The sequence below is a fragment of the Manacus candei genome, unplaced genomic scaffold, assembly GCF_025592945.1.
Source record: "Manacus candei isolate 608988 ecotype Guabito, Panama unplaced genomic scaffold, ASM2559294v1 h1tg000048l, whole genome shotgun sequence".
NCBI lineage: Eukaryota > Metazoa > Chordata > Aves > Passeriformes > Pipridae > Manacus > Manacus candei.
Window position 1 is genome coordinate 6,749,913 of NW_026138096.1, and position 72,089 is coordinate 6,822,001.

The 72,089-nt window shown below is 40.5% G+C and overlaps 2 protein-coding genes across 22 annotated transcripts in view; both read right to left on the reverse strand.

Moving 5' to 3' along the window:
• ADD1 (adducin 1) overlaps positions 1-5,487 on the reverse strand; it is a 63,581-nt gene extending 58,094 nt beyond the window's left edge. For 13 of the 16 annotated variants that reach the window (XM_051798333.1, XM_051798327.1, XM_051798331.1 and 10 more), the window contains exon 1: positions 5,343-5,483. The gene's annotated coding sequence lies outside the window, so the exon portion shown is untranslated. Of the gene's footprint in view, positions 1-5,342 lie in introns of all 16 variants that reach the window. The other 3 variants (XM_051798322.1, XM_051798323.1, XM_051798328.1) reach the window with 3 other exon arrangements.
• Positions 5,488-12,461: 6,974 nt separating this feature from the next.
• SH3BP2 (SH3 domain binding protein 2) lies at positions 12,462-48,462 on the reverse strand. 6 transcript variants are annotated; one of them, XM_051798360.1, is made up of 13 exons: positions 48,442-48,462; positions 23,910-24,049; positions 22,784-22,886; positions 21,022-21,139; positions 20,352-20,422; positions 19,904-19,992; positions 18,531-18,596; positions 17,392-17,980; positions 15,704-15,815; positions 15,301-15,356; positions 14,791-14,872; positions 14,481-14,540; positions 12,462-14,027 (listed from the first exon to the last, which is right to left on the reverse strand). In XM_051798360.1, exons 2-13 carry the CDS (start codon positions 24,046-24,048, stop codon positions 13,890-13,892), a joined length of 1,623 nt encoding a protein of 540 aa, XP_051654320.1. In that variant the 5' UTR covers position 24,049; positions 48,442-48,462; the 3' UTR covers positions 12,462-13,889. The 6 variants fall into 6 exon arrangements, with proteins under 6 accessions (XP_051654320.1, XP_051654316.1, XP_051654317.1 ...); XM_051798356.1 differs by lacking the exon at positions 48,442-48,462 and adding an exon at positions 48,055-48,141; XM_051798357.1 differs by lacking the exon at positions 48,442-48,462 and adding an exon at positions 47,675-47,763.
• Positions 48,463-72,089: the final 23,627 nt, after the last annotated feature.

A 72,089-nucleotide genomic window follows, 5' to 3' on the forward strand; every position in this document is an offset into this window, starting at 1 on the left:
TTTCATGTTTGAAGTGACCATTTTCCTGTCAAATTTAATTGAATGTAGCTAGCAGGTTCAGAAGGTGAAGAGAAAAATGAAATAAGTCCCTTTAACTCTGGAATACTTTAAGCTGTGCTCATTCAAGATCAGTGCACAAAGCTTTGCTAGACAAGATTTTTTGGAGAAAAAAAACCAAGTATATTGCATCTCTCAGTTAATGCACAGCAGCAGCAATGTCTTCTTTCAATGGATTTTTGCTGGAATGGGTGTTTCACAAGCATCCATACTTTACAGATTTCCATCCACTTTCTCAGTGACAATACCTAAAGAAATCACTTCATCTGTTAAAACACTAAACTCACAACACGCTTTATCCTTCACCTCCACAGTCACAAGGCAGCAACAGTAACTTTATGCTCATGTGTATGTAACACACACACAAAAATTTCCCAAACAACAAAATCAAAACAAACAGCCAACAAAAACAAACCACAGAAGGCAGCCTTCATGGGTCAAGGTTTTCCTCAACACTTTCTGGTTTAATCTGGTGTTAGCTACAATAAAGCTGAAATAGAGTATCAGACCTCTCAAGACTCAAGATCTAAAACAAGATAGAAATGAAAACCATAAAAAGTACCACAACAAAAATTTGAAACGTGTAGGTACAAAACAAAAACAAACCCCAAATTAACTAAGTTTCTACTGCTCCAAGTCAAATTACAGTTTTTAAGTCCAAAGTTGCTTTTACATGTTTACTAATTACAAAAACTTAAAAGATGTTAAGTACAGTAATTTGATTTCCCCTTAATCTTTGATGCATAACCATATCACAACATTCATCTACTCATTTCATGTGAAAGTATCAAAGATACCATAAAGTGTTACTGATTAACTGCATTTACTACTCCCTGTTTCCATGATCCCTTTACAGCAATTCAGTTACAAATATGAAAGAAAAATAAAATCTCCAAACGCTGAAATATTTTACTCCTTATTTTTTCAGACTACATGAGTCAATATCTGAAAATCATACATAACATACAGTACAAAAATCACTAATTTTAAAAAGACAAAGCCCAATACATTAGTCAAAAATGCAAAGGAGTGTTTAATTAGTCTGAAGAGCACAGAAACTCCAAATCCCAGTTTAAAAGAGTAGCCCTTAACATCACAGTTTTAAAACTGAATTCAGATTTGCTTTCATGTATGTTAATTTTTAATTAATCTGCAAGGGAAACCACTCAAATTAGTGAGTGAAAAACGCTTGTAATGCTCCACTTGCTAGTGCAACTGGTCTGAGGCTGAAAGGTTGTTCTTTCAGTGGATAACAACTGCATGCAGCAGAGCCGGCAGAGATCATTTCTCAGAATGCAATGTAACAAGCAAGGTCAAAGGAGGGAGTCAGGGAGGTGCTGAAGAAGTTGTTGCTCCTGTTTGGCTGCACCTTCAAGGACAACGTTTTCAGTTTCTCGGAAGGGTCACAGTCAGCCCAGCAACCCCAGCAATCACACCTGCTGGTCAGCAGCCCCACAGGCAGGGGTTATTCAAAGCCATCTCTACTCTGAAACTTAATTTGCCCTGAAGTAAAGAACAGTTAGACTTTAAAATTCCCCAAAGCAGCAACAATACTTCAACTTAATTCAAGACCAGGACAGTTGGTTAGAATGTTAGAACAGAGCCCTCATGGCAAATGACATCATCTCAGCTTATTTATCATCTCAGCTTGTACCTGATCTGAAAAGCAGTAGTTCTAAAAATGGCCTTTCCTGGAGCCTCTTCCCTTACAATGTTTGCAACTACCAACCACTAAAATTTCTGAACTGACAGGACTACAGTAAACAACATCTTCTGAGTGGTGAGGAAAGAAATCAATTATTTGCTTCAATTTGACTAAAAATTATCAAGATTACTCTAAATAAACAACAGATGCTTATTGAGATGGCAACAGATGTTAACTTAAATTATTACAGAACTCTGTTATTGTACACACAATACTTCAAAGTGATGGAAAAGTAGCCATAAATTTTAATTTTAAAGTAAAAATTATCATAGATCAATATATCTGTAAAACCAGCACTTTTTAATCATCACTACCTCTGATGAAAAGAAGCTTTCCTCAGGAAATAAACTGGTTTACATGTTTCACATTTTACACCTTTCTCTACTAACAGGTTTGCACAGCTACTACCCCCAGCCCTACCAAAACCAGTATTTCTGAAGAAAAATGTTGAATACATAGCAAGACTAGGTAATATTTTCCCATTCCCCTGATAAGGCTGATTAAATTATATGAATGGAAACTGCCAAACTCGGGTAATCTAGGAACTTCTACTAGTTTTAAAATACACCTGCTTTTGAATCTGTTACTTTAGAAGGCATATAATTTACCAGAAGAGCTTTAGACAAGTTCCTCAGCAGATGTCAAGTGACCTGCACAATGGAATAAGCAGAGTAAACCTACATTCACATCTCCTCACAACCTTTCTCAAATATAAAGCACACATCACTCCAGAAGTGCCTAAGAAATATTTAATTACAGTCTGAATTACTAATACAGTAATATTTCAGAGATTGCTTTCTGCCACGCTGCATGGTCAGAGAGCAAGTTCTAATTTAGGAGCCACCAAAGTCAGAAATTCAGCATGACTTTTCCTCCTTGTCCCCACGCCTCAGGCGGCCCCGCTGCACAGCACAAGTCACACTGATATTCTCTCCTTCATGGAAGCAGTGGGCAAGTCTGGTTACTATGCATTTTTCCCCTCAGAGCAGGACTGACTCATCTGCATAGCAACAGTTAGGGATTTATAAATTACTCACTATTCCCAACTGCTACAGCTCTTTAATAATTAAGAAAAGTATTTCCCCCAGTCAGAAAAGCAGTGGGTACAAGATTTACTGCCTGGCCTCCTCAGAAAGCACTTGTCCCATACAAGTTATGTGTAGGAGCCATCAACACACTAAGCAGCCTTCTCCTACTTTGAAACCTCCAGTTCTATTATTTTACTCTATTTATTAACAAAATTGGATACTACAAAATTCAGTTTTCTCCTCCCATAGCAAGTCACAGAGTGTTGGATGAGATTTATTAAGGGCAGTTCATGCTGCGAAATTACCCTTCAAAAACCAAGACCTGAATGAAGTAGTTTCATCCCCACTTCTGTCAGTCTCAGTGCTCAAATGGGTTTTCTCTATATAATCTCATCAAATGATCCAGTTCCATGTATGGATTCACAGACTGGTTTGGGTTGGAAGGGGCCTTAAAGATCATTCAGTTCCACCCCCCTGCCATGGGCACCTTCCCCTAGAGGAGGTTATTCAGAGCCCCATTCACACATCGATTTGACATTGATGGCAAATCAAAACGAATGAGAACAGTTGAGTCATTTTCTGTTGGAGACACCTAAAAAGAGCTGTCACAAAAAAATACTGATGCAGTAAATGACCTTCTTCACTCCACAGCATTAGTGAACCATACTCTAATGAACTTACTGGCGCAGCACGCCAGCAAAAACACTTGCTTCAAATGAAGCACAAAGATTCAGATTTCTCACACCATTTTATAACAGTCAGCCACAGAAAGAAAACATTCAATCAACACAACAGTTTTTGGCTAAAAAGCGCTATTCTCAGCATGGAACCTCATATGGAAAACAGATCTCCAGAAAAACTACAAGATACTTAAACATGCAAACATAGTCATGCAGATATTATTATCTTGCTACAGTAAAGATGTGTAAACTTGCTATTGCCTCTTCCTCAAAACTCTCCTAAGAAAACCCCCAAGCTTACATTCTGAAACTGAGGCAAATTACATAGATCACTACGTTCACCTAAGACTATTTTTACAAGATGGAATCAAATCTGCTTACTGAATATAAAGAAACACCAAAGCCACCTGTCCCAGAAGTCTAGTCCATAGCTGCATTTCTTCCTCACTTATTATACAACTGCTCTTAAAAGAACATTTCCTTACTGAGATACTGAATTGTTACATCGAGATATTTAATTAACAAAAACAGAAGCCTATTTTAGAAACAGCCTGTATTTCCTTATTTTTAAAATAAATTATTGTGCTCTATTTAAAAAAAAAAAAAAAAGAAAAAGAAAAGAAAAAAAGAACGAATTTGTGGCAGTGAAGAACTGCCAAGAATGCCGGTGGCACATTCAGTCACGTTCCAAGAACCAGAGCCGTAAACAGCCTGCGCACATGGAGATACCTGTAGCTTTCAGCAAAGCGTACAGGAATTATCCAGCAGCAGTTGCAGTTTGAGAATTCACAAGCTGAAGGTAGACATGTTTTGTAAAGCTCTGTATAAAGACGTAAGTCATGGTGCAAGAAAACAGCACACCCCTGGTATATGACAATGCTATGACCTACGCAACTTTCCAAAAAGCAGAGAATAAAACAAAGCCAGCAATGAGCTTACACCATTGAGCTACAGCAGTATCTCATGAAAGATTTAAATGCCGTGCTACTCCTAGCCCCCATCTCAGCACAGCCACGGATATTTTTCCAGCTTGACTGGATTTTCCCCCTCCCTAATTGCTAGTTTTAACCAAAGCCAACATAGATTAAGAATCAACCTTAAAAGCAGCGCAGAGAGCGCGCATTAATTACGTGCAGAACGACATGTGACATTCTGTATCAAAAGCAGACCCTGAAAACGCTAAAATGTAACACCCCTTCCAACAGATGAGACAAAACAACTGCCCGCCTGCTGCCGGTGCTGGTGCCCCGCCAACCCCCAATACCGCGCATCCCAAATCCTCCTTCGCTCCTACGTCCTCTGCGGGCGACGACTCGGACGCTGCGATGCCCGCATTTCGCCCCGCACCGCCGGCGGGTCACCTCGCAGGCCGGGGGAAGGGGCAGGTGAAGCCAGAGGGCGGTGGGGGCAGCGCCGGCAGCCGCAGCAGCGCTCGGTGCGATGGAGATTCCGGCGCAGCATCCCGGCGGGCACGGGCTGGGCACGGCGTCCCCCGAGGGAGGGCTGGCAGCAACCTGCGCGCCCCCGGCAGCTCAGCCCCGCCGCCCACCCCGCACAGCGCCCGCACAGCGCCCGCACAGCGCCGTCCCGCCCCCGCCGCCCCGCTGACCCCGCACCCGCCGCAGCCGCGCACGGCGGGCACCCGCACGCAGATGGTTTTTCCGAACACACGTTCCCCCCCTTCGCCGTTTTCCAGGCAGACGCAGGCCCCTCTGCGATCCCCTCTGGGCTGAGCGAGCCGGCTCCAGCGGCTGCGCCCCCGTCTCCCCTCGTCGCCCCCTGCTGCGCTCCGCGCAGCGCCCGCCGCTCCGTCACCGCCTGCCCGCCGCCGGCTGCGCCCCTCAGCCTCCCCCGCACCGCCGCGGCGCTCACCCGAGGGCAGAGGAGAAGGGGCCGGAGCGAAGGGGCCGCGACGGCCAGTGTTCTGTCCCTGTGTCGCCGTCTCTGCCCGTCCCCGCCTCCCGCCGCTCCCGCCGCCCCCTCAGGCACCGAGCAGCCCCCGCCCGACAGGGTGCGGCTCCCACAGCCCGCAAGCCCAACAACGGCGCCGCCCATTGGCGGGCGGGCGCGCGCCCGGCGAGCAAGCGGCCCTGCCATTGGTGGAGGGGTGGGAGGAGGGCGGGGGTCGGGGCAGCCGCACCGCCCCCGGCGGGTCCCGCGGCTCCGGCAGCGCCGGGGGGTCCCCGGGAACGGGCCGGGAAGAGCTTGGGACGCGGGGAGAGGGGATTCTTGTGGCGCTGGATCCGTGCGGAGAGGAGCGGCGCGTCACCTACAAGGCTTATCGCGGAGCGGGCCGGGCGATAGGGACGGGCAGACACCGCTAAAGGCCGGACGCGGTGCGATAAGGGCTCGGTGGCGGTGTCTGATCCTGCCAGCTCGGACAAGGCCCGGGCGGGCCGGGAGCGCGGGAGTCGAGCTGGAGAACTGCCCTGGTGAGGGCTAGAGACACCTGTCAGACCCGAAGGTGTTTAATCGGCGGAATACCCTGCGGATGTTGAATTCCAGGCTAAGGAGAAGCTGTGCGCTTGGTTCAGGAAGAGCAGATACGTCGCGTAGCTGGTATACAGGAGGCCTGATTAGATCTTTATAAATCATCTCCTTAGATCTTCTGAATCCTGAGATCTTTCTGAATCCTGTGTAGCTTTTATAACCCCACAGTTTGTTGCAGTCTCTGCAAGTAAAGCGCCAGCTGTAAACTTCACTTCTTCTGTTATCTGTCATCATTTTCTGTACATTTTTACTATCATTGCTGTATCATTTTAAGACTGCTGCTTTACACTTTTTTTTGGACACTGTTGTATAGAATCCTGCCTACCGAATGAAGAGTTGGGTGTCTGGGAACATGCTCTCAGAAACACTGAACTCTCCTGCTCTGCTGTCTATAACTCCCAGCCCCAAGTTATCCATAAGTAGGGAAGGAAACAGACTGTAGCTAGCAGAACCTGATGGGTGCCTTCGGGAGACACCTCCCATGGAATACGGGAGGAATCCAGCCTGCTCCAACCAGCTCCACTGAGGAAACACACTCCACTTACCTACTTCTCACTTTCAGGCAATTATTCTTCACCTGTTTACTGTTCAGAATGGGAAAACAAGCCGTAGAGATATATGTAAACTTATCTGTGAATTCAGCCTCCAAAAATGATGGTTTGGTTGTCAAGTGATGGTGCAGAATGATTATGGCACATCTGACAAAAAGGCCCTGCTGGACATAGATCTGCCTAGTCAAAACCATTCCACAACAGGACGTGTGTTTGTGTAATTACTAATGATTAGCAAATTATGTCTGAACATCTTTTTGTAAGAACTGTTGCTGTAAGCCTAGAGTCACTTCACCTTCCTGTCCCCGTGTTAAACCCACTGGATGTGTGTACATACCAGGTAGCACACTCTTGTCCTTGCTCTGGACCTGCAGGCTCCAGCCACCTGCCTCATGCAGTGTCTTCTCTTTGATTATCTGTCAAAATGCTCCTTCATCTTGGCACCTCTCTTCCTTTCCTATCCTTTTCTCACTGTGGCATTTAACACATAAAGCTCTCTCTCTTCTTGTCTGGAAAAGTAAATGGGAGAACAAATCCATGTTAAAAGCAACTCAGAAAAAAAATACTGCTTTAAGCTGTTTTAAGCTGAATGGGTTTCCTCTCCAGCTCAGTGCTTGGCTCCAAGACCAGCAGTGCCAGGAAGGATGGGGCTGTTGAGGACAGCAGCAGTACCCGGGGGCTGGGGGAGGGCAGGGTCATTTCATTCTCTGGCTGTGCTCCTCTCAGTGTTTGTGTAACCACTGGGTGCAGCGGCACAAGCAGCTTGGGCTAATCAAAGGATGCCTTTTGTCAGCTCCTCTTCACTCTCCTGCTGCAGGAGAGTTCTGTTCCTTTACCCTTCTTGTGTCCTACTCTGTGATCTGCCCAAGGGCACAGGTCGCCACTGAGCCCTTCCAGCCTTCCCCCCACCCCTTGCATCATCTCCCATAATCTTGAGGCCAGAAAAAATATTGTTTTACCTGGCTAATCTGAGGGAGGGGGCAAGGCCAGCTTCCTGCTGAATCAACCAACTCGCTCTGCAGGCCGAGACTGTGACAGCTGATGCATGATGGTGTTTATTTTCCCTGTTCAGTTTTCGAGCTGACCAGGTTCCTGCCCTGCCTCTGCCCAGCTGCAGGAAGGGCAATGCTGCAGCAAAGGCAGTGCTGCAGCAAAGGCAAAGGTAGGGTTACATGGGCAGAAACACAAGGGAGGGCTGACGTGCACTAAAGCAGTACACTGTGATGCAGAAATAAGGCAAGACAATCTAAAAAAGCACTGCTGCATTATTTAAGACATGAAGAACTCGTCTTTGTTAACTCTTGCCAGCTGGGTTTGCAGCATTACAGCTTCAACAAAAGGTACAGCATGAACCACACAGTAGTTTTCAGGCTGAAGTATTTGACTCCTTCAAGATCTTTGTGCTGCTGCTGAGGGCTCTGGGATAATGACCAAGGCAAGTTTGTAGCCAGTAGGCTTCCACTTGTCATGTGCACATCTGCACCTTTACTGGAGAATGGTTACTGGCCTTCAAAAACCAGAAAAATACTGTGGTGGATGCTAAGGACAGCAAAATGTTCCCACGAGAGGTGTGAGAACGTGGTGCTGCTCAGGCAGTACAGATGTTCCTCTCGCTGACTCATTCACAGTCAGTTGTTCTCCTTAGCAGGCTCGAGCAGCAGCATCACTGGACTCAACTTACATCAAACAGCCTCAAATACAAGTGTCAGTGTGAATGTATTAATTTACAAATTACTGTAGTTTGGCTTTACTAGATATCAGAAAAATAACACTGTACAGTTATTTTTATGCAGCTGGCCTCTTTACCTGGCATTAGCACTTCTTGGTGCTCCAAGCTGCCTGAGAGAAGCCCAGGACTGGATTGACGTCACACATCTGGCCCTAGGACATTTATCTTTTCCTTTATATGGGGTGCACTTATTTCACATAAGCAGTTCCAGGTCAGCTTTCTTACCTATAAATTGTGAATGATAGCATCAAGATAGATCTTTCTTGGCCTGCCAGAACTGTTCTGTCCTGACAGTCTGTTGGCTGGGCAGGACTTGCTTCCCTACTGTCATCATTCATTTTCATCTCACACAGATCTTTTACTCCATTTCCCAGGCAAAGTTCTGGTTCCTCTAAATAAAACAATGCCAGTATGCAAACTCTCTGCTGCTTTCCCCAGGGGCCTTCAAAAGGAGAGTCTTTGCATTGGAACTTCCTTGTGCCAGCAAAGTAAAAGCCAGTTCCAGGCCAGTCATGCCAAAGCTGGAGCACTGGGAGGGTGTGCATGGACAAATAGAAATTATCTGTACAAAATACCCCAAGAGCAGCCCCCAAGTGCTGTGCCTCTCACTGGCACACAGGACTGTGCTGGTGGTGGGACAAGGGAGCTTAAGCACATGCAGCATTACTACTGAAAGACTGGTGAGGGATTTGTCTTTGAAATTATTCAACTTAAATGCCTTTTTTAAAATTATGTAATGGGATATCTTACTTTAAACTGTGATTAACAGCAGTAATAATACCTCGTAGTTTATGTGCAGCATTACTAAATTTGGTCAGTGTAGGTAAGGCTATGTCTAAAAGTATATGAATTCATATTCTTCACAGGGAGCTGCTTTTTTGAATTCTACTGATTTATGCAAGGAAGGAAAGTTTTCCCAATGGACTGAAAATCATATGTAGAGACAAACTCTAAAGTACATATGAGAAACATTCAATAGGAAAACTACATGAAAGAAAAAAATGTTTTCTGGTCTACTTTCACCTCCCTCCGCAAGTAAACAAAAACACATTGGAGGTTTGTTTGAGCTGAAAAAATAAAGATAACTGAAGCAGCAGGTGGGAAAAGGACAGAGCAGCTGGAACAGGCCGATACTAAATGTTGCCAGATTTTATACAATCTGTTAAACTGAGAGGCCACTTTGGCTTTAACTTTGAAAGATATTGACTTTATGCTCAGGAAGCATAAAGAGAAATTTTTATACATGACTGAGATGAAATGTAAATTGAGCTACATGGTTCAAGCTGGTTAATAACAGTTCCAGTCAAATGCAACCAAAGGTGCAATGATTGCTTCAGCCAAAGGAACTCCAGCAACCAACATTCTTTGTGGAGGTTTGGGGTAGTTTTTCCAAAATGCTTCTCCAAGTAAATCCAATTCTTTCAATTGCAACATCTATGGCTTCCTAAGTATCATCTGCCTTCTAGTTCTGTGTTTTCTGCAAGTTGCTTCTATATGAATTCCAGTGTGACTAGAGCTGCTGAAATGGTTTTTAGCTGCTCTCTGCTGAACATCTTCATCCTTAGTAGTAGGAGAAGGAAAAATGTCACTAAAAGAAGTTAGAACTTTTGAACCAACGTTAGAACTACAAGCAGACCCAAGAGAGTAAAACAAAGAAAGGAAAAAGGTACCAGGGCAAGTTCAAAGTAATGAGGAGGGCTGAAAAGCCTAAAAAAAGTATTTTAAGGCAGTTCATACTTCAGTTATTATTATATATAGGAGAAAATTAATTAATCTTGAGAGAAGCTTTGTAATATTAGAATATAAAATTTTTAATTCCCTTAAGTCATATTTAATTTTAAAATGACACATTTTCATCAGCACTCCCATGGTTAGGGTGTGGCTGGCATTTCCTTGGAAAAAACCCCCAACCATGAATTAAAGCACGGTGTAAATTAAAGCACAACATAATCAATGAAGCCTAAAACACACAGCTCGTGAGGCCACACCTGGCACATCTTTCCATATTTGCCCTGTAATAAAATCCTTTAGTAAGTTTCCATGGAACAAACTCTTCTGTTTTCTGTGCTGCTGTGGTGGCCCTTTCACATCACTGGCCTTCCCTATGGGAGCAAAACCCCATCCAAGGAAATGGCTTTCCAGATCAGAATTTCAGTGCACATCAGCCCCCAGCCAGAGAACTGATTGTGCCCAGATCATGCACAGAGGGCATTTGCACAAAGTGGTTCTTAAAAGGCAGAGAAGGTGGTAACTCAAAGAAGGGTTAGGTGCTTTTCCCTCATTTTGGATATATATTTTACATATATATGGATTTCATATATCCAGAGATCTAATCCTGTAAATGGTTATTACTGTCATTTCTGTGCAAACCAACTCCAGTGAATATATGTGGATGAAATGACATTAAAAACAATTCTTTGCTATCTCCAAGATTACATGCCCATTAGGGCCACACCATGAGCCTGAGAGGTTGGATCACCTGCTTCCTAGGAACTAGATGGTGTAAGGAAGGAGGTACAAGTGTGGGATTGTAATGACCATCCTGTAATTAAGACACAGGAATGGAAGCCCTGAAGGAATAGATTTGGAGTTGGCTGTGCTACAAGGCTTGCTACATACCTGAAGCCTACTGAACTTGATTGATCACTTCAGCCTGTCCAGTATTAAAGTGAGCTCAAATGCTCTCTGCTCTAGAAGTTGTAGTAGTATTTGATATTTTGGTACTTCGAGTATTTATAGAAAAAGAACTATCAGCTGTCCTATTGATGGGTCTGTAATTACAGGCATCTCAAGCACTCCCACTACTAGGAAAAAAAAAACCCTCCTTGAGATCAAGGAGTTGACTTTTTCATGAGATAGAAACTATTGCAACATTATGCAATTTGCTTGCTGCTAGATGAAGTATTTAATATTCAAAACAACTCTTTAATGCTTCACAAAGTGGATAAATTTAGGTGGTGCTCAGAAGTCCATTAGGTAAATTCAACCTCAAAGTCTATTTTAAGAATAATTTTAACACAGAAATATGAATTAATTTGGTTGTCATCTAGGTTAAAAGACATTCAAATGAGTAATTTTGCTAAACAACATTGCTACATATGTGAGAGGTGAGCCAAAAGATTCTTAAGTTTCAAAGACCCGGCTCATTAAGTTTCCACCTGAAGTTAGCTTTAATCTCTAGCTTCTATCTGAAGTCCCTTAAGATTGATTTCTCTCTAATGACTTCCACGCACATGCTCAGCAGCTGGAGTCAGGTTGTGTGGATCCCTGCGTGGAACAGGCTGACCAGCAGATGTCCCCAGATTCTAAGTAATCACAGTTAAAGCTTCCAAAATCTTCAGTGCCCTTTTGCACGTTCCAAAGGATGAAGCACCGGAGGCTACAAATGCTCTCGCTGCTTCCTCACACACATTCTTGTAAAAACTAAAGTTCTGAACCAGGGAATACTTGACTGCTGACACAAAGCACCTTTATTGTCATAGAAAAAGTGTCTGGATATTGATTCACTTTTTATGACATGCTGCCTATTGATTGATTGTCCTTTGTTTTATTTTCAAAAGCACTGTAATTTTCTTTCCCCTAGAACAGCAACACTCCCCCTTCCCAAATAGCACCTGTAACACTTTTTCCTGGAGGTTCAGACAGAGGAAGCAAGACTTTTTCCAAACTAGTAGCAATTAGTTTTAACTTGGATAGTACCAAATTCATAAACTGTTTTTGCTCACCAAATGCTTTTACATTTCCCAACAAACTCCTTTAAAGCTAAGGAGCTTGCAGGAGGCTGAAGACACAAAGGTTGCTTTGTGGTGAAGGAATGAAGAGAGGCAGCTTAGTGAGGGGTATAGGAGACAGACTGAGCCATGTGTTCTAGCTGTGACTTTCTTCCCTACCAACACCAGAAATTTAACTTTGTTTGATTTGGCATTAAACAGACTAGTACATAGGAGCAAGAGGGCTTGGAGAAAAGTGTGTAAGTGACTGCAGATTTGTTTGGAACCCTTCTACCTGTTTCTGGAGGGATGAGGGGATTACCTTGCTCCATCTGATGACCAGAATGCCAGATTTCTCAGCGTTGCTTACATGAAAATTTGCTTCTTGAGGGGACTGAAAACTAATTCCTTTAACTTCATGGTTAGAAGAGTCTAACAGTATCTAACACAGCTACAAAAAGAGCATTAAAATGCACACCCACGAAATTAAAGATGACCACACAAAATGAGGTGAACTGGCACTGAAAGTTTTTATCTGTTTCAGAAATCTATACATTTAGATACAAAACGGCATTAACACAAAAATTTACATATTTTCAACTCTTGTATTACACAAGTAAAGAAAGTGTTATGTTGTAGATGTATGTGTACAATATAAAAATCTTCTGAGTGTATGGGTGGAAAAAAAATCTGAATAGAGCCCCAAAGAGAACATACTGTAAATATGACTGTCATGACACAATGAAGTCAATTATTCCCAGACAGAGATAAATTTACTTTCTAAACAGTGTATGTGAATACTGTAAGAAACTTGAACTTGTTCTGATATACATATATGTATTTGCCAAAAATGTTTTTTAAATGCTGTCTTGGCTGAGCCCTCTTTAGAGTCGATCATGTCAGAGTAGTGAATCACAGGGATATGAATTTAAAATAAAAGGAATTAGAAACTTAAGATATTCAACGAAATCTGAATTTTGAGTACTTAATATACACATAAACCCTATTAGAACAGGAACAGAGATCAAAAGATTGATATTGTGTATGTCTGTGTCTCTTGCAAAATATGGAGGCAGAGTTTCTTGCCTCCATTCCTGTGTATGATCCTCATACTACATCTGTTAGTAAGGAAAATTCCTTAGGGACTAAATCCTGGTTTATTGTTTTTGTAAACAGAAAATTCTTATTCGGTGATGGTTTTTTATGTTTTTAAAGTTGTGGCAATCTAGTGGTAACAACATTAAAATGGGCATGTGTAAACTTTGAAAAGGTAACAGAAAAAAAGAAGTTTGTGGATATAGACTCAGACTGAGATGCCACAACTGTACCAGCTGGATAGTACCTGACAGTGATTACTGCAGACACTGTACTCGGAAGGTACACGTATGTATGAGGTGGCTTAAAAAAAAGCCAGATTTCCTGATCATCTTTACCCATAGTAAATCAAATAGTTTGCACAGAAGTCTTCATTATTTACATGTCAACTATACAAGTAATACAAAAGAATATCTCAGTTGAGCACCAGTGCTGACTTTAGGAGCACTACCTTCAAGTCAGAGTATTAGTATTCCCTGTCACAAGTAAATTCTGATATACGTCCACAAGTTTCCATTTTCTGGATCAGTTGTATTCAGTCCACTTCTTTGTTCATGCCCATCTTTGACATTCCAAGATTAGTGATAGCAGCAGTTTTATAAAAAGTCTGGGTATCCTGGACAGCTTTCCCAGCATAACCAGTTCGGATCTTTTTGAAAGAAAAGACCATCAAATCCACGGATCTGGATTGTAAGGTTTTACCAAGAGTTCTTTACATGGCGTTTATATACAATTCATGTGAGAATAAATGGTGGGAACAGACTCAGTTTGTGTGTGCAAACAGCAGGATGTCCAGCAGTGGCAGGAGTCCACAGTGGGGTGTCAGTGAACTAGGGCTGTCATGTCACCTTGGTTTGGAGTAACCATAAGGACACCGAAGCATCAGGCTGTCATGACTAGGTAAGACATGAGTGCTGTAGTATTCAACCAAACTTCCCATGTTCAAAAACATGATGTCTGAATCCAGGTAAAACTTGTCATCCTGTTGTAGAACAAAAACCATATGTAATCACTGACAGTAATGTTTCCAACTCATTGTTTAAAGAGAAAAAGCCAAAACCCCATCATCAGAATTAAAGAAGTTCTTTCAAACATATGACTGCCCTGCAAACTAGTCAGTCACACAAATAAGTCCATATTAAACTCAGGAATTTAATATTCCATCCTTTAGGATTCAACTGGAGCTGAAATTTAGATGTGAACATTTACAGTTTATCTTTCATGTGATACACCAACTAGACAGCCCAGATCTGAATACTCAGACTCTCACCCTAGACAAGATATTTGTAAATCAGCTGATTTTTACTTTCAGGAACGACAACAAGTTTAGACTTTAACTTACTAATTCCAATATATACCTATATGCACCCACATTTTATACACACACACACACATATATATAATATACACATGCACACAGAGTGCAGCAACTAACCTTTTCAAAGATTCTGTAGTTTCTCACTTTTCCTGAAGGTTCATCCCATACAACCAATACCTTGAAGAAGAAAAATGCAACATATTCAGTCTATGCTACCAAGCTCTTCTAAGTCAATGTATTATTGAGGAATCAATTAAAATTCAGCCTAAAAAAAAAAAAAAATCTCCGACAGGACAGCAATTGTCTCAGATTTTCTTGCTTTAAGAAAAGAGCCCATCTAAATTATTAAGTACTTTGTCATACATAAGATATAGTATGTCTCAATCAAGAAGTTTTTTGGGGGGTAGATTCAGCAATTGCAAGTTACCTTTCCAGGCTTAGTAGATGAGTTCCTAATACAGTACAATCCATTTTGCGGTTGTCCTTGTGGGCTACTAGCTTTAAATATCCTAAAAAGAATAAGCAATTACATATATTAGCATTTTATGGTTCAGATAAGTTAAGTGCCTACAGTCCTAAAATTCTTTTTTACAAATCTCTATATCAGTTGTAATAATTCATAGTAGATCATCACTGAAAGAATGTCACTGTTCTAACATCCAAACCAGCAGTGCAGCACAGAAGATCTGGCTTTCTGGCCTCATCTACTTTCCTGGCAGAACAACCTTCCCCAAATGGAGCAAAATCACGTTGCATTCTCATCTATCAATTGATACACGAGCACTGAACTAACTTCCCTAAGAAGGGATTTCCATATTAAATACTTGTAGTGTGTTTTTAAACACAAGTTGTACCTATCAAAATTATCTTTGGACTACTGCTCAGTACAGGTTTTGGTAGGACTTCCAAGTAACTATTTTAAAAGTCACATTTTTACCTTTCAACTTCGAAGGATTCAGAGGTATTAAGAAATATTGAAGCAGGCAGCCCAACCTGTAAAAAATAGGAAGAAAATAAAATCACCGTGTAAGTCAATGACAACTAAATACATGAACAACTTGTTATGCAAATAAGTTACAGTCATCACTATCTGAAATTATTAATGGTGATTTAATCAATACTTTATGCTTTTTTCTCCTTTATATCCAGTATTAAAATCCAGAACTTATCAAGGCATTCTCAAAGAGGTTCAAAAAGAAATTAAAAAAAAAAATTACACAGCACTGTGCTTTCAGAAAGCTATTCTTTTCCTGGAATAATGTATTTAAAACAATTGCCAAAAGTATACATGAGCAAGGAAAAAAATATTCTTTGAGAATGGATCATCTGTTTAATCTTACTTTTTCATAGTCATCATCAGAGTTATCATCATCAGGTTGGCTTGGCTTGGAGGGTAGTGCTGGTTTTTCAAATGAAAAGCTTCTAAAACTCTGTCCATCTGGTGGTGATCTCCTGGAAGAAACAGAACGAAAACTGAAGGATATGTCATCAGGAAAACAGAACAAATTTACACAAAACACTGAAGGGATAGTAAACCTAGAACAGAAATTTCAGTTTAGCCCCCAAATCATAGAACAGTTTGGGTTGGAAGGCGAACTTAAGGATCATCTCGTTCCAACCCCCCTTCCACTCAACCAGGTTGCTCAGAGCCCCATCCAACCTGACCTTGAACACTTCCATGCTCCAAAACTTCTCTGGACAACCTATTCCAGCAGCTCACCACCCTCACAGTAAAAAAATTAATTCCTAATATCTAATCTAAACTTACACCTTCCCTCTTTCAGTTTAAAGCCCTACCCCCTTGTCCTATCACTACATGCCCTTGTGAAAAATCCCTCTCCAGCTCTCTTGTAGCCCCTTTAGGTACTGGAAGGTGCTGGAAGGTCTCCCTGGAGCCTCCTCTTCTCCAGGCTGAACAACCCCAACTCCCCCAAGCCTGTCTTCACAGGAGAGGTGCTCCAGCCCTCCAATCAACTTAGTGGCCTCCTCTGGACCAGTTTCAACAGGCCAACACACCTTTCTTGTGATGGAGGCCCCAGAGCTGGAAGGCAAAATAATTTGAGTAATCATGGATTAATTTAGGTAGGAAGAGACCTCTAGAGGTCATTTAGTTCAAGCTCCTGCACAAAAGAGGTCCAACCAGATCAGTTAGCTCAGGAAGATATAACCAATCAAGTTTTGAGTATCTCCAAGCATGAAGATTCCACAGCTACCTCTTGTTCTGGTGTTTCACCATCCACATGGTAAAAAGTTTTTCCTAATACCTACCTGTAATTTCCCAAATTGTGACTTCTGCCTGTTGCCTTTAATCCCAAAACACTGCAGACCTAGGAGGTCTTGCTCTGTCTTGCCATACCCACCCACTAAGTAGTAGCAGGTACCAGTGATCTCCCATCGGTCTTCCTAAAGGTTGAATGAATCCAGTTCTCTCAGCCTCTCCTCACTTATGTGCTACAGCCCAAATATCTTGGTGGCCTGACATGGGACTCACTCCAGTCTGTCAGTGTCTTCCTTGTATTTTGTCTTTAAAGAGTGTATTACTTGTTCTTCAGAGCTGCTGAATGATCCAATAGACAAAAATATTTTCATCTGATTCACCACCATAACTAGTTCCACATCCCTTACTGAAGTTGATCTTAATATAAAATGGAACACATCTCCTATCTCCACAGAAGCCTAAAATTGTTTCTCTAGTTCCTTGAGGTTCTGACATAAAGTCTTCTTATTCACTGCAATCAAAGGCTATTAAGGCTTTGAGAGTCACCTGAAAACAAATGAACTATAAAATTTTGGTGTAATTATGTGTTTTGGTTTATCAACTATTTCTTTCTGAACTATTTCTGAAACTAAATTCATTATAGAATTTTCAAATAACAAACACAGGCAAAAAAAGCACAACACTGAGGAAGAGAGGGATGGTGCAGGGAAGAGAAACAGGTATCACTATGAATCTGAGAAATATGACTGTCTACTAGTTAGCTAATACACAATGGAAAAACATAATAGTGCATTGTGTTTTCATACTTACTGTAACTGGGGACATGAAGACTTCTCTGCTCTAGGCTTGATTCCAGGGGGTTGGTGGCTTGGCACAGGTGGCTTTGGGAGTACTGGTGGCACAAACAGTCCAGGTTTACCATGTTCTCTTGGCACTTTCAGCTCCACTGGTTTTTCAGTGAGCTGTGACAGCTTGGGTTTATTGGCTGGTAGTGGAGGAGGAGTTCGCGGTGAAAGGTTTAAGTTTTTTAGCTTCTCGCATCCTTCTGGAAGAGCAAGGACTTGGGCTGGAGGCAGAGGGTCTGGAGGCAATGGGTGAGATTCTTTGACACACACAGGCTTCTTGAAAACAGGCAAAGGGGGCACAGGGGGCAACTGTTCACTAAGTCTCCGGCTTGAGGACTGAACCTTTAGATTAGGTTCAGCTCGGCACTGCAACTGCGGCTCTCTCGCGGTTACGGGATCCTCTAGTTTGATATCAGGTAAGCTCCTCTTAGGGGGTGGGGGTGGTGCTGGTGCTGTAGGTTTGCCAGCATAGGAATTTGCCCTTGCTTCTGTGTAGGCAGCTTTTCTGACATGAGGAACGGGTGGAGGTGGGTATGCTGGGGGCAGCACCATATCTGCAGAAAGAAGACATCCAAAAGCATGACACTCTGAGGGGAAATACAGTATGTCAACAAACAACACTTTTCACATTAATTTTCTATGTGATTTATGGTATTTCACTGGTATCTGGTCTGACAGTACCCAAAAGGCTGGATAAGCATTTAACTTTCAGCATAGTTCTTCATGTTATAGGCAGTAAACTCCTGCTATTTTTATTCAGGCATGGCCTGTGATGATTTAGCAAAGGCTTTTCTCTTTGCTAAAAATAAAGAAAAAACAGACTACATTAAAAGCATTAGTCCTGCTCCAAACTGATGGCCAGATGCAGGTCATCCAGGGCAGGAGGCCTGCAAGCATGTTCTGCTTTCTGTAAATGGTTACTGCTGTTACTATAAACTTCTGACCCTAAATACCTCTCAAGATTAGATACGTCTGCATTACTTCAGTTATTTTACCACTTGCAATGTTTTAGTTATGACCAAAGCAAAATAATAACCTGGCATTCCATGTGAACATTGCCTTCTCTGGGGGCCTTTCATAAAGGGAATCAAAGAAATCACATACCATCTTTGACTATGTCACAAGTATCTGGCTGCAAGTAGGACTCATCCTCTTCCTCCTGGTCGTAATCTGCAGATAAAAATAAGTGTGTGAGACTCTGATAAGTAGTCCTGGAACCAACAAAGAGTATCAACTACTTAGGGCTCTTTAATAAACAAATATTTTTCAGAATTTTTTTTAAAGAGGTAAAAAAAATAATTAATAATTTCGGTCCACCCCTCTGCTATCTAGAATAGGTGTTTCCTTAAATTTTAATGTCAATTAAGAAAGCTATCACTTACAACAGGGGGAGATGAAGTACACTAAATATGAAATTTTTTCCCAACTTTTAAGTTAAAAAGTCTAGTGCTATAGCCTTCCTGAGAAAAATTCTAATCAGTTGCAGAGACACAACTGCATGGATGCGTTGGCAAAACCACTTGGAAAAAATATAATCCCCAAAACTTAACCCTAACACAGAAACATTTATGATTTTGCAATATGGAAGCCTAAGCAAGCCTAGTGATCTACAATTAACTCTGTACCTTGCTCTGGCAACAAAAAAAAATGCACCACAACAAATGGCTTAAGTGGTTTCAATGTTGCCTCTAATTGTAAATCAGAATAATCAAGACAAGAAAAACATGTTACTTCTAGGCAGTACTTTCTCATTGATTATAAGAGGAGTCTCAAGAACAGTATGAGAGGAATGCACTAAAAAGAGAAAAAGGTAAGAATAGAAGAACTGATTTTTATCAGATAATTTTCCTAATTTAAACTCCTACTAGGCCTCTTACCATAATTCATCTTGCATACAAACCTTCCCTCCCATAAACACAGAAGGACTAAACTACGATCCTACATGAAATGCTGATGAGTTGGTTTTCCTCTGCTTTGCAGCAATTGAACCGGATTTCCCAACAAGACTCAGTCCTGCCTTTTTGTCTTAGTCAAGAAAAATAGTCAGGAATTTCCTTTCAGGAAATGAGAGTACTCGCTCCCATCAACCCTGCCCTTAGAAATCTGAAAGGGAAGATGAGAAAAGGCCTAGTAAAGGATTTCTGTTGAAAATCCTGAGGCAAGGTTTCTCATATTGGATTTTACTAATACATTTCTTGACCAGAAGTCAGTTGCTGAAATATGTTGTGAGTGCCTTCCGGACAGGCTCTCTGTCATGTCCTCACTTCTAACTAACCTCCTTGAAAGATCTGAATTTCTTTATTTTTACTAACAGAATATCTGCTCCTGATTTAAAAGTACAACAGCTATACACCTTGTAAAAAAAACAGTTGCAAAATGGATCAGTTTGCTTAAGTTACGGGAATAATTCCTGCAGAATCCAGAAGACATAAATAAACAAATAAAGAAGTCTTATTTATCAGCGCCTGATTTGTCACCTTCATTATCTGCTGAATGATGAGAATACTTGATATCAATGGGACGTTCTACTGAGCCATAGAAACTGTCTGCATCAGAACCAGAGTCACTGCAAAAAAAAAAAGACAGAGTATCTTCTGTTTAGCAGGGCTCTAGCACTGGAAAAGAATGTTGGAAAAGCAGAAGCCATCTGTTCCTATTTCCCAATTAACAGTCTTATATGTTGCTGCTGTCTTTTAAAAAGATTGTATTGCACAAAGCTGACATTTAAAGCTCTCTTAGTAAAAAGATTTATTTTTGTCTCGGTGTTCTTTAAAGTATGAATTAGGAAGGGCCTTCCTTCTTGGGTCTTACTCTTCCTGTTCTTATTCAACAGCAAGTTACTTGTAGGTGCGAAAAGCCTAAACCACCACTGTCAAGAGCTAGTGCAAAAGTGATAAAAACCTAATAAAGATTAAGGGTTTATACCTGAATTCTGTTATTGTTTCTTTCTTCTCATGGTAGTGATCAATTTCTCTCCTCAAGGACAGCATCCAATTCTAAACAAAAATAAAAATACAACATTCAACACAACCATCTTGAAATTATTAAACACAGAGGTATCTGTCCTCTGTAAGAACAGAGCAACTGTGCAGGGAACACACACTGAAATAGTATATATCCATGACTTTATATTGAAAGGACTCAGTCAAATGTTTTGACTGCCTAAAATGCTGTAAGAACATACTGAAATATTAAATTTTCAGTTTTCAAGTTTCAAGCTGTTATTTCCAAAACCAGGTACCTATTTGTAGTATGTTCATGGGCAAGAGATTTCACTGAACAGCTTTCATACTTTATCAAAGGTTTAAACATATAAATATTTGTTCCTTGGCTAAAAATAAATATGAAATATTTATGGAATATGGAGAAACATATGCTATCTAGTATGACACTTACAGCCATTCCCTAAATTACAAGTTGAACTAACACCAACTTAGTAGTTAAAACTTCAGACATGATTTTCAGAGGAACCCAAAGAACAAGGTATACAAATTTCAGCGACAGCTGCATTGCCAGTTCATTTAGATTTTAGGGAAGTCCAAGATTTGCTTTCCACTTCAAGGAAAATTATGTTGTAAAAGAAGAAGAAAGTTACCTTTCTTTCATCTTCAGAAGAAGCTGAAAAAAACCACGTCCTGTGCTTCTTGCTTATGTGAACTAACTTGAAAGGAAACACATTACTTGATGTTGTCTCCTCAGCTGCCCGCATAACCCTGAGAAACACAGCAATCAATACAGAAACACCTTAATCTATAAAGTTAATGCTGCTGAGCGAGTCAGAAAGCTCTGACAGAAAGCAGTTATACTGGCCAGTTTTGCCTGATGAAAAATAACCCCCAAGCCCAGGAAAACACCCCAGAAATCCCCATATGTGCACTGGTAGTACTTCTCCATTTAAGTGGTAGAAAGGACAATGCAAGAGCTCTGACAGGAGGAAGAGCACTCATTCGACCACCAGCCAGAATGATGAACGGATGCTTTGACGTGTCCAAGAGTTTTAGTGAACTGCATTAATTCACAAGTGTCACACACAGTAAGAAGTATTTAGGGTGCTTGTGGTCCTTCTTTCAGAAAGGCACCATTTCAGAGGACAAATCAAAACATATGCTTCCCATGAAAAAAAGGAAAATTAGGAAAACTAATATTAAAAGTTAACTTAATAATTTTGTCACTTTTCCCTCATAAACACTTTCTTGCACTTTTTTTACTATTTTAAAACAAACATAACTCAACTTCTTTCTTTTTTTGTGTGTATACGGAATTTCCTCATTTGAGATTCCTCTGGGAAAAAAAATAAAAACCCCTTCATGCAACTACCCAGTTGAATAATTCTTTCATTTCAAATTCTTTTTCAATAATGTTTCCCTCTGTGCATAATACTGAGGCCTGGTCCCTATTCCAACCAAGGTCTCCACAAGGTTGCTAGAATGCAGATATATAAAAAGCAATAACACAGTCTCTAGCATTTACAAATTCCGTGGTGTTTTTCATATTAATGTGGATTACAGGAGTTAGTGTCACAACCACGTTACACCATGAGTTTCTTCTACAAATTAATCTTGAGTTTTTAATTAACTACAATGTTTACAAGTGCATTCCCCTAAAATATGCCACTGTTGTGCTCAGTTAGAAAAGCTGTCACAGTCTAAGAAAAGATAATTCCTTATTCCAGAAGTCTGAGAACATTATACAGTACAATAATAACAAATTGCACTGATATTTCTCTACATTCCCTCTCTCATTAAACCTTTCTTAGCAATTTCCTAAGGTTGGATTGGACTTCCATTAGTAGGCCTTGTAGGTCTGCTGCACTCAGACTCTGACAGGACTGGCTAACCTGAAAGCCATATATTTTCGTCTTCAACTTGCAAAGCAAATATTAAGATTTAAAACATGTAGCAAAACGAGTAAGACATCCTGCACGTGCATTCTCTTATTTATCACTCTGTAGTTCAAACAGTTTTGACACTAGAGTTGCTGAATCAGTAACTCCATAAATTTTCCTTTCTGATTCCTTTCTAGTTTTTTGATGATCATCGAAATCCCTACAGAACAAAGATCATTTGTCTGAAAGAATCCACAGCTATCTGCACAAGCATTAAGTCAACAACAAGAGTAAGCCCATTGCAATTCATACAGCTTTACTGGTCAAATTACAGAACATGAAGGCTACCCACTTGCCAAGCACTGGAAATGTCATATACACAATTTGAAAGGAATACTTCTCTTGGAATCCAAGATCAATGCTTAACCCAAAGAACAGATGTAGCTGTATTTAACTTAGTTGGAAATTAAGCCCATAGTCTCTTGCATTAACTACAAGGAGTTTGGGTGTTAAACAAGTTTTTGACACTCACCTGTTGTAACCTTTCAAAGAAAAGGCACCCTGGGGAGATGCAGATGTGCTGCTTTTAAAATAGTAGATACATCCCTCGTGGATAATCACAAATCTCAATGGCCCTGAAGAGATAAAAAGTGAACAAAACATGAATCCAAGGGCAGTACAATAACTAGAACTTGGGTAGAATTACTGCTTAAGATTTTAGTAACCTTATTAATCATTATAAATGAGCACGAACTAGTTAAGGGACAGCTTGCTGATGATCAATCACATGGTAAAGCTGTCTATTCACAGAGTTTCAGGAGCATTTGATTCCCTCATTTGAGAGGCAGCTGATCTGAAAACTTCAAAAGCAGCCTCAGAGACTGCAGGTCTGACCTCCATCTGTGCTCCTTTACTAGCAGGATAAACAATAGGGGGAAGGTAGCTACAGGCTACAAATACTTATTTACATCCATCCCAAAACCATGATGGTATCTCTTCTTTCACCTTAAGTACATAATGCTGTCAATAAAATGATGTTCTATTTTCTTTTTTGAAAGGGGCCAAGACTCCTTCCTATATAAAAGGCAGTAATCTTTGTCCTTAACTATATATGTATAGCTTCAATATAAACAGGAATAGCATATGAATAGCACACAAATAAAGCCAAAACCTGAAGTTTTCTCCATGTAAACAGACTGATTTCAAAAGAAATTACTGGTTTTAAGTACAGCCCAATGTTGGCAGTGAGAAAATTTCCATTTCACAACAGCAACAGGAGTTGGGATATTTTTCCAGTACAGATTAACCAACTGGAAAAAAAAGCTGAGTACTCATTTCTTTTAGAAAAGAGTATTTGAAATTGATACTTATCCTAGGAATCTGTCTTGAAAAATCTTACTTGTGAAGGACTTGACAAGAAATTTAAACAAGCAAAATAAACAACAACATTTGTTATTTAAGATTTACAGTTCCAAAACAATTAAAGGAGAAATCTTTCAGTAGGGGTCTTTCATACATATGTTCAGGTAAAACTGTATTCCAGTACAAAGTAAGTGGAAGAACAGCTTCAATAAAGAGTCTGCTAACATGATATGTGTTAGAGGCCCCAGAGGCAAGCATTTAAAACACCTAATTTAGTTAATACTCATTCGACTTACACTTCAAGATCTGCAGCTGGGTGCCTCCTTTTTTATGAAGATACCCCGATTTGGTCACTCCTCCAGGCATTGTCAGAAGGTTTTGTGCTCCAATTGCCTTCATTGGGACTGGCCAGACCTGCTCCTGCGAGGCCATCATTCTGCAATTTTGAAGAGTTAAAAGCAGTTTAAAACTTCTATTTTACTTTAAAGAGTGAGTACTGAGAAACAAAGCTTGTTTCCTTAAACAAGCTTTCCAAACAACTAACGTGGTTCAGCACTCAAGAATGTAGCACAGACGGGTGTTCAAAGATTCCAGGAACTTTGCAATGTATAAAAAACTGTGGTGCAAAAAGTCCCGATTTATTTTTGTACAGCTCTCAGGAGTGATTGACAGCAGTTGAAACAATGGAAGAGTGCTTAGTAAACGTTATTTAAGTATTTCTGTGTTAAAAATGCTCCAGATAACACTGCCAGACTTAATCAGGCAGGTGACTAGAAAGAAAATTGGTTTCTCCTCCCAGTGCTACACCACCACACATGTAAATACAATGTCATTTTCTGTACAATGAGGGACTCAAGCCCAAGTTTAATAACTGAAGTATCTAATACTACCTACTCCTGATATTTACATGTTTTATTCTGAATGAAAAGATTAGTATATAATCTCATACCAGATATTATATTATATGCCACAATATCCTGTGCAAATGAAGTTCATCTCAGATTGCTGCAGGCTTCCATTTAATTTATATACCAACCATTAATGCCATGCTCCAAGCTCCTTTGCAGTTACCACTCTTTCTGCTGTCATCTTAAACCAAAAAGATTAGTTTCTTAGGTAGCAGCTTTTTCTGATATATAACTATGAGCCCTCTTTTTCTTCAAATGGTGACAGAACTAGGCTAAAAATCCTACTGGGTAATAGAGAAAAGAAATCATGCATGGACTGAATGGGAATTTTGACCTAGACGTAAAAGGGTCTTTTATCTTCAGGCGTAGGGCTAGAGACCTTTGCTGGTAAAAGGCAAACTAATGAAGTTCCAGTTAATTAATTTCTGATCAAGGAATGATGGTTTAGAACTGATAAGCTTTCAGTGGAGGACTGAAATCTAACGGATCTTGTTTGCTTCTCCTTTACCCAAAAAGGACAGTAAGGGAGGTCAACAGGGAGGCTCAGCACAGAATCCAAGAGCCTCAGCACAATGCCCTGCCCAAGCACTTTTCCCTCCAGCCTAAGATGGCAACTGAAGTTCCTATACTGAACAGAACGAGGAAGTGTTGCAGTTTTTTTGAGGGATTAAGTGCAACAGCAGAGCACACATCCATTGAATATGTGTTAGGAAAAAGAGAAACGCCCGGCAATGGATCTTTAGGTGGATCAGCATAGGATTCAGATCTAACTGCTTGCCCTTGCTGATGATGTGTTTGTGGGAAAGGGTAGAAGTTCCTAGTAATTTCTACCAGGAGAATTTGAACTAAACTAAATTCTTCAGGCAGCCTAAAACACTTAATCACAAAAATTAGGTTTTGGTCCCCAGTGTTACGATGCAGGCACAACCAGAGGAGGCAGGACCCAAGGCTCTAGAAAGGCTTTCACAGCAGACACATTAAGGCATCATGGTTTCCAAATTTTCCCCCATGACTTTCCTCCTCACCAAAAGCTAAGTTACTTTTGTTGTATTCAGCTGTATCCTTCCTTCTGCTGCTTCCTCCATGTTCTTATTAAATGACTGAGATCTTTCCAAGCTGAGTTGTTCCTTCCTCTTCCTCCCCCGCAGTGAAATGTCTAGCACCAGCAATGTATTAACAGGTCCAAGAAGGGGCTACTCACATACTTAAAGCTTTTAAGAACAGTAGTAAAACAAAGAATAGCAGCAGAAGTTAACACCCCGCCCCAGCAAATCCTTCAAATTGTTACTCCACATCTTGCAGAAAAGTCTAAGTGAGGGAAATGGAGAGTGTTACCCAGCTGGCTGCTGACACTGCAGCACTGCTAAGAGTAATTTCCTTGAAATAAGGAATGCAAAGGCAAGTCCTAGGCCAAATTCTTCTTTTAAGATGTGCTCATCAACATTCAAACATTAAAAATTAATTTATGATTATTTCAGTCTGTTTCTAGTTCTGTTCAGAGAGAAAAGATTAAGTGAAAGTGGAATCTTTTCATTCAGATAAATACACTCTGATGACACTTTTCTTGAACTAGCTCTAACTTTAGTCTCAATGCCATCCAACAGTTTCAAGTTCATCATGGCTCTTGAAATCCTGTGTGCCTCTACTACAAAGACCAGAACAAGAAAGGACTTAAGTACATAGAGTATGGTGTAAAACTGTTTCAGTGTTATGTACTTAAGTTGAAAAGCTATCAGAAGAGGCAGAGTTAAATGTTTCAGAGAGGTTACCCAAAACAACCAGTAAGCTGAAATTTCTAGGAAGCCAAAGTCAAACACCGGGAACAAGTGTGTGACACCCTAGGTAAATACAGAAAACAGAAATATTTGTCTAGGTCACACTGGCCTTCTGTACAGGAGTACACCAGTCAGACTACTCACTAAAGCATGCCTGGATGGACATTTTCTTCCCCACCTGAAAAGCCAGAATTTCAGGCAGACAGGAAAAAAATAAAATAAAAATAAAATAAAATAAATCACAGAAGCAGAGGAGCAAGCAGAGGGAAAAAAAAAATAAAGCCACTTCTACAGTGTGATGACTACAGGATTTAACTGAGGGGAAAGGACAGCAGAGTATCAGGTTCTGCTTCCTCTATCTACATTCATTTCTTTCTTCTGACTACTTACAATAAAACAGTCCTGAGAATAGAGAGCAAAACTTAGAACTTCTCCAATCCAGCTAACTGAATAAAAGGAGACATGGCTGAACTCCATGCAACCAAGTACACATTACTTGAGCTAAAGAGCCCACCTAATACACCAGGCTTTTCAAGAGATTTAGAAGCTGCTAAGCCTATTATCTGGATTTCATTGTGGCTTATAGCACTCCCCATCATATCTTTAGCTCCTCAAGCACTTTCATTTGCTGGCACACTGCAGACACCTTAGGGAGGACTTTCGTATTCGGAGTTGAAATCTTTGAGTTAGGCTTCTAAAATCCATTTAAGTACTTGAAATCTAGTCCCAGGCAGATTTTTCTCCTTTTCTTGACTGCAGAAAACAACTCTGTAAGGACGGATGACGCTGTTTTGCATCATGCTGCTGGGAGAAAGCTGTCAAAACTATGTAACTTCAGGATCTTCATTGCAGGGGTGGGAGAGAGGAAGGAAAAATGGAAGCTCTTAAAGATTTTTCTGGTTTTAGTATCTACAGTCTTTAGCTCACTGAATTGGTTCCTTCTGTTCTTGATATTCCTCTTATAATTTTTAAAATACATTACCTGAAGAACAGATCAATGTTGCATTACCAGGTATGCACAATAGCAAGCACTGAAGTCACTGCAGAGCCTGTTAACTTTGGCATCATTGAGAATAGAAAGATATTTCCAAGTTGTTTCTGATGCAGTTATATTCTTGCACTACAAGCCAAAGATCCCAGCACACATTTTCACTCCTGGTGCATAAGCAGAGTCTCTTCCATGGAGCTGACAAGGAAGTTACCAGGAAGGGCCCACAATGTGCAACTAGAGCTAAGACAAAGCTGTCTCTGACAGTGGTCCTCTGCTACAAACAAAAGGCAACATCACCCATGCAGTATTTGGTTGAAAGCTTCTAGTAAATAGCCACACACATTATTCTTCTTCCCACTCACCTAGGAACCAGATGCATTCACATCTGTGAGGCAATTTTAACATATCCTCTCAGTTAGAATAGCAAGATTGGAGGCTAGGGCATAATTTTACAGGCTAAAAGTCCTTCCATGAGTAAAAGTAAAATTCTGCCACATTAAAATCTGGATTACATTATAGAAGAGCATTTATCCCTCTTGGCCTTAAGAGCTATTGGCATTTAGCCCAATTAAAGCAAGTACAAGCTGATTCAATTAAGGATTGCATCTGGAAAAGCCACAAGTCCTCAGTCTTGCTTAACTTCAGCAGAACACATGGCAGATATGATCATCTCCACATCTTGCAGTATATAGGCGTGAAAAAAACATTACCCTCATCTCTGAAACTACAGCTGCCAAAAGCTGTATTAAAAGTTCTCACTTGTTATAATAATATTTATGGTCGGTCCTGGAGCCCAGTTTGGTCATGCTGGAAAAAATAAAAAGCAGTCTCCAAAGCTGCTTTAAACCTGAAGTTTTAACAACTACCTCTATACCAATTGTGTCTGAGAACTTTTAAAACTCTGTAGTATCTCATAACCTCTAGTCTATAAATTCTGTTTTGAAAGTAAAACCTAACAAAGCCATATGCTAGTTTCCTTCTGAATATATAACTTACATACAACATGACATATATAATCCATAACTTATAGAGCTGAATGTATTCCTCCTATTATGCAGAGGGAGACTGAAGTCTCTACAAAACGCTTTACCAAAACAGAGGCAGCATTGCATACTGCAAAACTGTAAAATGAAAGCTTCCCCTAGAGTGCTCTCATCGATTCTGAGCAAAAATGAGTTCTCTGATTCAACCACCTAAACATTTACCAGCTGTTCCCAAGGCTGCTTTCTGCAGAATTTTCAAGTCTCTTGTCCACTTATTCTCCAGTACTTCTGAAATACTCTTCCATATCTCTCCCAGTTTTTTGGCTACACATTCCATTTCTTAATACTTAACAGCCCCTTTCACAATAGTTTCTCAGAAAGATTAATAGCACAGTACAAGCACTGTGAAGTCAAATAAATCTTACAAGACAAAGGGAACAGAGAACTAAGCCTGACTGAGATACACTGTTTTGAGTAAGTTTACTCTGTTTAACTTGCTTCAACTTGCTTTTGTTTTCTGGCAAAAGTTTTCAACCAACACCCTCCAATTATTTATCCTTTAATTTTCTGCATGAGTTAAAAGTATTTTACCCCAGAGACCATATTCTACTCTCAGTTGTAGCCTGCTCTCTACCTTAAAGAGAAAAGATGACAGAAATACAAGCCACAGAAAGCACTAACCTGGTGACCTTGCCAGATCGACACATAGTTTTCCTGCTGGCAGTTTCACCGAAAGATTGTTTCCTTTGTGATGACAAAGCCATTAATAACTTGTGACCCCCCTCAGGCATGACAGGAACATCCCTGCGCTTCACCCTGCCGTGGGTACTGCCCGGCTGAACGTGCCGGCGAAGCTGCTGTGCAGTCCACACAAAAGGGAAAGAAACCCTGCCCCAACCGCTTGTGCATCTGCACTGAGCTGGGGCCAAAAGTGACGCCGAGGCAATGACTTGTTTCCTCTGCTACTTCCTGTTTCCCCCAGTGTCAGTGGGCAGCACTGTCTTTGTCAGATTTCCCGGCTTCCCGAAGAGGTTATAAATCAAGTCCTGCATACCTCAAAGCTCTGCCAGACATCGAGCTAGAAAGCAGAGGGGATTTTCCAGCGCTCACTTTTCTTCCTACTCACCTTTCAATCAACCACTTTCCTATGGGAGACAAAGAAAGTCCTCCTCTTTCCTTACAGTGTTCTCAGGCTCTCACAATGGCAGAGGCACAGGTCAGAAACGCTGCCTGTGCTTCTGAAGAGCTTGTGCCTCAGGTACCTGCACTGCACCACAGAACTGTGACGAGTATTTCATGTTTTCTCCCCCATAGTTGGAGCTTGTTCTTTCCCTCCTCAACCCAAGAAAAATCAAAACAGTCATTTTGAAAGACTTTGAGGCATAGATGTGCTTTAGAGCAAGTCTTGCCTGTACATTGCCACAAAAGACAATAAAATTCAAATTCAAGAGGCTTGCAAAGCACAATTCTACAGGATGAATATCACCAACTGATGATAAATAAATGTCATTGTTTTTACACTTATTTTCATATGGAGTTTTAAAAAGGATTCAAGTGTTTCACTGATTTGTCTGGAATTAAACAACATCATAGGCGAGAAAGTTCAAATAAGACAAAACCAACTAGCAAGTTTCTGAATGATGGACAAAAGTGTAAGTACGTTAAGCAAAGTTTACTTCATGTATTTTTAGGGAAATGGATGTGAATCTGTATCCTAAAATAGAAGGAAGAAGAAGTCTCTATACAACATCATCTCTTTCCATAAACTACCCAACAGTCAAAGCACAAAAGAAAATAACATTTCAGGTACTGGTCATGGCTGTATCAGCTAGAAAAGCAGTTCTCTCACCATAGAGCATCCATCTGCATCCCTTCCACAGCCATGCTCTATAGGAAGGGGAAGCCTTATTTGCTGCAATATCAGTTACCCCCTTAGACTTTAATTATTAACACACACTGCTTTAAAGTATTTTTTTCCTCTCTAAGTTCTCTACCTAAGCATACTCTTCTAGGCTTGCATTAGCATCTTTGAAAGTTTTATCTCTGCCTCAGTAATAAAACTACAATCAAAATTACAGCATTTGAGTGTATGTAACACTGGAAAAAAAACTTCAGTTCCTCTTTCCCTTTTCTGCTGTGACACACTTAAGTCTTGGATCTTCCCTCCAAACTCTACAACTTATAGTACCATGCTCTTTGGCCTCAATAAATTAAGTCTTCTTTATCCAACACATGTTCCTGATATACTGCTTTTCCACTCTAACCTTTCTGATGCTGTCCCCTTCCTTTCCTCATTTCGGCACTCAAATGCAGCTGGACTTTTCATTTCAAGTTCCAAGATCCCATTTTGTCTTCTCTGGTGATTTCCAACACTATCAAGATGGTCCCAGAGTCAAAATAGAAACCATTTCACACACACAGGTTGATGTTCCACCAAGGGACAGCACAAATTTAGATGCTTTACAGTTTTGGCAGAATGAAAATTTAGCTTAATTTCTAAACCAAACATTCATCAGAAGGATTGCATTTCAAAATTGCAAACAAGAAGCCTGAAGAGACATGAAAGCTTTATGGATTTGATTGATACATCTGTCAGAGAAGTGAAAGAGTATTAAATATATCCTTCACAAAGTAAAATTTTGTTATGCATGGACCTTTGGTATATGGTTTTCAGACCACTAACCTTCATTTGTCCCCACAAAAGTTAGTCATGAGGAGCAGCCTTGCACCAAGCTAGCCTAGGGAGAATTCCACTCCAAAGGAGTTGCCTCATTTCTTTAACATTATAAGACATCACTCAGATAGCCTTAAAAGGAACAACCAAAGCATCTGGAACCAATATTTGGATTTCAATCCAGCAGGGCCACTGTCCCAGGAAGTCAGCCAATCCTCTCTGCCATTGTTAGGAACAGCTCTTGTTGGCAGAAGAAAGCAATCCTACTTATCATTAGTTAATGGAACACAAGAGCAGTAAAACACCGGTATAAATTCACCAGTCTCGCTGCAGGGCTGAGCTGTCTCTGCAGCAAGAGCTTCCTCTTGCCGACAAATTTACAGGAAACTGCAAGAATGGACTGCAAATAAAAGCAGCCCAGGAAGAGCAGAGCAACAGGCGAGGCAGGGAAATGAACAAAGCAACAAAAAAAATTAAAACAGCATGAAACCCACTGTCTTTCAGCTGCAGCAAGAGGTCAGCTCAGTAGTCATGTTCCACTGAGAATAACGTAAGGTTCACACATTATATATTTCCATAAAAGCCTACAGTATAGGAAGGCATTAAGGAAGGTCACATTCTGTTAATCCTTCACTGACTTTAACAAGCTTGGATCAGGAGTAGACTATTAGAAGTCTTATTATTTTATTAATTCTACCAAAGTAGTTTAGTCCCAAGTAGATCACAGGGGAAACCTCCACTGTATTGAGAGATGATATATTTGTCAACTGTATGTTTCACAGCTGCAGATTGTAAAGGAGCAAGTGTAAATCACTCGCCTGAATCCTTCATCTACTAAGTAAGGCAATCTTGTGAAAATGCAAATTACTACGCATCAGAATTACTTCTGCTGGGTGAACTGCAGCATTATCACACAAAAAAAATAAATCTGCAACAAAGGGCAGAAATGAGGCCAAAATTTCCAAAAATCCTCTTTCAATGCCAAAAGAATTCCTATTCCTTAAACTTCAACTATCATTCCTTCCTTTGGCTTACTTCAGAAGAGCTGAAGAAGTCCTAATATTTCTACTTCTTTATTATGTGTAGTAAAAAAGTAGCTGAAATCTTGACAATATATATTCAATCTAAACCCAAGAAACACTTCAGATCAAAAAGCTTCCAAATTGCTACTTATACCCCTCTGGCTCTTGAACTCTGAACATCCGTAGACATATCGTTGGCTTGGAACTTCAAAATAAGCCCAGCAGCAGTGGTCTGCAATAAATAAGCCATACCTCAGAGAAAGAGCCTATCAATGTTAAAATAAAGCCAGAACTTTTCGTGATTGTGTCACCAAAGAGCTTGGCACACGCCCCAGAAGATGATATCACAACTTTGATTTTGGGATATGGTTAATGTTCAGTTTGTCAAACGCCTGTAAAACAATGTACAGTCACAAAGTATTTGCAGTACATGCATAGTTTCTAAAAAAGCAAATTAGACCGTAAAGCTGGAAGACAAGAACCTTCTGCAAACTCAGAATAAGAACATTATCATTTAACAGATTCTCTTATATCAGCTAACCTTGAAAAATATGGCAAGATTTTATAATAATATATTGTAGGGTCCCTCACTACTAGAAAGATATTGAGATCCTGGAGCATGTCAGGAGAAGGACAATGAGGCTGGAGCAAAAGTCCTATGAGGAGGGAGTTGGGATTGTTTAGCTTGGAGAAAAGGAGGCTCAGGGGGAACCTTATCACCCTCTGCAACTATCTGACAGGAGGCTGTAGCCAGGTGGGGGGCAGTCTCTTCTACCTGGTAACAAGTGATAGGACAAGAGGAAATGGCCTCAAGTTGCACCAGAGGAGGTTTAGATTGTGTATTAGAAAAAGTTTCTTCACAGAAAGGGTTATCAGGCATTGGAACAGGCTGCACAGGAAAGTGGAGTCATCATCCCTGAAGGTATTTAACTACATGTAGATGTGACACTTGAGGACATGGGTTAGTGGTGAACACAGTGTTGGTGCAAGGTTGACATTGGACTTGATGATCTTAGAGGTCTTTTCCAAACAGAATAGTTCTACAAAACAAGGATTGAATTAAAATCAGTACAGTTATTTCAGCATAATTTTCTATGTTGGCAATTTTTTTATGTGTAGTTTTTCAAGTTAAGTTTAAAGGATTCCTACTGAATCAAAAGCCCCCCCCTCCCCCCCACTGTAAAGGAGCTTTCACCCAGCAAGGTAACTGGGTCAAGTCTATGCCAGTCAGACCACACCTGTAAAATCTGGTACAAGTAACACTTAAAGCAGAATGCAAGTTCTTAAAGTATTTTGCTGCTTTTCTTTTTTTTTGTGTGTGTTTTTGGATTTTTTGGTTGGGTGGGTTTTTTTGAGTGTTTTTTATTTTTAAAAATAAATTCAGTCACATTACCAAGACTCGACTTTCATTTACTATTCAAATTAGATGGACACATTCATTGTTCCTGTTACCCATATACAAGGTCCATGTAAAAAAGACTGTAAATGCTGCTATGGTTGTGATCAGCTTCTATCTTTCATCAGTGCTTGGAGAACAATTTAAACTGGAACATAGATTAAAAAAAAAAAAAAAATCACGTAACTGAGCAGAAGTACAAACATGATTGCCAAAGTCCCATTCCTGCAGACAGCTACAAAGGGAGTTCCCCAAATATACATAGACACTGAAAGTGGGACTTTCCACAAGTGATTTATTTCCTTGGCAGATGTTTTTGATTCCAAGATGTTACTGTTCAAACAGTTTTACTGCAAGGCTGGTTTGTGATGAACTGTATACAGTTCTATCACTAAGGTACTCATAGCTGATAAATTAGGAAGCATTGTTGGACTCCAAAACAACTTCTGCTTAGATGTCAAAACAGCTTTAAGCATTTAAGCTGGCAGACCACTGAACTTTGGTAAAAGCAACACCTAAATAAAGGCTTTCAGAAATTTATAAGAAGGAGACAAATATCCATTCTGTCCATATCTGGCAGGTACATTTACCCAGCAGACATCTTGCCATATAAAGTTAAGTCTGTTGTTAGGAAATATTTTTTCCTGTTCTCTTACAATTTTACTTAAATTGATTTCAAGTACATCAAGAGTCCAAGGGGAAAAAAAAAAAGAAAGGTGAAAAACCCACCTCAGCAGCCTACACTTGAGTTCACCATTTTCTACCATTTTCTGGTACTAAAGCCTTCTGGCAAGACATACAACATCCATCAGTTCATTGTATACTGTGCTTGTAAAAGACTAAGATAACTTAGGCCCAAGACTATCAATGCCAGTTAAAAGAGTATTTTGTGTGAATGCATATGCAAATCAACGAAAATATTACTGAATACAAGCCATTTTAAAGCATTCCTGTCATAGGATACTAAAACCAACAAAACCACATAAAGCTTATAGAGAAAGTCCTTTTGAATGTTTATCAGCAAAACCCTGCAATGAGTAAATTCATAATCTCTCTTGCTGACCCCAATAACAAGCAACTAATTGAATCCTAAAGAAATGCAGCAAGCCCTGCTTTAGAGGCAGCATTTGGTCCTGTCATCTGAGAGTCCTTCAAGCCTGTGTGTCCCTCTCCTGGTGAACTGCAGCAATCTCGTAGTTATGAAAATGTACCTGCTGCAGCCAGCACCAAAGGGGAAGCTCAACTTCTGCCAGACCCTGGAAAAACAAAACAAACCAAACATTTTCTACTTTTATTTTGCTTGGAAAGAGACTATGTGATACAACTTAAAGACACAGTGTAACTGTGTCACTCCATACTTCACTGCTGTACAACACACTAGGTGGTATGGGTTTTGAAAGAACTATGCAGTGAAGCATCTCAGAGGTTGCTGTTTTCATACTTGGAAACTCTGACTATGAACCAGAATATCAGAATAAGTTAACAACCATGCAAGTGTAATTTATAGAATTAGAAGGCCCAACTGGGCTGTATTGCTAATGGACTGTCCCCACCTCCAGCAGCTTTGAAGCTCCTGGTGCTGAAAACCTCATGCAAGTGAGTAGGTGTACCAGAAACACGGATTCTTTACTCTGATTCCAATGATTGTTCCCCTTAAAATCATGATACAAACTTCTTCATCCATTTCCAAAGGATGTTGTAAAATGGAAGCATTTTGCCACTCCTTCCTCACAAAACTCTACATCAAAGGACTGAAACAGGTAGGAGCACAGTTTAGAATAACCAGCATTTAAGGTTACTGTGAATTTCACCACTTTGGTAAATATTACCTTTGAGTTTTGATGGGATCTTGTTTTGTTTTGTTTTTTAATGAGCACCAGAAAGAAAAAAATCTCTCTAAGATCATGCTTACTTTCTACAAAAGCTGAATTTAATTACGAACACCACATCATGTGTAGTTGGGATTTTAAGTAAAGATTTTTAAATTAAAACAAATGTGCACCACAAAACTGGGTCAGAAAGAGAGCAGTAAACAGTTCTAATTTGGAGGACATCAGAGGAAACGGTCAATTAATATCACTTAACCATGAAAATGTATAATCACATGCTTCTTCTACAAGACAATTTGGACATTGGCCTTTTATATTATCGTTTCTTCACAGAAATCACTACTTGCTTCAGAATTATGACCAAAAGGAAAAAAATTCATTCCCCTTCAATCTTGTTTAAATGAACTCTAAGAGCAAGGATTAGCCTGACATTGACCTATGTCTCCAAAGCTGTAGAGTTGCATTCAAAGGGAAAAAAAAGAAAAACAAACAAAGAACAGAAAAAAAAGAAAAAAGGCATAGTGCATCTTGCTTACTGCACAGCAAGTGAGAAACTGGAAACACAGAAATCCATCTCAGATCCCAAGATTTCAGCTTCTGGTATTTCAAAATGACACCAGTAAGCCCCTGAGCTGCAAGTTCTTTGGCTGGAAGAATATTCTGTATCTGTGCCCAGTTCTTACACTTTTCAGCTAGCACTCCTCAGATCTGACTCCACACAGCTATTCCTATTCCTGGCCTCAGTGACTTTTCACCTCCAAAACTTACTTTTCTTTATTACAAACAAAAAAGAAACACACACACACACATATATAAAAATACATATATATTTAATTCTTCAAGAAATGGTGTATTTTACAAACTTCAGCAACCCTTCTTCTTGGCAGGATAAACTACAAAGAATACATGGCCTTTGTGCACCATTCTTTGTTGTACTGTTTTCTTGAAAAGCTCTTTTAAAACAGTGCAGCCAGACTCTTTACAGAGATGAATTGACTATGACAGAAGGGCTTCCTTCTTCATGACCTCCAAAATCTTATGTTTTGTGCACTGCCTAGAACTAATAGTCATTATGTCCAAGGAGTCTGTACAGCATTCTTTCATTTCCAAGTTTTGTTCCTACACAGAATTCATATGGACCATACAACATTTCCAGCAAAAGCTTTTACAATATTTACACAGTCTCTTCCTGCTATACATACCCTAGGTAATCTTAAGGCATTCTAAATACAAGTCACTTGTTGTACACAATGAAGAGTTGAAGCTGGATTTCACTTGCACAAAGAAAATTTAGGAATTTGGGTCAATGGCATTAGTCCTGTTTCAACCTAAGTAATCAAACCTGACATCTTTGTCTAGTAAACACAGCAGCATTTCACCCAGACCCAAGCCAAACGACACATCGTACATGTCACAGATCCATTGATTCAGCTGTGTGCATTACAGCCACCACAAAATAAAAGGTCTTCAAAAGCTGAACTTCAAGGAAAAAGTGCTCTTTCTGCACACTTTAAAAATATTTAATGCTATTTGTGATATTTTATTTTGTATTTGAAACCATACAGACTGATACACAACATCCTCTAAAAAACTGCACATAGTAACTATATCAGAGTACAGCTGTACTGCAATACAGTCTAACAAGGAGTCTTATTCTCCAGGACTCACCATTCATTTGCTATTTTGGCTGTTCTACAGAACACTACCATCAAAGTACAGCTGCACTTTGATAACACATTTATATCCACAGCCATAAAACGAACTCTCAGCTTTAGAGGTGTACTAGAAAGCATTACAAGTACATTGCACACTGTCCAAAAAGCCTTCCCTTCTACCAGAAAGCATGTGACAATCTTTCATGCATTCTAATAATTTATTTTTAAATAGCAAGCCAGCATTTTAATGAAAGACATTTCCAAGATAATGGAGTTAATTTTCAATTTCTGTCAGTTAATTCTCCAACAGAACATAACCTAACAATCCCAACACTTCAAACTAAAATTATCCCATTACATATTAAAACAATTAAAACAATTTTGTCTACGGAATTTGATGAAAAATTTCTAAATTTGGCATCATCACAGATTAGCAAAGACTAACATAATCATAAACTCATTGTGGGTCACATCCATTGCTCCAGTGCCACTTCCTCTCCTGTGCAGTCTACCAGAGAACCAGCAGCTGGCACAGTACAGTCAAGAATAACAAGTGCAAAGGCTGCACCAGTTATAGTTTAACTGAATGTGAAAAAATAAGCCTTTCATCAGAAAGGACAGGAGAATTTTTGAAAGAGTTCTTGCTACATACTTTATACCTTGAAATCTCAAGGCTCACATTTTTTGCTCCTTTGGAATGCTGTATAATTTTTCTTTATTTTTCATTCCACTTGGAATTTGTTCAGTCAGAAACAACAAGGAGTCTATTCTCCAGGACTCACCATTCATTTGCTATTTTGGCTGTTCTACAGAACACTACCATCAACCCTTTTCATTCTAATACAAAGTTCCTTCTTTCTCTAGGTAATCTTGCTGAAATACACAACATAAAAACATCAGCCCTTAGGTGACTAAAGGTTACACAGTGAACAGTGATATAGTTTATCTTCTGAACACAGAACTATTAGGAACAGATCAAGTTTGTATTTGCTTTTTATGTGGACTCATGGCCAAGCATCAGTCCAAGTTAATATTTGGTCTTTATCTGCGAGTTGCTCAAAAACCTAAAAACCCAACAATAAGAAACTAAAAAAAAAAGGAAGCCTGCTCAATGCCACTGCTACAACTGGTAAAGACTGTGTGGGAGACAAAGCTCTTCCACAACTTTTGTTTCTGTGAGAATGACACTTCACAACTCCTGATCCATATGTCAGGTGTGTTTCTTCCATATACCTTCTCAATTAACACAAACGAGCAATCACGTTTAGAGCAAAATTCCACCAGGCCATGCACTTCATCTCCTTAGAGCTACAAAAATTACAGGGGATGAGTAACATGTGGCAGGCAAATTACTCAGTATGTTGATTGGAAAGATAAAAATGGCATAGTCATAGAAACAAAGATTAAATAGAAACATCTAATTAGTATGTTCTTTGCTATCTAAAACGGAAGAGAACACTCCAGGAAGGAAGGGAATTGTGTAAAGTTGCCAAATTAAGAGTTTCAAGCAAAAATACTTCTATTTGCCAGATTTCATAGCAAAGACTGATGCAAATTCCTTCTGGTTGGCTTTGTCTCCATAAACAAAGCTCATCAATCAAGTGCCACAGTCCTTGGAGTATGATCTCCAACTTAGAAGAAGAGACCCAACTCCCAGTTCACTTGCCCAGCACTGAGTTTCCTACTAACAAGTCATTGTTAAGTAGCATGATAAGCCCATTAGACCAGCATTTAGTGCATCATCAGTCATTAACAGATTTGTCACTAAGTTCTTGCCACCTGCCAACCCAATTTTGCTGGGGAGCCAAATCCCAGAGTGCAAGCGCACCGGTGGCACCAGCAGCACTGTGACACCCTTCTCTCCCACTAAGATATCCTTCTACCCCCAGCAGTCCTCTCATTTCTCTAGGATTCATTTCTCCTGGCTAAGCAGAGGAGCCACCAGCCTGCAGAGAGGAGGAGGAACACAACTGCTCTCCACTGAAGGAGCAGGGAAACAGCCTGGCAGCAGAGGCACAGCAGGCACAGTGCCAACATCACAGATAAGTTTCCAGACTTAATCACTTTGATATCATCTAGTACCGTGTACATTTGGAAATATGGTATTCCATCTGATCAGTATTGTTTCCATCACTGTTAGAAAGGTTATCTTTACCTCAAAGCAGAAGATGTGATATTCAACAAATCCACTCATGCCCCTGACAATGCTTCAATGGGCCTCTTCACACACTGGGATCAGTGGTGTTCTGAACTACAACCTTCTTCACAACAGCTGTGGTATTTGCCAAAGGACAAAAATAAGGGCTTTTTCTATTTTTCTCAGGGTGGGGGGAGGAGGAGGGCTGGGGGGAAAGCAGGAGGCAGATGACTCACTGAGGCTTTGAGTTCTGAAGGAAAAAAGAATTTCACTGTGAGTTCTTCCCATAACAGCTTCCCACAAATACAGTAATTTCTTCTACATGGCTAGAGAACAGTTTGGCTATCTAACTCTGTTCTCCTAGTTTAAACATGAAGAATACATTTAAAATATTCCTCTTTCCCTTCCAGATTTCCTCTCCTCCCCCAGTGCACAGTCACACACCAAGTATTTATCTACCATAACCCTAGCAGTCTGCCATGCTTAATTTACTCCTGAGTAAGAGTACCCACACAAGTATATTGGTGGCAGGACCAGAATACATTTGTGCCAGACTGTGCATCATATTATTTGTTTGGGTTCTCCCAAAGCCAGGATGACAACTCTGTTGCATACAAGCTCACTAGTATTTTTCAAGGTGGTTTTCTACCTCCAGCTCTTTAGGGGGAAGAAAAAACTACTAACCTTATAAGCAAGACTTGTATGCCCCTCCTGCAATGGGGGTATTCTGCCTTCTGGTTAGCATTCTGATGAGTATATTTGCCTATTTACAGTCCTAATGCAAGGCCCCAGTTAAATATTGAAGGTAAGCACTCTTTCCTAGACAGAAAGACTGTCCTGCACAGGATTGATTGTCCCATGTTCCTATATGTGGTACACCCCACTTTGACAGAAGAAAGTGTATTTCTCCACACAACATGTACAAGAGTCTGTGTGCACAAATCCCACTTTGCTCACTAAAAAATGCACAGTGCTTTGGAAATGTGCCTACCTGGCATGCAGTGGAGTCTGATTAACTGACTGAAAAATTACAGTGGAAAGCTTGAGTGTTTAAGCCTGACTGATTAAAGGCAATTAACAGCTGCAGATGCTCAGCAGCTGTGCAATTCAGGTCACTTTTCTGCCCAAACATAGCTCAAAGTGCCTCATTTTGATTAGTCAAGCTTACAGATCAGTTTTAAATTAGCTAATTATAAGCCTTTCATCTGTCAATAGGACCTGCAGGCTCATAGTCCAGGTATCCTTGTGCTAAATTTCTCTCTACATCATTATCAGAAGAAAAGTAGAAAAAAAATGCTAATCCTTCCAGGAATACAGGAAAGTACAGAACACAAGAAAAAGAAAGATGGATAGCTCTTACACAAGCCTATGTATCTAAAGTGTACAGTTTTATCAATATAAGGACATACCAGAAGCTGACTTCAGTACATATGCTCAGTCAAACCATTGTGATTACTACATTTGTGTAAAAGGTTTAGGAGAGCATGTAATGCAAAAAAAAAATGTTCAGTAACAACCTATGCCATCTCTGCAATAAAATCATACCACAATGCTCCAGGATAAGAGATGCTCTCACTTGAGGAAACAGCTGTCTTGCAATTGTAATATATTGAACTGAGTTCCTTCAGAGCTCCAGCTTGGTGTAAGAGAAACCAAGCATTATGTGCCATGTTGTAATAGAATTACTGTTAAGCAACATCAAGGTAATGATTTACTCTTTTCAGTAGGGTTGTCACAAGATTAGAGACTAATAATTTAAGCCTCTGCTGCTTGGTTGCAGGAACTGGCTCTCAAGTAACTGTTTTCTGGTTTGAATGCCAGCCTCAGCATTTAGATGCATGCAAGCAACTTCTGATGAAGTTAAGGGGAACTAGGTGAAATTTGTAAGGATGTGGCATTTAAACCAACATTTTTTACTTTATAGCAGAGTCTTAACAAGTTTTACAAATAGAATATTTTACCAATAGAGGGATTGTCCCTCACTCAAGTAAGAACTTTAAGAACTATGGTATGTCTTGTAGAATCATGTAAGAGCTAATAAAGCATGATATGAAGGACCATTTCAAAGAGATTTTAACTTGGAATAAGATTTATATGAAGGTATTGAAAGGAATCACAGATAAAAATGTAGTTTCTAATTCTATAGGTCTTTATAAAATTTATATTTATAAAAATTGACTGTTTCTAGAATGAAGATTAATGTCTATCACTACAGTAGCTGAAGTTAAAATTAGAACAAGGAAACGAAGCTTCCTACCAAACCACTATTTTTTTTTTTTTTGGTCTTACAAGACATAATTCAACAGATAAGACCAAGGTATTCACAACACTCTACTTCCACCTCTCTTCTTCCTTTTTCACCACTAAGCAGTTATTACACAAAAAATGAAAATGAGTAACCCACCCTTTTACATTTATTAAAATCAGTTTCAGGATGTGAGATGTAGCCCTGGAGTGCTGCATTAATAAAAATAAAGACATCTCAGTGACTGATTTCAGCAGAGTAAAACTCTGCTGGAGAATAGGAAGTTTATTTGTCTGGAGAAGAACTGAACATGGAAGTGGAAACTGGCGTGCTAAATAAGATCTCCCTCCTCCAAGGGTCCTTGTTTTTTATTTTGCATATCTTTAAAAGAAAAATTCAATGCTAATAAAAGATGAAGCTGGAGTTATTTAAATCATCTCAGCTGAAAAGCATTAGAATTAAGCCTTGCTTTTTTTTAATGATTAATTATTAAATTGCACAGCACAGGTTCATGGTTCATCTAAATAGGAATACTGCCAGCTAAACTAGATCTGACCTTATTTCCATCTGTCACAGCAGAATAACACCAAAAGATGCAGTTCAGCATGAACTTCAACAACAAAGTACATTTACACTGAGTAACAATGGAGTTCAGGGCACTGAAGTCCAATCTAAATTCACATCCTTGACTTAAAAGAGAGAAAATCCACACATGCAGACTATATTTCCATCACCCACTATGTTTCTGTTTTATTTTCCTGACCATCCAAGTACTAAGCCTAGGAATCCTAAATCTTCTTACTTCCTTCTACTATTTGTTCTCCTCATTTACTTGGCTATGCTCCAAAATGAGAAATCTTTTGCTTTTAGTCATGTCTGTTATGCGTAAATCACCTTTCAAGATGGGTCTTGCAGCACACTTATCTCTCTCTCTCTACTCAACACTTAGACAAAAAAAGATCTGAGGTAGCAACACATCCAGACACGCACACTGGTGCCACTGGACTCTCCCAGTCTTTTCTTTCCAAATACTGCCAGAAGCAAGAATGAGGAATGCCATTCAAACTCCAAGGTGCAGGTTGTTTTTATACAGCAAGTTGGGACTAATCACTTACCAGGAACTTGGTAACCAGTGTTAAGCCAAGGGGCTGGAAAACTACAGATCAGCTATAAGGCAGGAGATGAACTAGAACATAGAATACCAACAGCCAACTCTAAGAACTGTATATTTAGGTAAATTTTCAGTGTACATATTGCTGGTCCTCCTCTGCTCCTTTTCTGCTTCTTTTAAGGCTCCAGCTACTATGATGAGGGATTTTAGTTTCTGGGTTTTTTTTAAAACTGCATGTTATCCTTCCAGTTAGAGGAAAGGCTTAAAACACACAGTACAGGCACCCTGGAAGAAAGTGAATAATAAATGTTTGTTTAAAATACAGAAATCATCTTCATTCATGACCTTTGCATACTTGTGCAGCGTTCCTGCCAGAAAGAATTGAATTCTAAAATTTCAGGGTTTTGGCACTCACAAAAAAGGTTAAATATTACTCAGCACAGCCACTAGATTTTTAAAAGAATTATTAAGGCTGATACTTCACTCAGTTGTTGCTCCCATATGACCTCCAACAGAAATTCCATTTTCGTATTTTGAGGAAAACATCTGGAATGAAAAATTTCCTGTTTGAAGAGCCCTTACAAGTGAGTTCATGATTAAAGGCATAAATCCAAGTTTCTCCTAGTACTCTCATTTATGGTAAAGCTGAAGGGATAATGAAATAAAAGCCTTGGTTACATATGTTCAATAATTTTTCTATTTGGGGGTTGCAATATAATCCCCACACTGAAACAATTGAGAATATCAGTGAAGTGTTTTACAGCAAGATATGAGAGTCCTTTGTGCATGCATGTGTCAAAGGTTTTGTACATGGAAACAAAGTTCAGTTGCAATGTCAACTGCATTAATCAACAAAAACCATTATCTGTTTACATGGACCACTGTAGAGTTTTCATAAAGCGATCTTAAATCTATGTGCAGGTATTAAGTTTTGTAAATGTTCCATGAGAGAGTTAAAGCCATTTCCATGCTATAAAAGTCTCTGTAGGCACCTAAATCCATTTGGAATAATCAGGAGTTACCACAGTCACCCTTAAGTGCTCACATACTACAATACACAGTAGTACCACCTACATAAATTAGAGTCAGTCAAACTATAAAAAACAGAACCCCAAATTTCTGTACTCCTGCCCTAACATATCCAAGGAAGTGGTCTACCATGATCAAAACAAATCTCTTGTTTTTATAAGTTACAGTAGAATGGTTGCATTTAACTATGAAAAAAGTGTTTACCAATTAAAAATCTAAGGATACAAAGCAAGTTTGAATTGGGAAGTTTCTTCTCTGACAAATTAACAGCTGAAGAACAGGGCATGGTTGGAATTAAAGACATGCATTTTCTGGAAGACAGAATATATCTAATGATTCAAACATACCTACTGTTCCATTAGGATGGAAGTGATTCTGATCATACATGATTAATGATGTAAAGTTTATCAGCCGATGCTATAACTTAAGAGTAAATAAAGCTTTAATCCTAACCAGTTGAACAGTGAGAATTTTCAAACATCAAGAGGATGAAAACAGGCATTCCCTGGCCTTCTCAGAATTTTACCTTTGGCCTTTCCAGAAAGGTAAGATTGTAAGGAAGCAAAGATGTGCTTTTCCCATCTGAGGGCAACTATAGACATGAAAATTAATCCAGCAACAAAATTCAGTGAGCAACTATTTCAAAACTTAGCCAAAGACTTGCTTATCTCACACCAGCTGGATAGCTCAGCTCTTAACAACTGTTTTAGGAGACAGATCCGGAATGTCTGCTTTCCATGTAGCTTTGCCAGAAGTACTTTAGAGAGAGCCCTAACTACAGATTAGGTGTCCCTGAATTAGCCTGGTTGAACCAGCTTGTGACAGTGGCAGGAACACACAACTGGAATGCTTACAACAGGCATGCAAGCTGTTCTCTCCTCCTAAAAAACAGTTTGCAGGAGCCAAAGCCATAAGCATTGCCAGGTTCTGATTTCTGAGCAATTGTAATTCCTTTCCTGCACTGTACATCATCTTTAAGTATCTTTCTGCCAAAGATATTCAGATATGCATAACTACTGCAATAACACCACCTTGGAAAAGATAAGAACTTGGTCATTACTGGAAATGAGCTGGCATGCAAACAAAATAAATAGATTTCAGTCACGCTGGTAGGCTGGGACAGGGGGAGAACAACATTTAGGTTTGTTTCCATAGGAAGTCATGTTCCTGCATTCTCCCCTAACCATGGCCGTGTTCAAAACTAATCCCTTACCTCAGGAAAAATTGTTTTCAGATTCCTGCACAAGTTAGGTAAAATGCAGACTCTTCAACTCCCTTTCTTTTTAAGAAAAAAGAAATTCAACATAGGAGTGTATGGAGAAGAGGCAAAACTGAAAAAAAATCAAGTCTTGGAGAAATACTGTGCAGTCAGTATATTGTTCTTAAAAAGCACAGTGTACTAAGAATTCTCTCATGTGCTCTAGTCTAGTCATCTAAAGCAAGCAAGCTGATGATACATATGCTTGTAATATACAACATGATAAATAATTATTTAAAGTTTACAATGATACCCAGCATAGTTATACCGATCAAAACTTCGGTGCCTTCAATTCTTCCCTCAATATATCACAAAAGGCATATCTCAGTAATTTTAGCATAAAATAAGTAGTGTTGATAGAAGAAGGAGGTGGGTGTTGATTAACAAGAGAGTTAGCAATGGTTCATTAATATTGGAGGAACAAACAGTGACATATGTACATGTGATAACATCATAAGAAATACACATTCCACTTAGTACCACATTCACAGAAATGTATTGAGCCTCTCAGATTACCTTTGAGGCTGCCTTAAGTCCCTTTGATTTCTAGGCTCCAAAACTCCCTTCCCAACACTGTTCCAGTACAGCACAGGTTCAAAAGCAATTTTGAAGCAATGTTATCAGGAAATGCCTTTGTGGAGTAAGTTTACCTTAAAAAAAAGGCCAGAGGAATGCTTAGCTACTCAAGAGAGGAGTAGCCATCTAAGAGGTTATTTTCTCTCTCCCACCAGAAATCCCTATCAAAAGACAAAATGCATTGTGATAGAATCATTGTATCAACCAACACTTTTAAATCTAAGCAAAACCAATTTATTTTGGCAGTTCCCTGGTAACTGTTAGGAGTCCTCACCATTGCTTACAGAGCTATTCATCAATGCTGCTGAGAGTCTGAGCTTCTGTGAACTTTCCATCAAGGCCCGGTAGAAGTAGTAAGCCAAAATCCTTATCCTACAGTAACACAAACCAACAGTTTACAAATAGTAGGGTTACTTACATCTGTAAGTGCTTTTAAGATTAGGGCTTAAGCCAGAAACAATTAATGGACTCAATACTTGCAGGGCTGCACATTCCAAACAACTTATGAAACTGCTGGATAGTCTGACAAAAGCATAAGTTACCCATTGTCTAACATCCCATGGCAAACAGAGTGGAAGACACATCAACACTAAGGCAATGCTGTCATGTTAAAACACATACCCCTCTATTAGAGCAACAAATGCCCCAGCAACCTAAGGGCTGTAGGGCAAAGAGCAAACAGTGCAAACACCAGGGCTTGAGTGTCAGAGGCACTTTTCCTACCGTTAAAATGGCAAATATGTATGTGCCTTTTGGTGATCCCTGTTTGTGTCTCACTGCTGCAAAGAACAAGTTAACAGTTCTTAACACATTTCCATTTCTACTCAGCATTCATTACCAAAGTGACTACCATGTTTGGTTTTCCATCAAAGGAGACTGCTTCACATCCACTTAAGGAAGAAGGAAACTTTTCATGGCCCCTGTTTTGCTTTACTTGCAGGGTAATCAAATTTTCTAACAGCAATATTAGACTAGAAGTCTGGTCCTCGAAGTACAGTGGGTTCATCTGCCTGCAGGAGCTTCCAGATTCACAGTCAACTGATCAGATTGGCCACAAACACAGGAATTCTCACTCAGACAGTCCTGCCTGAGATGTCTGCTGGAACTTATCTTGATGTATTCATTCTTACTGCTTTGAAAACTTTAAACCCTTTCCAGAACTGTTATTTTCCTATTTCCCTCCTTTATAACTTAAAAAAAGGAAAAAAAAAAAAAAAGATCTTTACTTTCTGGACCTTTTAGTATGAAGTTTGTCATGCTTTGTGGAGAAGTTTATGGAAAGCTGGGAGATTTTAAAACAAAAACATGACAAACAGGACACAGCATTTAACCCACCACTAAGCTGACCCAGAACTGACTCCTCACTAATGGAATATTGGCAAGGTGCATCTATTAATCAGCTCTTCTGCAAGAGCAAGATGGCTACAAAATACTGTAACAGGAAGGGAAAGAAACGTGTTATGCCTAAAAGAAAAACAGCAAGTTAATTCTGCTTTTGTCTGAAGCGTGAAAGAGATATATGAAGGAAAAAAACTGCAGAGGCTCACACTCTACATTTCCTGTACAAATACAACAAAAATAAACAGAAGAGGTGTATAATTATTCAGATCTAAATTTGTTTCATAACCCCTAAGACACTAAACCTAAGAGCAGAGTGAAAGTGGAAATTTGCTTTTCACAGTAGGAAACATATCAGTTTAATACAACTAATTTCCAAGAGGAAACTTTAAACCTCTCTGTGTACAGCCAATCCGAGCACACAAACAGCAGGAGACTCTGACAAGTGCTCAGCAACACTGCTGCACCTGTAATGATGAAGTTAGACATGGTACAAGACCAGTTCAGTCCCACTACTGACCTGGACTCTTCTAGCATCAAGACTCAAGAAAAGAAGTCTTAGCGGGCAGGATGGTATGATGGGAAACATTTATCCACTTTCTCAATTCATTTGGGATGGCAGTATCCAATTTGCACTGGTCACGTGTGGGATAAAAGCTGACAAATTAAGTAAGCACGCACCAGGTGTCCTTGCTCTCTACTGATACAAGAGGCACAGTACAGAGCTTGCACAGAGCCTACACCTGTAGATGAATGGGAACTACACATCGAGACTGAAGTGACAGACCCGAGTAAAATGGAGGGGACTTCCACGATTGAAGCAGATGATAACACTAAAGAAAATGCTGTCACAAATGCATTTGTACTCCACGTTTCACCTCGAAAACGTCTTGCCTCATCCTTTAACATACATTTAGACTACCACTGGAAACATGCGAGCAAATGGCTCCCGACGCTCGCACCGCCAGCCCAAAGCCGCAGCTCAACATAAGTTGAGCTACAGGGAAGCACCTACACCTAAAGAACCTGAAGCACCTACACCTAAAGAACCTTTCCTTCTCTCACGGGCGGACTCAGGCCGGTGACCTGATCCCACCCCGCCTCCCACCTGCAGGCGACCAAAGCAGCACCGACCTGAACGCGTCAACCCACGGGACGGGGAGACACGAGGCGTCTTCCCGCTGCTCCCCTCCCAGCAGCGGGAACAGCACCTTCCCCAGGGAACCCGGCCGCTCCCGGGCGGCAGCTCCGGGGCCGCCTTTCCCCGCCCGGCAGCGGGGCTCTCCGGGGGCGGCCGGCACGGCGGCTCCCGAGGCTCCCGTGACTCACCCGAGGAGTTTCCCGGCGCCCTCCGGCACCCAGCGGCGGGAGGGGGAAGGGTGGCGCGGACACGCGCGGGGCCGGGAGCGGGGACAGGGGCACGAGTGGAGCGGGGTGGTGGCCGGAGCGCGGGGAGGGGAACGCCTCCGCCCGGCCCCGCCGGGACAGGGAGCGTGAGGGGACAGGGCGCTTACCTCAGCCGCGGCTCGGCTCGGCTCAGCTCCGCAGGCAGCAGCAACAGCAGCCGCCACCCCGACACCAACCCCTCATCCCCGCTCCGCAGCCCCACCGCGGTCAGCGCGCCCCGCGCCCGCCCCTTCCTTCACCTGCCGGGACGGGACCGCCCCCGCCTCCCTCGCCCGCCCCGCCGGCGGGAGCTGCCGGCGGGCGGGGCAGCACCGCCCTCACGGGGCGGCCGCGGGCCCGGGCGGGGAGCGGGCTGGGCCGGGGGTGCTGAGGGGGCTCTGTCGGGGTCCGGCCCGAATCAGCCACCGCTCGGCTCTGCCAGGGCTGTGTGTGCTGAACCCTCCCGGCGGCCACTGCCTCGGGTCTGTCTAGAGCCAGGAGAGATGGTAAAAGACCTCTGAGATCGTCGCGTCCAACCTGTGACCGAGCACACCATTCAACTAGACCATGGTACTGCAGTGCCTCGTCCAGCCTTTCCTTAAACACCTCCGGGGGCGGTGACTCCACCACCTCCAGAAGTTGCATCCCCAGAGGACGTGACTTGGGGATCGGGTTTTATCTGACTGCAGGAGGGTCTGACACAGGTGCCTGCCTGGAAGACACCAGGCACGGGGAGAAAGCAGGTTGTAACACATGGTGAGGATCCTTTGTAAGTGTCCCGTGTCCATCGGAAAGCAGGTGGGGGCATTGCCCCAAGTATCTTGTGTCCGTGGGGGATCAGGTGCAGGCACTGACCCAGGCCTGGTGCCTGGTCGGCTCAGGTGTGGGCAGGGCACGGCGCTCAGCCAGGCTCTGTGGACACAGGTGGGCTCTCAGTGCCCGGTTTCTGGTACCAGGGGCACTGCAGAGGTGACCCGTGTCCAGAACAGCCCAGGGCCCTGCCAGCCGTGCCGACTCCAGGCTGGCCACGGGCAGAGCCATGCGTTGCCTCTGCACTCAACTCTCATTTTATCCAGGTTTTCCCCACACCCATGGTAGCGAGACCATATCATTCTGCAGATTACCTTTACCAAGAAATGTTACATGGTTGGAAAGGTATTTTTAAGTGCTCTAAAAGGTGACTTTTGAAATTTGATAAGATGAGGTTTACTTCATTCTCACATGTTAAATGTTGCTTTGAGATATTTTCATTCAGTATTTCAGATTTTATTGGGCTTTTGTTTGTTTCTCCATTTGCCTTTTATTACTTCCCAGATGTTTTGGAGGTTTTTGTTTTATTTTTTTTTTATTGATATTAGTAGAATATTGAAAAATCAAAATTATGTTTAAAAATATACATAGGAAAAATTATGAAAAAGCTATTTAAAAATGTTCAGCAACTTAAAATGCATTTTTGTACTTGTAAAAATGATCTACAGAGTAGTGTTACTACTGTGAGAGTACTGCTGTGAGATGTACAAAGCGGTCATTTTAATACCATTTATTTTTTAACGAGAATGTAACTGAAAACGAGAACTTAATAAGGCAATATACCCAAAACACTGTATCATTCCGAGATTTATTTGAATAAAAAGCAGCGTATTCCTTTGGTGCTTAGTCAACTAATACTTTAACTTAGTTTTGAAGCCCTTAACCTTTACCGTGGTATCAGAGTAGTTTCTGTGGTCAGAAAATAAAGCGGTGCAATATTTCCTGTCAATGCCATTTATTGGTATTTCTCTTTGCCATTCACAGAAATCTGTAGCAAGAAGTAGCAAAGAGAATCCCTCTTCTGAATACAACAGAGAGGAGGCTTGGTCTGTGGAATAAATTCCTGTGTTTTAAGTAAAACAGAGACTGGCAATAGCTGGAAATGTGGTTTGGTGCTGACCTTTGATTAATTTATAATGTAAATACAGAGCTATTAACACCTGCTATTGGATTTGAAGGAGTCTCTATGTAAAGCAAATAATAATTTCTTAGTACAACAAAGGCATTGCACTGGCAGAACGTAAGGAAAATGTAACTTCTTAAGCCTTCCCACAGTGTGTGTCTCAGTTGCAGCCAGCAGCAGCCTTTGCCCCAGACTCAGGTTTCTGTTGCACAAAGACTGAGAGCTGTGTACAGCCGTGGGCAGGCTGAGTAACACAAGTCCCATATGAAGACCACAAGCAGGAAAGCTGTTTGAATGCAGCTCTTCCACTGATTTTGGTGCAAGTTCTGTGTCAGAACATCATGACTTTGTTGGTGGAAATTACAGCATTTATTTTCCTGCCTGACTAAACCCAGAACTTTCAGTCTCCGGAGAAGACAGATCAGTGCGTTAAGCACATTAAGCTGAAGCAGGTGTGGGGAACCTTCTCTTTGTTGGCTGAACATGCCCTGTGACTTCATTTTATAGGGTACAGCCCGTGATTAAAATTCGTGTGTATGTTATTACTGGATAGTAGAACATGTTAATGTGTGGTCTGCCAAATGTGTTGGAAAGGCATACTTGGTCTTAGCAAGGAAAATGTTCCCCACGCCCAAACCAAAGGCTAAACTGACAAGCCCTGATACAAACTGTACTACAGGGTAACTGGCCCTCCTCCATCTCTCATCTGAGTTGAATTTTGGTTTTGTACAAGATAAGCTTTCTGTGTGACCTAACTTTCATGCTGTGTTCCAGCTCAAGGGACTTGAACACTTGCTCATTCCTCCTGGAAAAGCCCTGTCCAGTACCTTTTAGGATCACACCTGTGTAACATCAGGAAAACATAGTTATTTTATGAGCTTGCTCTTTCTCGGTTGTCTTGAACTGATAAACTTGTTACTTGAATCTGAAGATTTTAGCAGCTCACAACTTTATTACACACTACTGAAGTTATAGAGTCATAAAATATCTTGAATTGGAGGGGACCCACAAGGATCATCAAGTCCAACTCCTGGCTCTGGATAGGAAAAAGCAAAAGTTGCACCAGGTGCCTGAGAGCATTGTCCAAACACTTTCTGAACTCTGCCAGGCTTGGTAGTCATTGAAGCTATCCAGTTACTTTTAATTACAATAATCTTCTGGAGTGAGGAAACATTCCAACTTCATTTCATCAATAAATATTATATTACCTTAATCTAAAAAATCCATGCTCTTTTCAAAGAGAATGGTCAGGCTAGTCAGGCTAGTCAGGCATAGTCTACTTTGTGGGAAAAAATTTCCATTTTATCCCATTTATCTGTACATCCTTAATTATTTTTTTCCTTCAAATTTGTTTATAACAAATCAGATTGAAGATACTGTAGCTGTGCTGCTGCTTTCATCTCCATTCTTCTTAAATACAAAATTTGCATAAGCCTTGTTATGAAAGATAGTATGTGATTTTTAGCTGAACTAGATTCCAAATCTAACAGACTTGTAAAAATATTTATTTGTGATATCATTAGCCAGCTCACCCAGAATTCTGAGAAAGGCACTGTCCTTCACTGCCTTGAGGCTTTGCTTCCTCCTTCTTTGTTCTCTTTTTTGTTTTTAATACGCTTGCAAAGCCTTGGTCTCTTTGTTATAATTGTCTCCGCATGCCTAAGTTAGCTGACACTTGGCAAGTCTCGTTTCCTGGCCTCGAGACATGGCTTACCTCTGGTGATCAGTCTTTCTGTTTCTTGCACAATCCCTGCTTATACCTGATTTCCCATTTGTGATGGCTCACTACACACTTTAAGCTCCAGCTGCTCCATGAGAGTTTCTTTCCTTGCTTCTTACACAGTCATGTGGCACAAGGAGTCACAAAGAGCCCCGTGTAAGCTGTCGGTACCAAACCAGGCATCGTTCAAATTGCAAACCTGGGGTGGGAGTAAGAGTTGGGTGCTTGCTTTTTTTTGGGTTTGATTATTTGCAATCCTATCAATTACCCAGTAAAACATATGTAAAAACGGGCCCAGTCTCAAGGAACTAAAGCATTTGTATCAAATTTCAGGTATTTGTATTCTGCTTGAAAAGCATCAGAGAATTGTATACCTACAAAAACACAGAAGTGACAGATCAAAAGCTGGTGCTGTGATACCAACAAGATTCCTGACTATGGGATTCAGGACTGGGTTACCCATTTAAATATGCAACACATCTAATGCTTTAAATATTCTCAGGTATTTCTCATTCTATTGTTTACTCCAGAACCATGGCTAGTTTTTATTTTGCTTGCTGCTCTTTCTTTTAGCTGCTCTGCCATGGGAATGCAGAGTGAAAGCACGAGTCTGGCTCCAGAGACACTATCAAGGGGCCCTAATGGGGCCTCTCAGTAACAGCACAGTACACATCAAAAATAACATTTGCTCCAAGAGGCACAAGGACTCTGATTGTTCTCCCAAAAAGGCACACATTAAAATGACAATATATTTAGGTGCAAAGAGAGTATTTTTATTTCTCTGTTTGTTAGAAGTGCTAGAGAAACATGAAAAATATTTAAATTCTAAAGATAAAGAGATCTCAGAAAGAGCAAATGTTTTCATTAGCAATATTCTCTGTTGTGTTTCTAGGACTTTTACCAAGCCTTTGGTAAAAATAAAACCTCTGTCTTGGCTTTTTTTGTTGTTGTTTTTTAATGCTGACAAATACTGCAATTAATTTGTTACATAACCTATTCCAGGGCCCAACTGTATCCCTGTAGAGACAGAACAATCCATTATGGATTAAGGAAGTATGCCAGAAAAAGCAAGGCTTTGTGAAGGCGTTTTGCCTATTTCTGTCACGCTTTCCGGCTGAAGCTTTAAGGAAATAAACTCACTAATACTTGGCTGATGTACTTGGCTGACAGCTGGTACATCCCTCCTTGTCTTCAATATTACAGTGCTGTGGATGTGCAGGGTGGGAGTAAAGTGATCTGTCTGCGGTCATTACCATCGCTGGCAACACAGATTATTCCATTTCTTTTTTGCTGTGCTGCATTTGCAATCAAATTGTATCATTCCTCTCCACAGAAAGCAACAATCTCTCCTGCCTGGCTCTTAGTGTGTTTGTGTTGAAGCAGCTGTAATTTGGGTTTGGTGTCATACGTTCTGTCGTGGGAGACTCGGGGATGTCCATTTGACTAACATGTTTTGCAGTTGCATGAAATATCTAGAAAGAACAAAAACAGTGTTTGAAAAACAGGGTTTCATAAAAATTCCAAGAAAGTAATCTGTCACCTACCTGGTCATCAGAGGAAATAACCACACTGTGGATATCTGGGATTTTCAGTCCTCATCATTATACTTATTAAGTGAGGAGAAGGCCATTATTGAGACTGGAAGAATGTATTTTCCTTGACTTGCCTGCTCTTATTAGCAGAAAGCATGAACTTTTCCCACATGACCTCATCTGCTAACCTGTGTTCTGGCAAGATAGGTGAGAAACATCAGTTTCCATCATATGTTCCAAAGGAATACTTCCTTAAAATTCAAAACGTAACCAGTTTCACACTAAGCATATAATTAGAATGACAGTAAACACCAAATTTTTAGTGACAGTGAAACACGTCTCCAGGTAAAGCTCTCTTTTTTTCACTTTCGAAACAGCATGAACAAACTGTAGCCTCAGCTGCAGGGGCAGAGAATCCCAAATGACACACTGCTAAACCTCCATCATACGATTCATGATTTGAGTGCTCTGTGCTCTGATCTCCTCCTACTCCTTCCAGTCTGTTACAGAAAACTGCCCGGTAACGGAAATCATCGGAACAATTCCAGTCTGCTGCTAGTGAGTAACATCATCTTCATCTTGTCAAAGTGATATAACTTGCATGCTTGTGAAGTTTCCAGAAGGAAATTACTACTCACATAACTACAGCCTTTTTTATGATAGCTCACACTAAGCAAGACATAAAATCTTTCAGAGCCCTTCAGCTCCAGACATTCTTACGAAGGCATGAACACCAGAAAGCTTGGTGGCTAAGGGTTTCAGTATCATGTAGCAGGATGAAATCATCATCAGAAAAATGGGAAATTGGGCATCTCACAGGAGCAGGGTTGATTGTGGGCACAACAAAAGGAGGAGCATCCCAGGGTTGAAGGCAGCAGCAGCACTAAAATCCTCGTGGTGTGAGGAAGTGTGAAGCTCCTGACTATGCCTGGTGGAGATAGCTGAAGTTGCTGGTGTGGGTGGCAAGTATTGCTAGGGAAACCAGGGCAGTTTCCAGCTCTGCTCCCTAACAACAGGACACTGAGTCACCCTCATCCTGCCTTTTGACTTTGCTGACATCCTTATGCCCTTTCTCAAATCTTTCCTCTTATGTGGGCTATGTTTGCCCTGTTTCTCCCATAGTTATCTTTAAATCCTTGTTAGCATGAAGACTATTTAACTCTCTGAACCACTGCTTTGAGCATCTTTCTGGCAGGAATCCTCACTGTAATCATCCTTTTGAACTGAGCAAAGCTGAGTAGATTTTTTATATCCTGCAAGGATGTAGAATCCATCACTGCATCCTTTAAAAACTGATGCATATGCAAATACATATATAAATTTAAAAGGCTTAAGAGCACAGTAAAATAGGCCAGAACTGTTGTTTAAAAGCAACTCTCAAGAAGTATAAAAACCAACAGTAAATCCAAATGCATCAGGTGCAGGCAGCAAAACAGGGAATCAGTACTGTCAATATATGATTAAAGTTTAAAGGTACCCTCAGAGAAGATAAGATCATAGCAGAGCATTACAGAAAAGTTGAATAAATATCTTACTTGTCTAAAAGAGTTAGGGAGATTTCCATGTAAGACCTTTTCACCAGGACAAGGCTGTATTCTCAAAGGGGTTCTAAGTGTATGTACCTCAAATTATGGTATATAACCTTTTGCTTAAAAGCAGCATTTTATCTGAGAAGAGAAAGGTAATAAATGTGATTGTGATTTTTTCTTTAATTGTTCAGAAAAACAGGATCTACAGGTGTGGCATCTGGACCAGAGTGAATTCATAAAGACTGTAATAAAACAATTAGGAGAGGCAATACAGATAATGTGTTATGAAGGAGTCAGTACAGTTCTTAGAAAGAGAGCTTATGTTTCACAAGCCAATCTGCTGGATTTCCTTATAGGAGTCACTAGGCATGTGAACAGGGAGATCCATGTTATCCAGCTTATTCAGATTTCTAAAACACCCTCAGTGTTTTAGTGCAGTTACTTGTCAAAGACTTTTCAAGAAACTGCCCACCAATGTCAAAAAAATGGAAATAAAAGAAGGTAGGATTTAAACAGAGAGTTTTCACTTTGAGGAAAGGCATTTTCCTTCCTTGGAAACTGGCATGGCAGTAAAGCTGTTGAGCATTTTCATACCCGATATAATAAAAGTACTGTAATGGAAAACTTACTGGAGAAGTGAGATGAAAAAATGTGCTGATATTGAGTTACTCAGATAAATGGTGAGTGTGAGGAAGGACTTAATAATACTGAGCGACACAGCAAGCTCAAATACATTGAACATAATTACAAAAATCTTCCTAACGTCATATAAAATGGGCCCTGAGCTGGTTATTACCATTGAGGAATGAACACTTGGGCTATCATGGTTCCAAAAAGCTGGTGGTTCGTACTCAGTAACAGTAAAACTGCAAACAGAACATTAGTGACTAATAGCAAGGGAACCAAGAACAAGTCTGGGAACAGCCTCATGGCATAGTATAAATCCATCAAGCTTCACCGCCTGGAAATTGTTTTTAGGGCAAGATGGCCCACTGCAAAGAGGGCATAGACAAATGCCACAAAATGGGGTGATTCTGTGATTAGGCTGTAGATCTCCTTGCCTCAGGGTGCTGTGGATATTAAGAGTTCAGTCAGGTTTCAAGTGGGAAAACCTAAAGTGGGAAAACTCAAAGCAAGAAAACCCATCATCAGTTAAAAAAATACAACACTTCTCCCTCTAGAAAGTTCACCCCTTTCAAGGTTTTGGAGAAAAAAGTACTGGGCTAGATGGACCTTTCATATGACCAATAAAAACATTCTTACTTTATCATCACTGCTCTTAAAGTATTTTACATAAATTGTTTCTTTGTCATTGTGAGAGTGCTTCAGCTGATTTCCCTGTAGTCACCCGATGAACTGTACCAGTAGACTGGCTCTTAGCACCTGAGTTGTTATGCTGTATTTCATCAGGCTCAATCCATTGCCTGGTACACTCAGCATGAATTTTGCTGGGACTTCCTGTAAGATCCAAGGGAAGGTAAAAACTCTGCAGAGGTAGAACCTCTGAATTATTTTTTTTGGTACTTTTCTCCAATTCTTATGTAAGAAATATCTGTGGATTTGATATAACTGGATTATTGTGACATAGCAATGCTATCAGGAGGAGAAAGATCAGAACTATGTAGAAAATTGCCTCGCCCTTCAGAAAGGTGGTGGAGAGGACAGCTATGTCTCAAAAGGGCACAGACAATGAAAAGGGAGCTGAAAGTTCCTTAGAAACCAAACCTAACGACCAAAAGACCCAAAACAGTCTTGTGATTGTGTGACTGCTGTGGACATCTGTCCAACAACTGTGCCAAGAATTCAACTAATAAGCCAAAAACCCAGGCAGAAAGGAACAAAGGAGTGCTGTCTCCTTGGGGAAGCTGTCTGGTACCGTGCAGTCTTACTCTGAAGAGCACATACTCTGTGAGAGATATAATACAGATTACTACAGACCCCAACACTCCTCTTTAGATTGCAGAATGTATTTGAAATGTAGCATCTTCAAGACAAGTTTGCACATCAAACTGTAACAGTCCTAATGAAAATATGTGATCCTTCAACTGAGAATAAGTAAACAAGAGAGACATGGGTTAGTGTCTTCTGACTCACCACTTGAAGACAATTTTACTATCCATAAATGAACGTGATGCTTTACAAGAGACAAAGTTGTTTTAACAATAAATTCTATCCATGCTCCACATAACTAAATAAGTATAGGATGGATCACTCTAAGCAAGCACAACAGATGCTGTGGAGTTACAGAACAGAGCTAATGGTAGGACCATGGGTTTTGAAACATTGAAATATGAAGTAGGAATACAGGAGGAATTACATCAATCTGATCTTTGAAGCCTATCAGTCAGCTCTGTTACAATATTTGTCTGCATATCAGTAGCAATAATGATATGAATAAACAGTAGTCACGAAGCATACAGTTACTTGAACAACTGAAAGTCTGTAGGAAGACTTTTAGAAAACATGTGGGCTACCCAACCACTGGTAAAACAAGGTACCAAAATTTTCAGTGCAGAATAAAATTGTCCTTGCCTGCAAGGTCTCATCCCTACTGCAAAAAAAATCTGTAGGGTTTGAGCTGTTCTAATATCTAATTTGTAGACAGTCATTGTTCATTTTGTTTCTCCGTATTTTTTTAATAGTATTATTATTTCTGTTCCTGGTACAATATAAGGAAGCTTGCTTTTTTTCCCAAGCCTTCTATTTTTCAAAATTGAGCCAAGCACATATTTTCAGCATTACATGAATTTTCCTTCACCTTACTTTACATCACCAAGCTTATTTTCTCGCTGTTTGTAAAGCAATTTGAAATCTTCTCATGACAGATATAATATATCCAAGTAATTAGTCAGCCCCATTCATAGCTGAGTCTTCTCCAGTGCATCAGGGTAGAGTTATCTGGTGATATGTTGAACAGCTGAGAAAAAAAAGGCATTTCTCCTCTGTTTCTGCTCACACAAAACTCACTGATACCACAAAACATTTCCAGTGATTTTCTCCTCTGGGAAAGTGGAGAAAATTTTGCCTTGATCAGAACTGATGTGTCTGCAGAAGTAGAACTCTCTGTTTCTGATGTGAACAGACTGGTGCCCGAGAAAGTCTTTCCAATATCCTCTCTTACTGGAAAACAACTCTTTACATTAGGAATAAAGGACAGCAAAACTGAGGTGACAGAAGCTGTAATTTATAAGAGCCAATCATACAGTGTTGCAGCTCCTTGCCCACATAATATTGTCTCCTTCACTTCAGGCCACTTCACTCACATCTCTGAGTATGCTGAGGCTCTCCCCTCCCTGCCCCTAACGTGCATAAACTACTTGAAGAGACTGCAGGTCTCAGTGATGTGAAGGACAGAAATCTGCTGGTACATACTGCTTCTACAGATAGAGCATCTGAGCCTAGGACATATCCTGCACAGGTTAAAAATAAACCACACAAAATATTGCTACTGCAGATACATTTTGACATGCAATCTAGAAATGTTATCTTTTGAAACAAACTAAGCACAGTGTCAGGCTTGGACATGACAATTATTTTAACATATCCAAGTCCTGTATCGAACACATCAAGCAAGATTCAGCTACAGACTAAGGTACAGAAATTTAAACGTGAGCTAGCTGGGTAATGTTCCTTTGTAGCCAGTGGAGTTCTAGGCCTTGATTCTGGCTTTTCTGTTGCACACGTAAATGGCTAATGTTATTTAAGATGTTCTGCTGTGTCAGTGACATCTGCACAGGGAGAGCAGCTGTGACACAGGCCCTGCACCCTAGGAGCAGCAGCCAGGGGCCAGGTGAGGTACCCAAGGCATCAGACCAGCCACAATGTGCCTCTGTTGGGGTAAAAGTGTCCTGTCCCTGCTCAGTGTTTCAAAAGGGCTGCTCAGCTTATCCAAATGCACCTCTTTATTCTTCATCAAATTACTAGGGTACATTCCCTAGATTTCCATTGGTTATGAAAGAAGCTTTATTTGCAAATAAGGTATCTCCTCTTAGCTTCCTCAATTAGGGTATATTAATCTGACTCCTGCTCAATGGGCTTATTGAGATGCTTAACAATTTGCATTTTTTGCCATTTGAGATGCCTTAAGGTATCCTGAGCTTTCCCACGGAGCTTCCAGGTATGACATAGGAGCTACATGAGGCACTCATGTCCTTGGAGCTGCAGCTGGAGGCATGGCCCTACTGCTGAGAGCACCTCAAATGGCACTTGGCATTCATCCTTAGGCAACCAGAACTTCCATATGTCCACGTGCTTTCTCTTTATCTTTTTCCCTCTACTAAAAGTCAGTGTACTTGATTTATGAGAACCACATCAAGCCTAGGTTCAGCTACTGTCACTTCCTCCCCTTACTTTTATTTCTGTGGCCTGTGCAAAAGGCCCCTCCTCTACATCCTCCACTGCCACAGTGGTCAGAGAGACAAAGGTGAAGGTCCCGTTCTCAGGCTCTGACAGGCTCATGCAAACCCACACCCTGACCTCAAGGCTTTCTGGACAGCAAAGACTTGGCTTGCCCCTCACTGAAGACATCTTCAGCTTGTCATGGGATCAATCAGTACACCAGCAACACCCTGAAGCAGCTCACTCACATGAATATACTAAACATTCTAAATTCCTTGAACTCAAATGGGCACTGCTTATCATTGAAATGTTTTTTTTTCCCCATAGCTAAAACCTCCACACAGGCACAGGTGGTCTCAGCAAACAGTTGCTGAGCCCTTGTGTCTTCTGGGTTGCAGGTAGCTCAGGTCCTGCTATGTGTGAGCATCCTTTTCCTAAGTGGATTGTTTTGTAGTCTGCCAGAGACAGGTTTTCATTAACAGGTTGCCATGGGGTGGGCGACTGGTAGTATATGAGAGAAATCTGTTAAAAGAAGAAGTTGGGAGTGAAGTTAAGATACCAAAAAGAAATTTTAGACATGCATTAAGAACAAAATAAACCCTAGCTATCCTAGAAGGCCCATTAGTCAAAGGAAATTATAAATCTCTCGATAACAATTCAGAAAATGCAGAAGTACTTAAGGGTTTTAGTTTATATTTGGAGGAAGGAATATGATGTACCCACATCACATGAAAATGATGAACTGTAGTCAAGTTAGCAAATAAGTCAGATGATGGTAAGATGCATTCCTTGGGATAAACACTGCTACATCAACCAAACTGCGTTATTTGCACCCAGGAACTGTAAAAAAGCAGGCTGTGGAGTTCCTCTGGCCTACTGATACTTCTTGATATATTTTGGCATTAACAACATCAAATGTAGTTAGTGTGAAATTCCAAAAGACTGGAAGTGTGAGACTACTGTGCCAATATTGAAAACATGCAAACCCATTGTGGGAGAGATCTGTGCAAGAAAAGATTTAACTCTGCCAATCTCAGGTAAAATAGTGGCAAAACTGAGAAAGAATTCAGTGAAAGCACAGGTATGTGTTCAGTGTTTCAACCTTTACAGCCTGATACATATGTGGTAGTATAAAATACAAATAACTCAAACAGTGCACAGATTCAGAACTGGCTGAAAGATTTCAACAAGTCCTCAGAGGGGCTCCTCATGGAATGGTGTGTTACTAGCAGGGTTTTATGCTGGACTAACACCACCAAATATTTCCATCATTGATGTGGAATTAAAAAGAAAATAACCACAGGTAAGTTTGCAGATGACACAAAGATGAAGTCCTAAATGAAGATGAGCCCAAGATATTTTTATTTGTGGATGACTAATACATACAGAGTGGAACAAACTAGTCAAGGAAGCAAATTATCCTTCTGTTGATATTAGGAGATTAAGACCAGTGGCCTTTCTGGTAATGATGCCTCTGGTAAGCACAAAATATGCTACCCTTCACTAGCACCAATTATCTTTTAAACAAACACAAGTTTTGCTTACACACTGACATTTACATGAACATTTGCACAGCACTACAGCTGTGATTGAAAACCCAGAGTAAGTTCCCTAAAACATGTTTTCTTATCTGGACTCCAATATTTGTTATGCTTTGTGGCACTCGAGGCCTTGATAGATTTCTCTGAGAATTCCCTTGCCTAAATCTAATCCTGTTATCACCTCTCAGGCAATTTGCTATGAATTGCTAGAGATTTCTCTAAACCAGATTAGATGTCATGGAAACGAGGCTTTGGCACCAGCACATCCTTTTCACCACCATATCTGACACTAATGCTTCCATCTGGTGAACAATCTGCTAGTCAGCACAGTCATACAGCATCCTGACTCCTGGTGAGGGTCCTGCACCAGGCAAATAAACAGCTAAAAGGACACATCCACTATTTCCTGCAAAGGCATCCTTTCTCCCAGATGGCAGATGGACACCCTTTACTTTGAGGGCTGTTGTACAGATTGAGTTTTTCCACCACTGCACCTTTAGGTTTCAGGTTTACCAACATTCATTATGCTTTTTCATTCCGGTGCCCCATAATCTGTTTCTAAATTGTATTTTATGTTTTTTAAAGGACAGCTAGAAGTCAAAAGAAGAATTATTCATAAGTAGTCATCCTTGTTCAGCTGTTATATAATAGATCATGGCTTTGATGAACAGCATTGCATTTTTTTTATGTTTTATATCCATGTGAAGATAACCCACTTAGAAATATCTTTCTTTAGCCTACTTTATAGTCTGCTTTATATGCTGCTGTGTAGATTGTTTAAATCTTTTCGCTGGAGTATATGTTTGCCAACACTGAGAGTTACATTAGAAATAATAAAAAAAATATTCTTTTATGCTGGTATTGCAAACTAAAAGCCATCTCACAGCAGCTTTTAGGAATTTTAATATTAAAAGTCATCAAATACATGTGATCTAGATCATCTAGGGCAGGAAATACAAACTCTATCAGTAAATAACATGGGGAAAATTGAGCCTTTTTCACTAATGTATCCTACACAAGGGGTCTCCAGGACATATAAGGATATGAATTAGCAATGGCATGTGCAAGTAGTAAGAGTGCTACAAAGTGATTCAATGTGCAGCGTAGAGAATATATTTACACAAACAATGTGCTACTGTGTAGAAATATCAGAGCTGGCTCTGAACAAACTGGTTCAGACCAAACTGGCTGAGAAAGCAGATGCAGAGTGATTGCATTAGTATTGCTTTCCATCTGGGTTAATTAGTCCAGCTAAAAGACAGGCTAAATCAGCTGGTACAGAGCTCTACATCTCTACAACATGAGTTTGCTCCTCAGCTTGCTCTCTGGGAGCCAGCTCTGATTATGCTATTTGAAAACCTGTTTTGCCACAGAAGCCTACATTTGCTGCTGCCCAGCAAATCTCAGTGAGGTACAGTGAGCATAAAGATAAATCCTTTTACTGGAGGGAATGCAGCATGGAGGCTTTGGTCCCTGCTGCAGGAGGATGGTACATTTTACAGGCAGTATCATACAATGAAGTGCATGGAGAATCCCATGGGCAGAAACTGCAATCTGAGTGTCCAGATCTTCTTCCCAGCACCTTCTCTCATGAGCATCTGTACAACAGGGGTTTATATCATCCCAGACACACAAAAAACCACTTGGACCTGGATTTCCCGCAGTGTCACTGGGAACATCAGCACTACTGGAACAGAAGATACTGGAAAAAAGATGTCTGATTTCAGAGGATTTACATCCTACAAGGAAGAAGCTGTGTCCCAGGAACACTGTGTTGCCCAAGGCCAGATGTGTTTCAGGACACATTCCTATCGGCTACCGTGAGCAGTTTATGCACTCCCAGAGCTGTGAACTTATTCCTGGCCTCCTGCTCACCATCAGAGCTGTGCTGAGCCTGCCAGTGAAAGTATTTCCCTACAATCTGGCATTGGGCAATGCTTTGCCTCAGGCTGACATTTCCAATCTTGCAATACTGCCTAGACTGTCCCTGAAAGCTGAGAATTGTTTCACAGGGACACCTGGGGTTCAGGTGAGGTTTGTCTTCACCTTGCCACATGCCACACAGCTTCCTCACTGCCATTAGCCACTGGGAGATGCTGCTGCTTCTGCCGACTTCCACAGCACCAGCCTTCAAACTGGCCTGTGCAGTTCCTGTGGACAACATTCTCTTACCCTCTGGGTGTTTCAGACCAGCGTAAGGAAAGCTGAAAACTTGCTTGGAGTGCTCCGGTGTTAAGGATCACCACTTCTTTAAAATTAAAATAAAGATTAGGAAGCTACTTTGAAACTACCCTTGTCTCCAAAGAGATCAAGTAAAAATATATACTTAAAACATTCGCGTCAGACAACAAAATTAGAAAATGCTGGTGAAAAACGTTTGTGAAGAAACAGAAAAAAAAAAGAGTTCAATAAACAACAAAAATCTCTTTCTGTATCTACTCAATTGCTTGTGCACATTCCTCGACCCCCATGGTGGGAACTCTGCCGTCCTTTACATTTCATGTTGGAGGACACATTCCTTGGAGCAAACCACAAAAAACAGGACCTGTTATAACCAGTCTCTTGCACAGACTTTTTCACAAGGACCCTTCCCATGCAATCAATCTGTGCAAATCTTCAATTCTAATCTGTTTTGAGAGGTATTTTGACATGGCTTCTACAAGCCTGTCAGTAGCACTGCCCTGGAGGTGCAAGGCTGACTCTGGCAGAGGTGCCGTCTCCTGCCAGCCACCGTGACAGCACCAAGTCATGTTTCCCCATCTGGTGGCAGGACATGCAGGGAAGGGAGTGGAAGGGGCTAAACCCACCTCTTTCAACACAAAAATTAAAGACTTCCCACTCGCATCCCTTTCCCAGCACCGCACACCACCACTTCCATAAGTAATTCTGTACCTATATTTGCCTCAGGTTTATGAATTAGCTTTATCCACGAAACTTAGATTTTATACCTATTTGTAGCTTGAGAAATGATACAAATATATAAATGGAATTGAAGTACCTGCTAATTGTTTGATTTTTTTACTGAGATCAGATTAAATGGTAGTCTGCTGTTCTGAAATGATAATGAACAGAGGAAATGGACTACCCAAATCTGTCTTTGAGGGGTTTTGCAAAAACCCACTGCATGCAGGGATCTCTGATTTCACCCAGAAGAGAACATTACAGATGAAGCACAAAGATATATATCTATCAAGAAGAAATAATTCAGCCCTTGGAGTTTTGAAGTTTTCTGTCTGTTAAAAATGCCACAAAATAAGATGCATTGAGGTCAGCACATACTCTCACCTCTGAGATAAGCAGTTGTAAATCTGTTTTCTAATGAGACTGGAGATAACCTAGTTGCTATACCAAGAAAAGTGCACACCCCTTGCATGGAAGTGTCTGCCTTGACAGAAACCACTGATTATTTCTATCACTACTGCCTTTCCTGTCTGCTGCAACTGTCAGTGGAATGAGTTCCCACGGCAGAGAGCTGCCACCCTGACCCATGCGTGCTATCTGGTGACACCAGCAGTGTGCTGAGGTGTGACACAGCCAGCTCACATCCTGGAGAGCTGTAACCCAGCTGTAACCAAGATCCCTCGGAAATCAAAAGACAGAAAATCTGAGCAAAGGCATGAGGAAAAGTGGTAGGAGACAATTTAGAACTAAATGTTGGTGACCAGGCATGACTAACTCACCTGATGACTGGGTATGAAAGACATTTACAGGATGTTAAGAGCCATATATTGACCACACAAGTTGGGTATCTAAAGTAACCAGACTACATGAACACTAACCTTTCCTGAAATGATCAGAATTATGATCACAAGATAGGGGAAATTTACTTAGTCTGCTGTCAAACTACCTAAAAACCAAGACATTGGGAAATGCTTTAAACAGAGTTAGAGGGGTAAAAAAAAGGTGAAGCAGTCTGGAGACAAACTGATCTTCATCATAGCTACTTAGGGCCAGGGACTGAGTAGCTTTAGAGACTGAATTATCCTCAACTCTTAACAAATGATCCCTTCAGGTTATGCTTCAAGAACATCAGCCGGGCAGTATTTCAGTATGTGCTCTGTGGGCAGAGGCTTTGATGTCCAGACTGTCAATCCAATTCTTTTCAGAAGGCACTGCTATCATTAGGAAAAAATGTTAAGGGAAAAAAAAACAACCTGCAAAAAACCCCCTCACATACAAGAGTGACAGGAAAGCCTACCTAAAAACACACCTCTTAAAATTATTTACAGTAACTGAGACTGAGGTCAGGGGAGTTATTCTGCACTTTCACCATCACAGCTGCGATGAGAGTTCAGCCTTCAGTCTTTGAAGAGTTGAAACACTATCTTGTTTCAAAGGGAAATCACTGAAACTCAGGCTGTAGGGTTTTGTATCATGGTGGAGATAGAAAGGCCAAACAAAACAAACATCGCAACAGTTCTTGAAAGTCAGCAGAAACTACATTACATCCTTCCCTTACTAATTCATGTTTATTTTAACCATTTTTCCTCCTGATTTATTTTTCTGTAGACAAGAATGCTCATAACCAGAGACTCAGACCAGCAACTTTTACTTCTATTTCAGTTCCAGTTGAGGCCAGTAACAATCCCTAACTATTTGGTGGCCTTGAACTGCTTCCCAGAAAAAACACGCAAGTCTTAAAAATGAGAAGTCCTGTGATAAGATATCTGTGTAACCTATCTTCAACTCAGACACCAGATGTTTGGGTTAGACCAGAGGATCTTTAAAGGACTCCTCCAACCCAAACCACGTGTCTTAGCACAGTGTTTCCACTCCTCTCCACCTTCTCCTTGAAGCTGAAGGAGAGGAGCTGTGGCGTGGTTCTCTGCCATTCCCGTCCAAACCTAGATGTATGTCTGCATGCAGACAATGTAGCAAGATAAGAAAACACACACAGACAGAGGGGAAAGACCACAAAAGCATGATCCCATAGCCATATGCAGGGATAGGTAGTGGGAGTGACAGTGGGAAACTAAGACTGAGGGGTTTGACAGGCTTTAGGGGCAGTGCTGGCTGTAGCAGTCAGCCACTCACCCCCACAACATGAATGTCAGCCTCCTCCTGCCAGGAGCTGTACAGGTAGAGCTTACTTTATGCAAGTGCAAAAAAACCCTCCCTTCCAAGGGGCTGTGGACCAGTGTGGCATCATGATGCAGGACAGGAACTGCTGCAAACAGGGAAGATTATACAGGTAGAGAAAAATAGGGACAGAAGGGAGGAAGATGCAGTGACACAGCAGCTTTGCCGGACCAGGGAGGTGCCAGCTGTCCCCAGGCTGAACAAGTCTCTGCAGAGAAACACAAGCCTTTGCTGAGCTGCTACTCTGAGAGGGCTTTCATCTCCTGGTAGGACACAAGAGAAACATAAAATTAATGGTTAAATGTCAGTTAGAGGATAAAGAAAATGTTATTGAAACTGCTTTGCAGGTCAGGTTTGGGTTTGGTTCAGGTCACTGTTAACAAAACTGGTTCCATTTAGTGAAACTTCCATCTGAAGCCCCCATAGCTTTAAAGGCAGCTGGTTGCCTAAACTGATCTTAGACTAAGCCCCCAAGGTTACACAGTGTGAGGCCAAAAGAGCCTCCTCCCACATCCTCACATACAAGTGAGACATTTAGGACTTTTAGAAGGACTTAAATACATGGAAATGATGGTGCAGTAAGCAAGGACAAGTTCAGCACTGGCAACTTCACTCCCCATGTAAGGGTAGAAGTGTCCTCATAGGGAATGAACACAAGGTAAAGAGCAGATAATAATTTCACTCCTTAATTTACCATGTACTAACTGTCCATCATAAATAGTCCTTCTTGCTGCCTAGAAATACATGCCATGCTAAACCACATTTTTAAACAAATGATTAAGTCAAAAGGACTAGATTCTTCTATGGCATCTTGGATTAAGCACCCAGCATACTCTCTAAAAGATATAAAGTGTGGGTGTACAGTAAGTGAGTTTTACTAATTTGTTCCATTCAATTTTTATTATTATGAAAAAGGAAATTATCAACAGCTAAAACACTTTTCACTTGTTTCCCATATTGGTCTTCCTTCTCAAAAGTGACTCTCGAATCATCTTCACAGCCCACACACATCCACCTTGCAAAAAAAAAAAAAAAAGAAATCACCAGCCCAGATTTGACTTTTTGGCCTCACTTCTACTATTTGCAGTGACACTTCTTTATTTTTGGACTGTGGCTTTTAAATTTGAAACTAACAATAGCAGCCGCCCCCAGCACACCGTTTGCGTGGGGGGAATGTTTTGTACACAAAACTGTCTATGTCCCTTCCTCCTATCACTCACTCCGCCTACACCTCTCATCCTCCAAGTCAGTTTTCTGTGAAGATCAGTGACACATACAAAGCAGAAGCCCAGCTCTTGGTTAGCAGCATTAATATGAGGAAGTTCAGTCGAGCATGTTACCTTGTGACTCCTTGTTTCACACTGAAAACAGCAGGGTGGTACTTTACAGCAGTCGGGTCCTGTCCTAGAAATAGGTCTGCAAGTGAGCAGTTCATTCATTTCAATAATGTTATCTAAATCAAAGGAGTTATACATATAGTTACATGGGAATGTCCTGACTAGAGCATATGAATTTTCCACTGAGTTCTGTGACAGTGCTCAGTGTTAAATAATTCTGAGGAAGGCACAACAAAACATCAGATGGAAAATTAAAAACTAACTTCCCCATAAGCGAGATTTCCACTGTTAGATACTTCTTTCACACCCTGAAGCGTTTGTGTATCTCTGAAAAAAAAAACTATCCCATCTAATATCCTGGGATTTGTTTCCGGCATTGTGGATTCTGAGCACTGACTCCTGCTGTACTATTGGCCTCTGCAAAACCTCAAGGCAGGTACGAGCACAGGAAGCTAAGAATACACCTGCTCCACACTATTTGCCTGTGCCCACCATCCCCATGACTAATCATTTCCATTGCCTGCTTTAGAACTCTCTTTATAGCTTGAATTCTTTAGACATGAGCATAGCTACAAAGAACATGGCAGTTAAAGCCATTCCTTTATCTTTATCTTTCAGTTCTTTATGCATCCAAGGATTTAGGTAGTTTTTCTGGCTGGTGCTCCATGTTGAGATAGCATTTTCCATAGTAAACATAGAGATACATTTGGAGTTAATTAGTATGTGATGACAGAGAGTACAGGAACTAGTGGGATAAGTTGATAGTTTAAATTATTCCTTTCTCTGTTATAACCTGAACATTTCTTTGCCTATTGCAGAGCCCATTCATCCCAAGGAGCTGGGTTCCTCCACAGTTCTCCCCAGCACTCAGAACATTGTTAAATGGGAACTATGTATTTTTGCCATTTTATCTAATGTTTCTTCTCCTAAGCTGTCATAAAAGAGAAGGTTAAAGGTCCTGATCCATCTGAGCTCTGCTTAGTGCAATATTGCACCAGGAGGCACCAACAGGACCTTGCCCGCCCTCCTTAATGATCTCCCTGCACACCTGAAATGTAGAGGTTCTGCTGCATCCACAGGGAAAGCATCTCCTACTGGCAAAAGGCATTAGCTAAGGACCTCAAAAAGTTACTCCATGAAAGGAGAGTTCCAGGAGAGCTCTTCTGATTCCCCAGAGGTCAGGTAAGGAGATATTTCAGAACCAGCTCATTTTTCTAATATCTCTTCTAAACTTTCAGCCATCTCTCTTGTCGATGAAGCATATGGATTATCAGCAGGAATAGAACTGACATTTCACTCTCGAGAAAAACAATGCAACTTAACTAATTTTCTACTGAGAGTTCCCATTGTCAGCTCAAAATAAGTGCTTTGAAGAAAAGCATCTGAGCTGTATATGAAAATGTCCGTGGTTGTCACACACAAACACTACACTTGCACATTAAACAGCACTTTTGGCAGTGGAAATAAGACCCACTTTGTTTCTGAAGCTGTTTCAAATTTTTGAGATATAAAGGCTCTCAGCTGGAGTTTCACCAGCTGCCAGTCCCTGTCATCACACACAGGCCATGATGGGAACCTCCCACTATCTGTATATTCTGGTCAATGGCTCCACCTGGTACAGTTACCTCCCCCTGAACTTTCTAGCTTTATGTCCTCACGTCTTCCAGCATTCAGGGAGAGCTCAGCTCCCAAAGGAACAACAAAATACATTGATCTATCTAGCTGAGCCTTGAAGCAGTAATACTGAATGTAACTGCTCCATGTGAGCAAATACAGCCTGCTGTAATTGTTCCGGCTCTATATAATGAATGCTTCTTAGCTTAAGACCATGATTTCAGCCACATAACTAGATCAAGAGTTGGGTTCACAAGAGTCAAACAAGGGTTTAAGGTTCAGGTTGACAAGGGCTATGGTGTAGAGTTAAGGGTGGATGTAGAAGGTTTTACTAAGGCATTGTTGGGGCTTGTGCCAATATGAACTCCCTATCTAATTTTAGGACTTCACCTTACAGAAGTTTGGATGTTAAGATTAATTCTAAGATTTTTGTTGGGAAAAAGTTTAGGCCAGCAGGGACTGAGGAAGAAAGATCAGTACTGGACTGAGAAGAAGCCCTTGTTAAATTTAAGACTGTGCCAAGAGATACACGAATCTAGCATGCTGACTTTGCTTGCCTCTTCCATCACCTAAACCTTAAGCCCAACTCTCTTCCAGCAGACCCAGACACCCTCAGTCATTCCCAGACCCAGATCTGGTTCAGGTTGCCAGTCTGGGTGGCAAATTTAATTCTAGGGCATGTTTTTGTCCCAGCCTGAATTATAACTCCTATGATCCCAAAACCAATTTAAGTTAGTCTTGAATTTAATTTTACTGGTTCTTGCCTGCCTCAGATCTCAATGTTAGGCGGGGTTGGTATGACAAACATTGCATGGTGTCTGAAAGGAGTTAGTAAGTTGGTTTAGGATTGGTGTTAAAATTAGAGTTTTGAGCAGCAAAGAGCAAGGACTTCAGTTTGTGGTTGTCTCCAGCAAAAACCTGTCTGGCATCAACACAAGCCACATCACTAACTTTAGATCTGGGGCTAGAAAAGGTCAATAGATTCCAATAGGTTGAAAAGTTTACAACCACTGGAGCCTCTCCTCTACCAAAATCAGGCAACCAGCCCAGAAGTTATGAGTCTATATGTTTCTGCTCATGACCATTAAAGGCCTCTTCTGTGGTATTTGGTATAAACACCTCTGTAAACAAACTTCACAATGAGACAGCGTAGGAATAAAATCTAAGTGACAGAATACTTCAGTTCTTTTTAATAATTAAAGTATCCTTTGTGTAAATTGCTTAGAAAAATACAAAGGTAATGAAGTCCAGGCCTCAAAACCTGGGAAACATAAATAAACTTAATTAATTAAATTCATTAAGTGCACGCATGCAAGAGCATTACAATTCAGCCTTTAATTGCATGACAGCACAGTGGTTTTGCTTGTGTTATTGAATGCATTGGGTGAATATTCCTCCTCAGCATAAAGAGAAATGTACCAGGGATGGATAACTAATAATGGTATAACTAGTGGGGTTCCTACCTTAGAAGATGAAAAAAATTGTAAAATGTCTAGTAAATGGGGAAAATTATTCCAGAAGGTAGAAATAAAACCTAAAGAAAATAGAGAATTTGAAAATGCAAAACACTGTGTTCACTAAAGTCATTGCTAAACCAAAATGATGGTCATCTGACACTTAATATATCCAGATTAAAGACCCTAGCTGTAGGTCAAAGATAGCAAGACTTCCTGAAATCACAAAAGTGTTATGAAGATAATTCATTTCAATGGGTGAATGCAGATTAATTCAGATATATTGAAGATACAAGTACAGGAGTACCTGCAAAGAAATACATCAATACCAAGCTGGATATATAAAACAAGTATTTTCAAGAGAAATATTGAAATAAATACTGATGAAGTACACACTCTCATCTTCTGGGGGAAAATAGCACATAAGAATAAAATTTAAAAGCCCCGCCTACATGTCTTTTTGCAGGTATTCTGATGCCTTATCTTTGTAAAAAAGAAAACATAAGGCTGTTCCAGGAAGCATGTAAAGAATATATAAAAAAAAACCCCTATATGTCAAAGTTAGCAACCAGCTACTCAAGCTCAAATATGAAAAAAATATCAAAAGTAAAAATAAAGCATTGAGACTGAGTGCTTAAAATAAGACATTTTCTGTGCTCAATTTGGACCTGAATAAGGACTCAGTGGAAATAACAGAACCTGTTGTGCATTTTTGCCCCACAGTGACATCAGCACACTGGCTGAGGAGATGCTTCAGTGCCCAGCACTTGTAGCTGGATGTGCCTCACTTAACCCGCAGGTCCAGGTCAACACATGCATGAAATCTTGAGCACTCTTGGTCACACTCCTTTCTTCTTGGGGAAGAAAGGCATTTTCTTTGCAAAAAGATCAAACAGGCACTTCAGTCATTCATATGACCCTGCTGCATTAATAATACCTATGAGAACAAGACCAGAAACTACTATGTCTGATCTAAATAACATTTAACTTCGCTGCTTCAGAGTGAGGACAATAAGATATTCATGGTCCCTACTCTTGAAAGTGGTTTTTGCAAAGACTAATTAATGTGCGCTGTATAATCCTGCTAAGACTGAGAAAATTGCTTAATAAAACTGAATTCCTGAGTGGTTTATGACCATGATTTACTCACACAGGACTTTCATTAAATAATGACAAAAACCTATAGAATGTGCTGGATATTAAACCAGGCTTTAAGGAAGGACATGGTCTGCAAAGCACAGCATTGAGCATGGACAATATTTTTAAAAAATGTAGGGAGGGACAGCTTTCCAGCTGGGCCCAAAACAAGGAACAGTTGGGAGTGTAAAAGGAATTTTTACTTTCTATTACAAAGAAAAACACAGTGAGAAAGAACACATTTTATATGTTTAGTTACTGTGATCAAACATGTTCTAGACATAGAAAGCTTCTTCATCCAAGGATGAGGGTTGAGTACAGTCCGTAGAAAATTCTTTACTCTAAACCTCACTGGTGGCTTCAGAGCCTCACACACAAAATGCATTTGCATATGAGAGTGTTCTTAGGCAAAAAGCAATAGAAGTTGAGTATAGTGAAAAATTTAGTAAATTTTTTTCTCGTGAGCAAGTAGAGTTGCTTTAATCCTACTTAAGTGTAGAGGCCCAGAGAAGCTGACTTTGGTTGAGACAGTGATCGTGGTGATGCCTCCCCCACCTCCCCAGGCTGCACTATGATCTGAGAAATGCTCAGAATCTTAGGTGCTTCCTTCTCCTTAAGCATGGATTGTTACACTAACACACAGATTTGGTAGTTTTGACTCAGAAAACTGGAAATAACTTTCAGCAGCAATCCCACCCTAGTATATGCAAGCATAAAATTCTTGAACTCTGCTTCACAACTGAAAAATCAACATGGATGACAAGCAAATCCCATAATTCTTAAGTAGTAGCAACAGTACCAGTGTAGCGAACCCCAAAGAATCTCATTTATAAACTCAGATGTGACTATTCTAGATGCTGTACAACAAAAAACATCCTGTGTCAAAGAGTTTCATGTGCAAGTGCAACGTGAAACACAGAAGGATACAGAGAGGAAACATGAGAAAATA

Coding starts and splice junctions, on each gene's coding strand:
- SH3BP2 (XM_051798354.1), bottom strand. CDS start 29,061: ATGCCTGAGGGGGGTCACAAGTTATTAATGGCTTTGTCATCACAAAGG. Junction 24,050..28,951: donor CGATCTGGCAAGGTCACCAG/GTTAGTGCTTTC, acceptor TCAAAATTGCAG/AATGATGGCCTCGCAGGAGC. Junction 22,887..23,909: donor CCAGCTGCAGATCTTGAAGT/GTAAGTCGAATG, acceptor TTATCTCTTCAG/GGCCATTGAGATTTGTGATT.